General features: G+C 33.6%; 3 protein-coding genes and 1 non-coding gene across 5 annotated transcripts; all 4 read left to right on the forward strand.

Annotated features, from left to right (window-relative positions):
* The first annotated feature begins 9,622 nt into the window (after window positions 1-9,622).
* On the forward strand, window positions 9,623-9,729 carry LOC139903191 (small nucleolar RNA R71). Its single transcript, XR_011778032.1, has one exon. It is a non-coding gene; the product is annotated as a small nucleolar RNA R71 (small nucleolar RNA).
* A 9,117-nt stretch (window positions 9,730-18,846) lies between these two features.
* LOC139897585 (probable UDP-N-acetylglucosamine--peptide N-acetylglucosaminyltransferase SEC) lies at window positions 18,847-26,021 on the forward strand. Its single transcript, XM_071880280.1, has 28 exons — window positions 18,847-19,297; window positions 19,458-19,603; window positions 19,699-19,797; window positions 19,900-19,950; window positions 20,123-20,239; window positions 20,320-20,376; window positions 20,569-20,688; window positions 20,827-20,889; window positions 20,976-21,054; window positions 21,339-21,448; window positions 21,535-21,588; window positions 21,677-21,744; window positions 21,869-21,971; window positions 22,102-22,304; window positions 22,398-22,494; window positions 23,017-23,088; window positions 23,206-23,282; window positions 23,367-23,483; window positions 23,604-23,688; window positions 23,777-23,944; window positions 24,046-24,156; window positions 24,274-24,360; window positions 24,446-24,573; window positions 24,661-24,743; window positions 24,892-24,997; window positions 25,079-25,225; window positions 25,424-25,544; window positions 25,691-26,021. Exons 1-28 carry the CDS (start codon window positions 19,084-19,086, stop codon window positions 25,802-25,804), a joined length of 2,997 nt encoding a protein of 998 aa, XP_071736381.1. The 5' UTR covers window positions 18,847-19,083; the 3' UTR covers window positions 25,805-26,021.
* Window positions 26,022-27,137: 1,116 nt separating this feature from the next.
* LOC139897586 (DNA topoisomerase 3-beta) lies at window positions 27,138-35,181 on the forward strand. 2 transcript variants are annotated; one of them, XM_071880281.1, is made up of 15 exons: window positions 27,138-27,175; window positions 27,294-27,350; window positions 28,434-28,537; window positions 28,665-28,758; window positions 28,847-28,946; window positions 29,380-29,620; window positions 29,914-30,076; window positions 30,153-30,272; window positions 30,411-30,490; window positions 31,017-31,295; window positions 31,561-31,729; window positions 32,269-32,397; window positions 33,234-33,446; window positions 33,592-33,771; window positions 34,241-35,181. In XM_071880281.1, exons 1-15 carry the CDS (start codon window positions 27,155-27,157, stop codon window positions 34,883-34,885), a joined length of 2,595 nt encoding a protein of 864 aa, XP_071736382.1. In that variant the 5' UTR covers window positions 27,138-27,154; the 3' UTR covers window positions 34,886-35,181. The 2 variants fall into 2 exon arrangements, with proteins under 2 accessions (XP_071736382.1, XP_071736383.1); XM_071880282.1 differs by lacking the exons at window positions 27,138-27,175; window positions 27,294-27,350 and having other exon boundaries at window positions 28,670-28,758.
* A 31,735-nt stretch (window positions 35,182-66,916) lies between these two features.
* LOC139901237 (uncharacterized) lies at window positions 66,917-68,122 on the forward strand. The gene is made up of 2 exons (XM_071883965.1): window positions 66,917-67,667; window positions 67,764-68,122. The coding sequence occupies exons 1-2, from the start codon at window positions 66,917-66,919 to the stop codon at window positions 68,120-68,122; spliced, it is 1,110 nt and encodes a 369-aa protein (XP_071740066.1).
* Window positions 68,123-72,089: the final 3,967 nt, after the last annotated feature.

The following is a 72,089-nucleotide window of genomic DNA, read 5'->3' on the forward strand; positions in this document are numbered from 1 at the left end:
TAAGGTCCGTGGATTTCCTACTGATTTTAGAGATGACTTTTCTAGATTTTTCGTCAACCTACAGCTGGTCTGGACGACAACTTCCTGACCTAAATCAAGAAGCGCGTTTCTTTTTCGGAAGACTTTACTTCCTTTTAATGATGGAATTGATTCATCGTGTAGATCCATCTCTTCTTTTCTTTCATCGGGTAAAACAGTTTAGTTTAGTCCAAAGCAAAAGTATTTTCAGTTATTTGTTACAGAAATATGTGACATATGTTTAAAATATCTTGGTAAATTTTCCCACACTTGGCTTTTATTTTCCTTTTTATTGTCCTCTATTCCATTTTAAATGAATTCTAACATTTTGGTTTGTTTCTCAATTTATGTCCTTTCCAAGGTAACAATAATTTCGGTGTTAACACCTAGTTTTATCGTTCATAAATATGTATAAACATGATTTTAAATTCATTTAGTTGAAAATTTTGAAAAATTTTACTAGAATTGGGTAGTCAGTATATAAGACTAGGGCTGTTCTTTATTATCAGAGAACACTAGATTCTAATACAACTACTGCTTTACTAGTATTTTTAATGGTAACCAAGTGTTTAAGATAAAAATCCGAAAGAATTTAACCCCTTCCCACACTTAAGATCTTGCAATGCCCTCATTTGCAAGAAATCAGTAACAATTTAAATTATTGAGGGTGATTAGCGTAGAAATGATTAAATTTTACCAAAGTTTCCAAACATATTTGTGTTTGTTTGCTGAATGATAAATGGTGCATATCATTTGTTCATTCCGTCTTGTTGTTATATCACATTTATTTTGCATCTTGTCGTCAAAATTAGTTGCTTTTGCTGAACTTAATGCCAGTCTTTGAAAATGCGTTGTTTTACCCTGTTGTGTACATAAGATAAACTGCAAACATATATACATATTTTTGAAGTTTGGTATATTATCCCACATTCAAAAATTATTAAAATCTAATAAAAAAATTAAAAAATTATAAAAACTATTACAATATTAACATAAGTATTAAATGTATCAACATTACAAATTATAAAATAAATAAAACTAAGTAAACTAGGGATGATACTGATACCAGTAGGGGTTCCATGCATAACCATATGTGTTATAAAATGCTTCAGCTGGGTTATACGTAGGATACGGTGGTTGGATCTCTATAGACCAGGGAGGAAATACGGGCGATGGAGTAGAAATATAGTTTCTACCTACATGTTGGCAATGAGCTATGATTTGGTTTTGATGAACTTGCCAATCTTCAAATGCTCGATGTCTAGCATTTTCATACTCTTGTGAAGCTATAAACCTTTGCATTTCTGTCATTTCATTTCCTCCTCCCACATTACCTGGCTGTTGGTTTCTCTCAATCTGTGGATGTCTACCATGGTATTGTACTGCGGCGTTATTTCGCCTCTTCAAAACCTTCGCACCATGGTATACATTTAAACCTATTGTATCGCGGGGTTCTGGTTCTTCGACTAATAATCCCCCCGACTTATATCCACACCGAGATATTCAGCAATCAAAGTAATAAATATACCACCTCCTATTATGCTATGCGGTCTCATCCCCCTAACCATAGCTGATAAATAATAACCCACACAATAAGGTATACTTACAGCGCTTTGTGGGTCTCGAATACACATATGGTAAAACAAATCCTGTTCATTTACCTTTTCCTTATTCTTACCTCTTTGTGTAATCGAATTAGCTAAAAACCTATGAATTACTCTTAACTCTGCTCTATCTATATCCAAATAAGAGTAATTTCCCCTTTTAAATCAGTGATGGCTAGTCATTTGACTCCATACACCATGCGTATCAAAATTTTCATCAATTTTCCTACCGTTCAATATCAACCCTCTACAATCGGCAGATGCTAACTCCTCAGGCGTATATATACGTAAGGCCTGAGCCATGTCTAGTAGAGACATGTGGCGCATCGAACCTTCTAACAAAAATCTAATAAAAGATCGATCGGTTAAACTAGCTACCCGATCATTTATTTCTATACTACACAATAATTCTTCACACCATACTTTATATACAGGTCTACGCATGTTGAATAAACGTACCCAATCGTTAAAAGCAGAATTACCATACCTCTGTGTAAGTAATTCCCTAATTGGCCCGGCTAATTCTACAGCTTCTAACGGTGCCCATTCTATTACCCTAGGTACTTCAACAGCTTTAGAATGAAGAGTATGCAAGCCCCTTTGGTATTTTGGATAATCTATCCAACGTCTGTCAAATCTCAAGTTCGGGTGCAAATCTTCCAAGTGCATATCTGAAAATGTCATAACTGGATGAGGTATATCTTGTTTATAATAGCTATCAACATCCTGTTGTTTCGCATTCTCAGGAGGAGCATTGCGAGCTTGGGATGAAGATTCACCCCTTTCAGTCTGCAAAACACATCAAACACAATTTTTGTGCATCCAAATATGCATTAGTGTCAGCAAAATCATCAATCAAAATAATTACAATGACATGTTCAATTTATATCAAACATAAGATCATTTTCATATTTTTATCAAATCTACACTTTTTCAAATAAGCATATACGAAAATGTTCGCCAAGTTCATAAGCATTCAACTCAAATAACATGTCAAAATAATCATTACTAGCAATTAAACAAGTTTCAAATGGCATTATCTCTTAAAAATCAAGTTCATGAATTTTAGACTTGAAAAAGTCCACTTTAAATCTCAAAATCATGTTTAGGCTCAAAGTCTGGATCATTTAACTACCTAAACATGTTACACTACTTAATTTATCAACAATTCATGACAAAAATCGGCCATAACCTGTTTATATCAAAAAGTCCCAAATTGCTCAAGAACACAAAACCTAGATTACTCAAAATTTGAAGTTTAAGGCTTCTAATCATGTTAAATAGCATTAATCTAGGTTATACAAGCATAATACATAAGCAATTTAAGCATAAGTACACTAAAAAGTATCAAAATCGAATTAGGTAAAAAATTGCTCAAGAACACCAATTTTAGGATTAAATGGTGTTTAGGTGTAGAAATTTACCGTTTTTCTTGAGTAATTCCTTGATAGCATCCTTCTCAACATGATTTCAGTAAAAGATTTGATGAAAAACGGTCAAAAATTGCGAATTTGGTGTGTGTTTTTCGGTATTTTCGGGTGTATTTTCGCAGTTAGGAGTGTGGTTGTGGGTGGACTGATCTGTTTCTTTGCGTTTTATTTTTTTCTGGGTTTTTGGTCCTCCGCGAGTCGCGGAATTTGGACCTTACAAACTCCGCAACTCGCGGCGTTTGGTTTTTTTTATTTTATATAAAACCTTATACTTTATAAAACTTATAATTAATTAAATTTTAAAAATTTGTTTTTCCTTTAGGAGCGAGGGTGTTTCGGATCGATGTCCTAGTCCGTCCCTCGACAAAATTTTAAAATTTGTCAATTCAAAGCGCGGTTTTAAAAGTAAAGATTTTTGGGTTTTTTTAATGTTTTTGGCATACTTTAGTTTAATAAGATTAAAAATAATGATAATAAAAGTTCTCGTCCCTCCCTCGGGTAAAGCAATTTCGGTTCAAAGACCTAGTCTTCAACTTACGACGAATTTTAAAAATCATATTTTTAACTTAACGAAATAAAGTAAATTTTTGTTTTTAAATTCACATCAAACTTAAATTTAAAATGCATAAAATTAAAAATTCACACCAAACTTAATTAAAAATTCATATTATAAATTCACACCAAACTTATATTTAATTTTGTTGTTATACATACAAACTTATATTAAAAATATTAAAATTTTTCAAATATTGACAAACTTAAATATATTGATCTTACAAAGTTCACAATATTAATTTAAGATTTATATATTAATTTTAAAAACGTGGTAAAAATAAAATTAAAAATCTTTTTGGCTTTTATCCCACTTTAATCAATCAAATATTATCAAAAATATGCGCCCCTCTTTTCGGTAAAGTAATTTCGGTTCCATGACCTAATTTAACTCATGACGAATTTTTGAAATATTTTGGGTTGATTGATTAAAGATATTTATACCTTAAGAATAAACGTTAAATTTCGCAGTGGTGTAATAAATTTTTGTATGATATCAATAATTTCGGTCGCCAAACCTAATTTTATTCAATACCAATTTAATACTTTATAGCGAACAAATTAGCGTTTATTATCAAAAGGTTAAAAATAAAAATAAAAACAAAAACTGTACAGACTTACCTGTGAGATAGTATTCTTAGTGATACGATCTATCCCACTCATAAGATAGTCGGTTTAATTGGTTTTCCATAGCTACATAGGCGTAACCTCGAGCATTCAGTGTTTTTTCTTCTAAACATATGAACGGTCCGTCTCTGCATAAAGTAACAAATTCGGTGTTTGAATAGGTTTGATTATTTGAACATTTACCTCCATGTGACCATTTTCCGCATTTGTGACATCTTTCAAGGTGTCGTGCTCTTCTTTTCGCTGCGAAATTTTGATTTTCCTTTACCAAATTGTAACTTATAATCTTCGCATCTGGATTCTTTTCTTACTCCGTCCAATCTTTCTCTGATTGCTGATACTATTTCACTCAGAAGTGTGTCATTATTATGTTTAGTGATCAAAACGTGTAGCATTAGACCATGGTTTAGTTCACAGGCAGTCTTCATTTCGTAAAAACCTAAAAAAATAAAAATTCAGAATGGGGGGAGAAGACTAGTTCTTTAGGGTCTGCTAGGGAAAGACCATTCGAGTTCCATTTTCGAGAACTACACGAAAACAGAAAATCTAACTCTAACAGAAATACGTATTATCCTTTAAAGACTTGATTCTCCCCACACTTAGTTAGCTGTGGTGTCGAAATTGTGATTAACTTCGTTGTCGACTTTCATCGGACTATCTATGTAGTGTTTAACTCTGTGACCATTAAACTTAAATTCAATCCCATTTGAATTTATCAATTCTACTGTTCCGTATGGGAAAACTCTTTTGACTATGAATGGTCCAGACCATCTTGATTTCAATTTTCCAGGAAATAGCTTGAATCGTGAATTGAAAAGAAGAACTCTGTCTCCTTCTTTAAATTCTTTTGAACTTCTGATTCTTTTATCATGCCATTTCTTCGTTCTTTCTTTATACATTAATGAATTTTCGTATGCTTCATGTCTTAATTCTTCTAATTCGTTTAGTTGACTTAACCGTAGACGTCCAGCTTCATGTAAATCAAGATTACATGTCTTCAAAGCCCAAAATGCTTTGTGTTCAATTTCTACTGGAAGATGACATGCTTTTCCATAAACGAGTTTAAAAGGTGTGGTTCCAATTGGAGTTTTGTAGGCTGTTCTAAAAGCCCAGAGTGCATCCTGCAACTTAATGGACCATTCCTTCGGATTTGATCCTACGGTTTTTTCTAGAATACGCTTTAAAGCTCGGTTGGTATTTTCAACTTGTCCACTTGTTTGTGGATGATATGCGGTGGAGATTTTATTAGTTACTCCATATCTTTTGAGAACTTTCTCAAGTTGATTATTACAGAAATGAGTACCCCGATCACTTATTAAAGCTTTCGGTGTTCCAAACCTTGCAAAAAGACGTTTTAAAAAGTTGACTACAACTCGTGCATCGTTAGTTAGGAGAGCTTGTGCTTCCGCCCATTTAGATACATAATCAATGGCTACGAGAATGTAGAGATTATTATGAGAATTTGGAAATGGACCCATAAAGTCAATACCCCAAATGTCAAATACTTCGCATACTTGAATGACATTTTGTGGCATTTCATCACGTTGACTTATTTTTCTGGCCCTTTGACAAGCATCACAGGATTTGCAAAGAAGGTGTGCGTCTTTGTAAATTGTAGGCCAATAGAATCCAGCATCATAAACTTTTCTTGCTGTTAGTTGAGGCCCATAGTGCCCTCCTGCTGGTCCTGTGTGACAATGGTTTAAAATTTTACTAGCTTCATCTCCGAATACACATCGGCGTATTATTCCATCTGGACAACTTTTAAACAAATGTGGATCTTCCCAGAAATAGTGTTTTATATCACTGAAGAATTTCTTTCGTTTTTGGTACGATAATCCTTTTTCAAGGAATCCACATACTAAGTAGTTTGCATAGTTTGCAAACCATGGAATTTCATTATAATCTATCTTCAATAGATATTCATCAGGAAAGTTGTCTTGTATGGCCGATTCATTTAGAACTTCTAATTCGGGATTTTCAAGACGAGAAAGATGATCAGCGGTGAGATTTTCTGCTCCTCTTTTATCTAGGATTTCAATATCGAACTCTTGTAAGAGTAAGATCCAACGGATTAATCTTGGTTTGGCATCTTGTTTCGAAAATAGGTATCTAAGAGCAGAATGATCGGTATAGACCACCGTTTTTGCTAGAACAAGATATGAACGAAATTTGTCAAAAGCGAAGACAATAACAAGGAGTTCTTTTTCAGTAGTTGTGTAATTTGTTTGTGCTCCTTGTAACGTCTTACTAGCATAATATATAGGTTGAAATCGTTTTTCAATCCTTTGTCCTAAAACGGCTCCCATTGCAAAATCACTTGCATCGCACATTAGTTCAAACGGTAGATTCCAATTTGGTGTTATCATGATCGGCACATTAGTGAGTTTCTCTTTAAGAATATTAAAAGATTTGATGCATTTATCTGAAAAGATGAATGGAGCATCCTTTTCTGGGAGTTTATTCATAGGAGTGGCAATTTTAGAAAAAATTTTTATAAAACGTCGGTAAAAACCGACATGCCCTAGAAAACTCCTAACTCCTCTAACATTGGTGGGATGTGGAAGTTTAGCAATTACATCTACTTTAGCTCTATCCACTTCAATTCCTTCTTTTGAAATTTTATGTCCAAGAACGATGCCTTCTTTAACCATGAAATGGCATTTCTTCCAATTAAGAACTAGATTTGATTGTTCGCATCTAATCAGCATTCGTTCAAGATTAGCTAGACATGTTTCAAAAGTATCACCGAAGACTGAAAAGTCATCCATGAAAACTTCCATGCATTCTTCTATCATGTCGTGAAAAATCGCCATCATGCACCTTTGAAGGGTTGAAGGGGCGTTGCAAAGTCCAAATGGCATGCGTTTGTAAGCAAAAGTACCATAAGGGCACGTGAACGTTGTTTTCTCTTGGTCCTCGGGTGTTATTGGAATTTGAAAATATCTGGAAAAACCATCAAAAAAACAATAGTAACTATTTCCGGCTAATCTTTCCAACATTTGATCAATAAAAGGTAAGGGAAAGTGATATTTTCTGGTGGCGTCATTTAATTTTCTATAATCAATACATACACGCCATCCTGTTACAGTCCTAGTAGGAATAAGCTCATTTTTCTCATTTGTAATGACAGTCATGCCACCTTTCTTAGGCACGCATTGAACTGGGCTTACCCATGGACTATCAGAAATTGGATAAATTAAACCTGCATCTAGCAGTTTAATAATTTCTTTTTTAACTACATCTTGCATATTAGGATTTAGTCTTCGTTGGCGTTGCACATACGTTTTATGACCTTCTTCCATAAGGATTTTATGTGTGCAATACGAAGGACTTATTCCTTTAATATCATGAATCTTTCATGCAATGGCTGGTTTATGAGCTTTCAACACAGAAATGAGTTGTGATTTCTCATTTTCAGTAAGAGAAGACGATATTATTACAGGTAATTCAGATTCACCATGTAAATAAGCGTATTCCAAATGGTTTGGAAGTGGCTTTAACTCTAATTTCGGAGGTTCTTCTATCGATGATTTATATCGATATCTGTCTTCTTCTTTTAGCATTTGAATTTCTTCTGTTGTTGGTTCATATCTATTTGCAATTAGTGTAGCTAACATTTCAGCTTCATCAATTTGTTCAGTTCCTTCTCCTAAAGAATATTCTCCTGTTCCTTGTAATTCTGGAAATTCTTCCAACAATTCTGCATGTGAATCTATAGTTTGAATATAATAACATGTATCATCTGCAGATTGCGGTTATTGCATTGCTCTATCAACTGAAAAGGTAACACTCTCGTCCTCTATACTTAGGGTCAGTTTCTTACCAAACACGTCTATCATTACTTTAGCCATGTTTAAGAATGGTCTTCCTAATATGAGAGGAACTTGAGAATCTTCTTCCATGTCCAGAACAACAAAATCTACTGGAAATACTAAAGTACCAACTTTAACTAGCATGTTCTCCATTATCCCTCTAGGATATTTTATTGATCTATCGGCTAGTTGTATACTTATTCTGGTTGGTTTCAATTCTCCAAGGTCTAGTTTAGCGTATAATGAATACGGCATTAGATTTATACTAGCACCTAAGTCTGCCAATGCTTCTATTGAACTAAGACTACCCAGAAAACATGGAATTGTGAAACTTCCTGGATCAGATAGTTTTTCTGGTATCTTATTCAACAGCACTGCTGAACAATTAGCATTCATAGTAACAGTCGAGAGTTCTTCCATTTTCTTTCTATTTAAGATTAGATCTTTCAGAAATTTAGCATATCTAGGCATTCCTGAAATCACATCAATGAAAGGAAGATTTACATTTATTTGTTTAAACATATCCAAGAATTTGGATTGCTCGGCTTCAAGTTTTTCTTTTTTCATTTTACTCGGGTAAGGAAGTGGTGGTTGGTAAGGTTTAACATAAGGTTTATCCTTAACTGTGTTATCTTCATTAACCTTTTTAACTACCGGTTCTTTTTCCTTATCTTGTTCAGGTTGTGGTTCTTGTGGAGTAAGAATAGCTTCATCAGAAGTTACAGGTATTTCAGGTAGTTTAAGTGTTGTACCATTTCTTGTGGTAATAGCTTTAGCTGTTTCATTCCGGGGGTTAGCATTTGTATCACTAGGTAAACTTCCCGGTTTTCTTTCACCTATTAACCTTGCTAGGTTACTTACTTCTTGTTCCAAGTTTTGAATAGAAGCTTGTTGATTTCTAAATGCTTGAGCATTTTGTTCATTAGTTTGTTTCTGAGATGTGAAAAACTGCGTTTGAGTTTCAACTAGCTTCGTCATCATATCTTCTAAATTCGGCTTTTTATCATCGGTTTGTGGTGGTTTGTTTTGAAAATTAGGTCTTTGCTGGTTGTAAGTATTGTTGGATACTTGTTGATTGCTAGGACCTTGTTGGTTGTTGTATGGAATATTTCGGTTATAGTTCTGGTTTTGATTGTAAATCGGTCTTGGCGGTTGAAAATTATTCTGATAATTATTTCCAGGCCTTTGGTTTATGTATGAAATATTCTCTCTTTGTTCCATTGTTAATTCAATACTGAGACAATCTTTTGTCAAATGTGGTCCTCCACACTGCTCACAACTAATTCGTATTGAGTGAATATCCTTAGTCATCTTTTCCATTCGTCTCTCGACAGCATCTATCTTTGCGAAAATGGAATCTAAGTCATGGCTAGAATCGGCTCTAGCTGCTTTAGATGATCTAACGATATCTTTTTCTTGGTGCCACTCATGTGAGTGGGAAGCAGTGTTATCGATAATTTTGTAAGCATCAGTTTCGGTTTTCTTTATAATAGAACCACCAGCTGCTATATCGATGTCTTTCCTTGTAGTGATGTCACATCCTTGGTAGAATATTTGTATTATTTGACAGGTGTCTAAACCATGTTGCGGACATCCTCTTAATAACTTTTCAAATCTAGTCCACGCCTCATATAGAGTTTCATTTGGCTTCTGTGTGAACATAACAATTTCTTCTTGAAGTCTTACGGCTTTAGATGCCGGAAAGAATTGTTTAAGAAAATTTTCAACTAAAATGTCCCATGTATCAATCGCCCCTTCAGGTAACGATTCCAACCAATCTTTGGCTTCTCCCTTTAAAGTCCAGGGAAATAACATGAGATATATCTGTTCATCTTCCACTTCTCTTATTTTAAATAGTGTGCAGATCCTATTAAAGGTACGAAGATGTTCATTTGGATCTTCCTTCGGCGCACCACTAAATTGGCATTGATTAGTCACCATATGTAGAATTTGTCCTTTGATTTCATAATCTGGTGCATTAATGTCTGGATGAGTAATTGCGTGACCTTGGCCAGTGCGTTTAGCTCTCATTCGGTCTTCCATACTTAAAGGTTCCATTACTTCCATAATTGAATTTGTTGAATCGGAATCACTAGAGGATTCTGATTTAATGGTTCGTTCCTCAACAATCTCTGTTTGAATGATTGGTGGTTCCGGAGGAAAATTTAATGGTTCAGGATCTATGAATTGTCCCTGAATATTCTCCGGATTCTCAATTGTGAGATCGGATTCAAAAAATGGATTATCGGAAATTTGAATTGGAGTACTTGGTTGACTGGATGATGATTCTAAAGAAAAATCAACGGCGGTAATATTTGCTAAATATCTTGATCTAGTTACAGGTGGTGAACGTACAAAAGGCGGTGAACGTCTTGCTCGGTGCATTCACTGAATATCCTATTAGTTTTTAAAAGGAAAGAAAAATTATATAAGTTATCCAATTAATAGACTTTTCTGATTTTGTCCACGTTTCGAATAGCCAAAAGATGCAGCAGAGGGGCAGGATTCGTTTGGTCTCAATATAATTGAGGACTGTTTGGCTCCAATAACCCGGTCCACGTACAAATCCAACTATTACTGCGAACCAGAAAATTTTGATGTCTATCAATTTAACCACTTAAAATAAATTTTCGTAATTTTAAGAAGTATAGATAAGAAGTAGAAAAAATTCTAAGTCCTAAAAACTAGAATGACGAGAAATAAGAAAGAAAAAGAGCGCATCGAAAAAGGTCGAAAAATAAAAGGCGTCGAAAAATACGAAAGAAAAAAAATGACTTTAAAACTTAAAAACACTCGACTAACCCAACCTTATTACTACCACTAACTTAAAATTATAATCGCAAATTGAGATTACTAATTGGAATGATAATTGATACATAGTTAAAGGTGTCTAAAAATATTAAAGCTTACAAGTAAAACTATATCCCAAATGGCAATAACTTAAAAAAAAACACTAAAATTTAAAAAGGCGTCGCAAAATTCTAAAGCACCTAGATCTTAGTCTAAAGAAAAAGCACTTAAGGGATTTTACGACAAAGCCTAAAAATCTATAAATAAAAATAACTATGGCAAAAATTAAGTTTAAAACTAAAAACTAGCGAAAAACACAAAAGTTACGCTAAAAACAAATAAAAAGGGACAAAATATAAAAATATACTAAAGGTTATAAAAAAAAGTATAATTTTTTATAAAAATATTATTTTTATATTATTTATTTTATAAAACTATTAATTTTTATATATTAATAAAACTAAATAAACTTAATATTACAAATTAAATAAATAAAACTAAATTAATTAAAATTAATTAACTAATCAAACCCTAATTAGGTTTTAAAATTAATAATAATAATTATTATCCCGTAATTAATGCTGTTAGGGTTCCTGTGTGGCCCGTGTCAGACGGCTCCGCGAGTCGCGGTTGGTCCGGTTCAATAACTCCACGAGTCGCGGAGGGTTCAGGCTCAGACGAGATGCAGGTCAAAATTCAACAGGTCAGTTTTATATATATTTTATTTATTTATTTTTCTGTTTTAAATAAAATATATTTATATAAATTTAATAAAACTTATATTTTAAAACCTAAAATAAAAATAGAAATATTTTATAATTTTATAAATAAAACTCTGAAAACTAGATTTATAAATGTTTTTTTTTCAGTTTTTGATTTTATGTTTTAAATAAAAATAAAATATTTAAATAAAACTTATATTTTTATAAAATAAAAATAAAGAAACTTTATAAAACTTAAATATTTCACAAACTCTTAAAAATATTTATATATTTGTTTTCTTTTTTATATTTTTGAATATTTAAAATGTATTTTTACAAAAGCATATTTTAATAAAAGTAAACTAAAAATAAAAATCTTTTTTTTAATATTTAGTGTTGCGCTTTCGGCGTTTAGATTCCCCGACAGCGGCGCCAAAAATGCTTGATGTTAAAGCTAAGGGGTATAAAATACTATTAAATTTTAGCAGGAAATACTATTAAATACGATACAATTTTACACAAGATATTTATTTATTTATAGAATGGATATACTTAAACCTTGCTACAACACTATAGACAGTGTACCTAATCGTACAGTAGTGTAGTTTTTAGTAAGTTCGGTTCGTTCCACAGGGAATCTTTTTCATAAAGCTTAACGCTATATTAGTTTAAATTTATAAAAATACAAATATATATATATAAGTAATATTATTATTATAAAGGGGGGTTTTTACCGTTTAATGACCGGTTTGTCGATTTTAAAACTTTAGTTGCAGTTAAAACAAAATGTAAAATATTAAATAAATAAAAGACTTAATTTAAAGCGTAAAGTAAATAACGATAATGAAATTGCGATAAATAAAAGTGCGATAAAATAAACTTGCGATAATTAAAAGTACGATAATTAAAAGTGCAATTAAATACAATAACAATAAATAAAAGTGCGATAATTAGAAGTGCAATTAAATATAAAATAAAGGAAATTAAATATGAAATAAAAGAATTATGCTTATTTAAACTTCCGTAATCATGATGTTTGACGTGTTGATTTTAGTTTTATGCCCATGGGTTAATTGTCCTTTGTCCTGGATTATTTAATATGTCCGTCTGGTTTTTGTCCATAACAGTCCATCAGTCATAAATATAAAGTGCGAGTATCCTCGTCAAATTATCCTTATACCCGAAGTTAAATATTCCAACTAATTGGGGACTTAAACTGTAACAATATTTTAATACTTTGTTTAATAATTACACCAGGATGTCGACTGAGTGTAACCCAAGATTTTAATACTTTGTTATCAATTATGCCAAGTGTTCTTGTACATAATTTCACCCCTGTTTTAATAATTCCATAGACTATTAATTCATTCCCGTGTCCGGTTAAATGAACGATTATTCGTACATATAAATACCCAGCCCATCGTGTCCGATTGAGTGTATATGGTAATTTATGGGTACGTCCAATTGTAAATCTTTATATTAACATTAACAAACTATCATTTAGTTAAACAAATATAAAGCCCATTAATAGCCCATAGTCTAATTTCCACAAGTGTCGTTCTTTTGTCCAAACCCCAATTATGGTACAAAGCCTAATTACCAAATTTTAGTAATTAGCCCAACATCATGATTACTTCGGATTAAATAAGCATAATAATAACTTAGCTACGAGACATTAATGTAAAAAGGTTGAACATAACTTACAATGATTAAAAATAGGTAGCGTTACACGGACAGAATTTCGACTTACACCCTTACAACATTCGCTAACATACCCTTATTATTAGAATTATAATTAAAATTAAAATTAAAATTAAAATATATATATATTTTACGTTTACATATAGAGAAAGAGAGATTTTAGGATATATTTTTCGTCGAACTGCGTTGGCTTTTATAGTAATTTGAGTCCAGGTGAACTCCGCGAGTCGCGGCCTTTTTCCTCTTTGAACTCCGCAAGTCGCGGAGTTCGATTTTACAGCTCACACCATTTTGGAGCCTTTCTTGCCGACGGATTATTATATAAATATAATATATATATAATTTATATAATTAATTATATATTATATTATATTTATATACATAGTTAACTTGTAATTTTTAGTCCGTTGCGTCGAGCGTTGAGAGTTGACTCTGGTCCCGGTTCCGGATTTTCAAACGTCTTTGCGAATAATTTAATATCTTGTATTTTGCGTTTTGAATCTTTTACTCTTGTAATTTCGAGACGTTTCTTATCAATAATTGGAACCTCTTTGATTGTATTTTGTACTTTTGAGCTTTTTGGTCGTTTGCGTCTTCAATTCGTCGAATCTGCCTTTTGTCTTCACCTTTTATTATTTAAACGAATATCACTTGTAAATAGAACAATTGCAACTAAAAGCTTGTCTTTCTTGAGGAATAATGCTATGAAATATATGTTCGTTTTTAGCATTATCAGATGGCTTGAAAGTTCTTGAAGCAGAATCATGACACGAAAACAAGTTCAAGTAAGATTTCCACTCGAAATAAGATTGTTATAGTTATAGAAATTGAATCAAAGTTTGAATATGAGTATTAACTTGTATTAAAAAGATATCTTACTGTAAATAAGAAAGATTTCTTGAGGTTGGATGATCACTTTACAAGATTGGAAGTAAGCTAGCAAACTTGGAAGTATGCTTGATTTTATGAAACTAGAACTTATAGAATTTATGAAGAACACTTAGAACTTGAAGATCGAATTTGAGAGAGATCAATTATATGAATAAAATTGAAGAATGAAAGTGTTTGTAGGTGTTTTTGGTCGTTGGTATATGGATTAGATATAAAGAATGTGTAATTTTGTTTACATGTAAATAAGTCATGAATGATTACTAATATTTTTGTAATTTTATGAGATATTTCATGCTAGTTGCCAAATGATGGTTCCCACATGTGTTAGGTGACTCACATGGACTGCTAAGAGCTGATCATTGGAGTGTATATACCAATAGTACATACATCTAAAAGATGTGTATTGTACGAGTACGAATACGGGTGCATACGAGTAGTATTGTTGATGAAACTGAACGAGGATGTAATTGTAAGCATTTTTGTTAATTAGAAGTATTTTGATAAGTGTCTTGAAGTCTTTAAAAAGTGTATGAATACATATTAAAATACTACATATATATACATTTTAACTGAGTCGTTAAGTCATCGTTAGTCGTTACATGTAAATGTTGATTTGGAACCTTTAAGTTAACGATCATGTTAAATATTGTTAACCCAATGTTTATTATATCTAATGAGATGTTAAATTATTACATTATCATGATACTATGATGTATTAATATATCTTAGTATGATATATATACAGTTAAATGTTGTTACAACGATAATCGTTACATATATGTCTCATTTCGAAATCATTAAGTTAGTAGTCTTGTTTTTACATATGTAGTTCATTGTTAATACACTTAATGACATGTTTACTTATAATTTATCATGATTAAACAAAGTGTATCAATATCTTAATATGATTCATATGTATTTAGTAAGATGTTGTTATAACGATAATCGTTATATATATACCGTTTCGAGTTTCTTAATTCAATAAACTCAATTTTATGTATATAACTCATTGTTAAAATACCCAATGAGATACTTACTTATCATAATATCATGTTAACTATATATATAATCATATATATGTCATCATATAGTTTTTACAAGTTTTAACGTTCGTGAATCACCGGTCAACTTGGGTGGTCAATTGTCTATATGAAACATATTTCAATTAATCAAGTCTTAACAAGTTTGAATGCTTAACATGTTGGAAACACTTAATCATGTGAATAACAATTTCATTTAATATATATAAACATGGAAAAGTTCGGGTCACTACAATCACTTACTCTTTTCTTTTTCTCTCGCTAGAAACACCTACAATTAAACGGCAATAATCACATAAGAATAGAGAGATTGAAGAAATAAGGGAGGGAAAGGGTTCATCGTTAGTTCATCTACCTGCTGCAATCATCCCGTTTTATTTTCTTTCCTGATCGACACACTAACTCAACCCAATCTTTGATTCTTGCTGCTACTGTACGTCATACTTCTATTTTTGTATCCGACTGTACAAACAAAGAATGATGATTATGATAACTATGATTGGGAAAAGGATGATTAAGAATTGTGTAATTTTTCATGTTTCTGTCGGTTAGAAAGAAGAAGAATAAAAAGAACCGAAACCTTTTGTAAAGAGGTTAATCGACGTGGCATAAAACCTAAATCCAATCGGGTTTGTTAAATTCTTCTTGAACGGTTTATTAGTGATAATATTTTCCAAACGGGCCGTGAAACTTAAACTCTATTTTGTTGGGCTAATCGATTAAGGCCAAGCCCAATAGACAGATTATCTAATCGATTAAATTATTGGAGAAGAAAGAAAAACGGAATAAAGGGGCTAAAGAAATATGGGTATGGATTTTTATCAGATGTGCAAAAACAGAGGAATGGTTTAGGAGTGGTTTAGATTAGCGTGAGGTCGTGGGTTCAAGCCTTGGCTGAGGCATTTTTTTAGGAAAAAGCTTTTAAAGGTAGTATTACTAATACTTATTATTATTATTATTATTATTATTATTATTATTATTATTATTATTATTATTATTATTATTATTATTATTATTATTATTATTATTATTATTAATTATTATTATTATTATTATTATTATTATTATTATTATTATTATTATTATTATTATTATTATTATTATTATTATTATTATTATTATTATTATTATTATTATTGTAACTATTATTATCATTAATATTATTTTATTATTAACATTAATTACTATCAAGTATTATTAATAAGTATTATTAGTATTAAGAGTTATTATCAAAACGATAATTTTTATTGTAAAAGTAATACAACTTTTTATTTTATTATCATTATTGTTAAAATTATTACTGGTACTAAAACTATATTTTTACTAAAAATAAAATGACACTAATAAAATTATCATTTTTTTTGGACATTATTGATATCATTAATATTGTCATTATAAAGAGATTACAACTTTTTATCTATTAGTATTAGTATTATTTTACCAAATAACAATTAGTACAGAACACTATATTTAAAACATATAACATAGGATTTATTGAAATAACAAGTATATCACTAATAATATAAATTTGTTTGATTACAATCATATGTGTTAATATATATAAATGATATAGGTTCGTGAATCTGAGGCCAACCCTGCATTGTTCAATGTCGTCATATGTATTTTTACTACAAAATACAGTATAGTGAGTTTCATTTGCTCCCTTTTTAAATGCTTTTGCAATATATATTTTTGGGACTGAGAATACATGCGCTATATTTATAACTGTTTTACAAAATAGACACAAGTAATCGAAACTACATAATATGGTTGAATGATCGAAGCCGAATATGCCCCTTTTGCTTGGTAGCCTAAGAATTAGTAAACCGATCTACTAATTGACGCGAATCCTAAAGATAGATCTATTTGGCCTAACAAACCCCATCCAAAGTACCGGATGCTTTAGTACTTCGAATTCGTTTTATCATGTCCGATGGATGTCCCGGAATGATAGGGGATATTCTTATATGCATCTTGTTAATGTCGGTTACTAGATGTTCAATCCATATGAATGATTATTTTTGTCTCTATGCATGGGACGTATATTTATGAGAAATGGAAATGAAAATCTTGTGGTCTATTAAAATTATGGAAATGAATGATTATGATAAACTAATGAACTCACCAACCTTTTGGTTGACACTTGAAAGCATGTTTATTCTCAGGTATGAAAGAAATCTTCCGCTGTGCATTTGCTCATTTTAGAGATACTACTTGGAGTCATTCATGACCTATTTCAAAAGACGTTGCATTCGAGTCGTTGAGTTCATCAAGATTATTATTAAGTCAATTATAGATTGGATATATTTTGAAATGGTATGCATGCCTGTCAACTTTCGATGTAATGAAAGTTTGTCTTTTAAAAACGAATGCAATGTTTGTAAAATGTATCATATAGAGGTCAAGTACCTCGATTTTGATATATTAACACTCTCTCTCTCTCTCAGGAAAAAAAACCCTATCTAAACTTGGTCGCCGCCAGCCATATTTCTCCTCCTCCGGCCGTCGGTTTTTGCCGGCGGTCCGGAGGATCTCCCTTCCTCACCCTATATCCTTTGTTTTTTAATCTTTGTTTCTTCTTACTTTCATTCGCTTCGTGTTATTCCTGTTAGATCTCCGTTTTCAATTCATGTGTATCAATGTCGTTGCGGCTATTCGTGTTAGATCTCCGTTTTCAATTCGTGTGTATCAATGTCGGTGCGGTTATGCTGGATCTTATCTCGTGTTTTCCGGCGCAGATCTGGAGGTTTGCGAAGGATGGCTTTTGTTTCGCCGGAGGTTTGTGGATGCCGGTGGTTTTGTTTTCGTTTCTCCGCCGCCGGCAGGTACGGATCTCGTCCTCCAACGTCTTTCTTCTACTCTTGACTTCAGATCAGTATAGATTCTTATATTTGGGTCGAGCTTGAGTTTCGATGAATGCTTAGAAGTCGTGAGCATCTGTTTCGTTTGTGGTGTTCAATTATTGGAGGTTATTTTTTGTTAATCATATTGACATGATTCGTTATCACCTCTCGATTTGATTGTGTGTTATCGGAGTTGAGTTTAGATTTTCGTGGGTTTCGCGGTGTGGTTTTCCGGTCGTGTCACTACTCCGTTTTCATGCTTTCTTTCGGGTGCTTGCCCTGAAGTGGTAATGTGTTATGTTTTTGGTTAACAAGGCAGTTTCCTTTGATGATTGGCTCGTTCGTTTGGAGTAGCCTTTTTGTTAGGATTCGTGTCTCAGTGTGAGTTTTAGAATCGTTGTTGTTTGTAGGTTTTCAACTGAGATTGCCATGTTTAGATCGTGTTAGTTGATTTGTGTTGGAGTCATTACATTGTAGAAGGTTCGGCGGAGGTCGTGTTATATAATCCACTTTTGTAATTCCTAGCATCTTGCTAGTTTTATTAATATTAATATAATTGTATTGCCTTAAAAAAAAAAGGTCAAGTACCTCGCGATGTAACTAAATGTAATGTATTCGTCTAGATGGATTAGGACGGGTCTCTTACAGTATGTCATTGTTAGGAGTATTTAGTCATGAGTTTAGTCCTGAAAAGAAAGTGAGATGTAAGTAATGATGTAATGCTGAATGGTTGGCTAGTCATGTAAAAAATTCTGGAGTACTCTTATAACATTGTCGTGGACTACACATACTACGTATTTTTTTAAGGAGTAATAAAAGTATTTAATTAGGCACAAAATTATCAACGAACACAAAAACGAAAATAGTTTCGTATCTGTTTTTATATCTCTTTCTTCTTCGACGCAATAGATCCCCAAAATCAAGGAATTAATTAAAATCATAACCTTCCAGTTTTAATCCTCTAATTATATGAAACGTTTTACGTATCATCTTCGTGTTCCATGATATTTTATTAATATTATTTTAATTTAACTACGATCTCCGATTTTGTAATTTTCCGGCCGATCAATTATGTTGTCGTTACAAACAGATCAACGTCAAGTTCAGCAACAACAATTTCAGCAGCAGCAGCAGCAGCCACAACAGTTGTTTCAGCAAGCTGCTAGGGTTTCGTTTAATAATGGCGATCATAATCGCGAATCTTCATTTATTTTGTCAACAGAAATTGATCCGTCATCGTCAAATGTTAATTTGAATTTACCTCAAGGAGTTGATATTCGTGAAGGTTTAATTTTGTTTTTGTTAGTTATTTGGTGTAATTTTTATGTGTTCTTTGGATGTTATTTATGTTTTAGGGTTTTAAAATTTGAGAGTTGAAGTACTTGACTTTTTAAGTTTAAGTTGAAGTCACTGATGATCTAAATTTGTACTTAATTATCTTTCAGCTGATGAAGATGTGCTCATGTCCCTTGCGCATCAGAAATATAAGTCTGGAGACTTTAGACAGGCATTAGATCATAGCAAGGCAGTTTATGATCGAAATCCGTTGCGAACAGATAACCTTCTTCTCTTAGGAGCAATATATTATCAGGTTGGGCTTATGTAATATATTACCGAGTACAAGTTTGTTGCTTTCTTGTTTATAAATGTGCATGGTTCTCAAAGAAGACCTTTTTATTGTTTCAGCTACATGACTTTGATATGTGCATTGCAAAGAATGAAGAAGCCCTCCGGATTGATCGAAGTTTCGCTGAGTGCTACGGGAATATGGCAAATGCCTGGAAGGTTGTAGCTTGTTATTGATAATTGTGTTTCTGGTCTCTTTGTCCCTTGTTTATATATCCTTAAGTACCGTATAACATTGTCAATGCATTTTTTCTTGTACAGGAGAAGGGGAACATTGATGTTGCAATCCGCTATTATTTAATTGCAATAGAGGTATGTGGACATTCTAGTATGCTATTATGTTAGTTAAAGTGTTGAATTCAGTCTGCCATGAGCGTCAGACTAACCCTTCATGTTAGTTAAAGTGTTGATTATGTTCTTGCTTGTGTTGTTATGTTCCGCCTCTTTTTGTTACATCCACTCACTTCAAGTATGATTCATGCAGCTTCTTCCGAATTTTGCGGATGCATGGTCAAACTTGGGAAGTGCTTATATGCGGAAAGGAAGGGTAGCTGAAGCTACTCAATGCTGTCGCCAAGCTCTTTCTTTAAACCCTCGTTTGGTTAGATTTCTACCCATCTTTATTTGTAATTATCGTTAAATGTTTTCTAAACAATAGTTTTTGTATCTGTTTATATGTAGGTTGATGCTCACAGCAATCTTGGGAACTTGATGAAGGCTCAAGGATTAGTGCAAGATGTAAGACTTCTTAGCCAACGTGTTATCTCATAGATGTAACAAAATTTAATATACTTGAAACAGGTCATTTATTAATGTTTCATATTTGAATGTTTAAATTTTCAAGTTATCAGGATACAACCGGTGCATTACATGATTATAAGGATTCATTTTGTAGCTACTAGCAAAGTTTGAGAACTTATATTTTGACAGGCATACAATTGCTACGTGGAGGCTCTCCGTATCCAACCAACTTTTGCCATTGCTTGGTCTAACCTTGCTGGACTTTTCATGGAGTCGGGTGACCTTAATAGGGCACTCCAGTATTACAAGGTATATATAAATGTTGGTGCTTATAAATGGTCTGTCATCATATAAGTATGTTATTATGTAAACTAACCAGTGTGTAGAAATGGTATGCAATGTGTATTTTGGTTAAATTTACTCTTAATGTGGCCATGGACATTGCAGGAGGCTGTCAAGCTGAAACCAACATTTTCTGATGCCTATTTGAACTTGGGAAATGTGTACAAGGTGAAGCTTCTCATGTTCTTCTGGTAAATTTTGGTAAATCTTAATACATTGACAAATTTGGTTAAGGTTTTCGTTGCACCTTTTAGGCTTCGGGAATGGCTCCAGAAGCTATTGTATGTTATCAGCGTGCTCTTCAGTCCAAACCAGACTATGCCATGGCTTTTGGTGAGTATTACCATAGCATGCGTGTGTGAATATATATATATATATACGTATACACATATATACGTATACACATATATACGTATACACATATATACGTATACACATATATATGTATACACATATATATATATATGTATATGTATATATGTATATACATATATATGTATATGTATATATGTATATGTATATATGTATATATATATATATGTATATATATATATATATATATATATATATATATATATTATACATGAATGACAAGTCACACTATCAACATGTTTCAGGCAATTTAGCTAGCATATATTATGAACAAGGTAATTTGGAGATGGCAATTAGCCATTATAGGCAGGCTATCGCTCGCGATCCTGGATTTTTGGAAGCATACAATAATTTGGTATGTTTAATTCTGTAACATATTTTTTTCGTCCTCATGGTTTATATTCTATTAATTGACTTCAATGCTTTATCTTTGTGCGCTAGGGAAATTCACTCAAGGATGCAGGAAAAGTTGAAGAAGCAATCCATTGCTACCGTGTAGGTTATCTTATTGGTTTGCATTTAGTTTTCGTTTAAAACTTTTTATTTAACTTGGTTGTGACTAGAATTATGTTTTGCAATCTAGCAATGCCTGTCTCTACAACCTAGCCATCCGCAGGCTCTCACTAATCTAGGAAACATATACATGGAATGGTACGTGTTTAGATACAAGATTAGTAATTTATGTTTATACAAGTTAAGAGTCATGAAAAAATCTTGTTTAGATAGAGAAGCTATATGTGTTAAATAGTCCTAAAGAGAAGTTTCTGATATTTAGGAATATGATGCCGGCTGCTGCACAATGTTACAAAGCAACTTTAACTGTAACAACAGGATTGTCTGCTCCTTTTAACAATCTTGCAATCATATACAAGCAGCAGGTAACAATATATCTCAATTCTTTCCCCATAATTGTTTTGGTTTAGTCTCTTTACATGCTAACAAATGTGGTTTCATATGAAATAAGTTTCATTACTACTGATACTAAATGACTAATATGATGATAAATAGGGTAATTATGGGGATGCTATATCTTGCTATAATGAAGTTCTTCGTATTGATCCATTGGCGGCTGATGGTCTTGTTAATCGTGGAAACACTTTCAAGGAGATTGGGAGAGTTAGTGAAGCTATTCAAGACTACTCGCATGCTATTGTTATACGCCCAAACATGGCTGAAGCTCATGCAAATCTGGCTTCAGCTTATAAAGACAGGTACTTTTAGTTTGTTATGTTTATGTGTGGACGTGTTAAATTGGTTATGGTCGTTTTCGGACGAGTTTTAATTCCCGGACTTGTGTTTTGTAGCGGACATGTAGAAGCAGCTATTAAAAGCTATAGGCAAGCATTGGCCATACGTCCTGATTTTCCGGAAGCAACTTGTAATCTACTGCACACTTTACAGGTATATCTTCAAATGACTGATTCTGTGTAACTAAGTTGTTAACATTTAAGGGTGAGTTGTCAGATAAAGTCTAGTTTTCATTAGAGTTTGAACTTTGAACCTCTAGTCTATTAATAGGTATTCATTTATTAGTAAATAAAACCAGGAGTGACCTTTACATTTTATAAATGATATGAAGTGTGCGACTTGAAAGGCATGTTTACCAAGGGAATTCCTCATCATAATGTTAATGTAGAATGTGTAAACTTTGAAGATTGGTCTCCTTTTCTGTACTATATGAAGCCTTTTTGTCTCATCTATATGTTCCTTGAAATGGAAAGAAGTGTTTGGTAGGTTCATTATATGATTAAATTATGATTTGCAGTTTATTTACTTAGGTGTAGTGTATAATAGCCATCTTAATAGGGTTGTATGATCTATTATTCTTTATTCGTTTGAGAAGCAATCTTCAACTAGGTTTGTTTCTATACCACATTACTAGTTCGTTTGACAGTTTCTGACACGTTTGATTTCTTTCGTTAGTGTGTATGCGACTGGGATGACAGGAAAAGGATGTTCATTGAAGTTGAAAGCATACTTCAGAGACAGATTCAGGTTTAAACCTTATTGCTTGTAATTATTTTTTTTTTATTTTTTATTTTTTCAAACTCACAATTTTAACAATTTGTCCATCTTATAACTTATTCTAATGCACTAATTATTTCCATATAGACCTCTACAATTCCTAGTGTGCAGCCTTTTCATGCAATTGCATATCCTCTTGATCCAATGCTTGCACTTGAAATCAGGTACGTTTCTAGTCAACGTGTATCGTAATCATGAATACGTTAATATGTTAATTAACTTTTCTTTTTTCCGTTTTGTATTTGTAGTCGCAAGTATGCTGCACATTGTTCTGTCGTTGCAAGTCGTTTTGGTCTTCCGGCTTTTAACCATCCTCTTCCATTACCGATAAAGAGTACAAGGGGTAACAAACGGCTGAAAATCGGGTAAATATAATAATAATGTATACACTTTTATGTGTACTTTTTTTATTCATGTTTTCTCTTGTTATGTGGATTCGGTTATTAGGGTGTGGCTAACACAATTGCTGCTTGTGTTTCGTGTAGATATGTCAGCAGTGATTTTGGAAACCACCCACTGTCACATTTGATGGGTTCAATATTTGGCATGCATAACAGAGAAAATGTCGAGGTTTGTTGGCTTAAAACTTTAATTTAATGGTGTTATATTTTTAGATCTTGGTTAGTTCTGGTTTGAAACTAAACATGTTTGATTGTAGGTGTTTTGTTATGCGTTGAGTCCGAATGATGGGACTGAATGGAGGCTCCGTATCCAGTCAGAAGCAGAACATTTTAAGGATGTGTCAGCAATGACGTCTGATACGATCGCGAGGCTGATAAATGAGGATCAGATACAAATACTTATTAACCTTAATGGTTATACCAAGGTACGGTTTTCCTTTTTCTTATTGGTTTATGTGCTTAGCTCTATATTGTAGATTGCAACCTTTATCCTTAAGTTATCTTACGTTTTATATTGATATTGTAGGGGGCTAGAAATGAAATATTTGCTCTGCAACCCGCGCCAATTCAGGTCTCATATATGGGATTTCCTGGTACAACTGGTGCTAACTACATACAGTATCTTGTCACTGATGAAGTAAGGCACTTTGTTACCTTTTTTCTTTTTGTTTTTTCTTTTTGAAAGGCAAATATACTTTTCTTTTAGTTCATTTCTTCTTCTGTGTGCATTGAAATGTCTGAATTACAAATGCAGTTTGTCTCTCCAACTCGATTTGCTCATATTTACTCTGAGAAGCTCGTTCATCTCCCTCATTGTTATTTTGTGAATGACTATAAGCAGGTATCCTTCTCAGTTTAAAGTTTCCATCATTTAATGAGAATGCTTGTGTATTCAAACTACTAATATTGTTAACGGTTGGCTACAGAGAAATCTGGATGTATTGGATCCAAGTTGTAAGCCGAAGCGGTCAGCTTATGGATTGCCAGAGAACAAATTTATTTTTGGCTGTTTCAATCAGCTTTACAAAATGGATCCCGAAATTTTTATCACTTGGTAAGATATTGATACGTGGTTTCACTGCAGTTGTCATTTCTTATTTGGTCATTGTGTCACTTTACACTTCTAACATGACATTTTTAGGTGCAATATCTTGAAACGTGTTCCCAATAGTGCACTTTGGCTTCTGAGATTCCCAGCTGCTGGTGAAATGAGGCTTCGTGCTTGTATGTGATTTTTTTTTTTTTTATCAATATACTGTTATTTGTCTGTATACAACTTGTTTTAAAATTTCATTCTAGACCTTATTATTTGTTGAAACTCCAGTGGCCAAGTTTTATTACTTGACTAACGTTACATCATATGCTTTTATAGATGCTGCTGCACAGGGTGTGCAGCCGGACCAGATTATATTCACTGATGTTGCTATGAAGAATGAACACATCAGACGCAGTTCTTTGGCAGATCTTTGCCTTGATACGTATGTTATGTTCCAAGACGGTTTTTGTTTTATTTTTGTTTCAGTTTTGATTTGTGTTAACTCTGTATTGTTTTCGAGTAGGCCATTATGCAATGCACATACAACAGGCACAGATGTTCTTTGGGCGGGTTTGCCAATGGTGACCCTTCCCCTTGAGAAGATGGCGACTAGAGTTGCTGGTTCTCTTTGTCTAGCCACCGGAGTTGGTGAAGAGATGATTGTTAACAGGTTGGTATTCGTCTTACACTTTAAAATATACGAGTTACAGTGTATAACCCTTGCTTTCATTCTTTGTCTGATCTCTTCTTCACAGACTTGTATAATTAACCGTTGCTCTCAATCGATAATCCTATTTGATTAGTTTATCATTCTGCTAATCTGAGCTCTACAACTTGTGATCAAATGTATTTTTTTTTTGCTATGTAGTATGAAAGAGTATGAAGATAGGGCAGTGTATCTAGCTTTAAACCGTCCAAAGCTTCAAGAGCTGACAAACAAACTCAAGTCAGCCCGTCTCAGTTGTCCACTATTTGATACATCTCGCTGGGTAAGTTCACCTCGTGCCATTTAGTTTCTTTATAGTCTTAATGCTATTGGTCCGCGTACCTTGTACGAAAGATATAATGTTCTTTATACTATAGTTCAGACTTTTTTCATACCCGGTATATATGTATTGGATTCTGAATATTGTAGGTGAAAAATCTGGAAAGGTCTTACTTTAAGATGTGGAGTCTGCACTGCTCGGGGCAACAACCTCAGCACTTTAAAGTGAATGAGAATGATATTGAGTATCCATATGATCATTAGTTTTAGGTCAGACTGAGATGAGATCCAGGGTTGATGAGTTGGAATATTATAATGTAAATTATTACTCCGTAATATTATTATAATACCGTGATTGTTTGGGATGATATGGAGACACCTAGTATCTAAAATTGGTTTGTAGTAGGAGGCAGGAGGAGGTGTATGAGATGAGTTACTAATACATCTCTTATGATTATCAATATATTAATGTTCCTATACCCCTTTGTTTGTGTGTCGAACTTCAGTGTTGGATGCACTACTTTTTATCTGATACTAGGTTGTTTTCTGGTAAGAATGCTTTGTTTGTGACTACTTGTGAGTGTGAATGGTTCATTTGGGTGCACATGCGTTATTCAGGGGCTGTTAATTTAAACATTGATTGATGAGCTTCATTGACTAGCAGGATTATTTGCACAACAAAAATGGGTATTTACTTGGCCTTAAGATGATGTTGCATGTGTAAAAACCCTTTTTTCCATTTTTATAAGCTTTCGATACACATTGGAAGTCAAGTTTTATAAATAGAATAATTTCATTCAGATAACATTCACACTTGTTGCATAACTATTCATTATTTTTTTTTGGTAACATTGAATATTATAACCTCGGTTCCACTTATTTATCAATTAGAGTCCTAACTTGGATCACTACTAGAGATATGTACGATTTATGCGTAAGTTTAAAGCCTTAGTGATGGTCGTGTCTCTTCCGTGCAAAACACTACCCACCAACACACACGTTTTATTTTAGATAGCTATCAAATAATAATAATAATAATTGAGTTCGATATATTAACGCATCCCGAACCTCTATCTATATGTATTATTAATTAATGATTCAAAACATCGGAAGTTGTAAACACCTGAAAGCACCTATTTTTAAAAAAAATCTAGTTTACATTCATATTTATATTGCCAAAAGCGTATGACCATCATACAAACATGAGTTCACAACTAAACTTCCAGATTTCATACAAGCATATTGTAGGCCACAATAACACATAATTAATCATGACATAAAAACACATAGACCATATAATTGAGCTCGGTTGTGGGTTTAATTTTTTTTTCAACCGATTTTTAAATCAACGATTCCAGTTAAATGCGTGTTTTTTTATACAAATTTGAGCCTTGCTTACACCTCTATAGTATAACATCAAAAGCCCGTGTCATCTACTTTTTTCTTGTTAGGCCCATTGATAACTGACAAGAAGTTCATAGTGATCCATTACATATGCGAATAACGAACCCGTTATTTTATTCGGATCCGGTCGGGTATTCTCTTAAGTTTGAATAACAAGTTTTCAGAATAAAATATTTCAATTTTTAGTCTTGGACAGAGGCAAGTTAAACAATGGCGACCAAAGTACTGATGGTAACACAATCCTTCATACTGATTAGGGTTTTCAACTTATTACAGCAATTAATTTCATTTCATTTTACTTATTAATGTTAAAAATTAATTAGTATTATCGGTTTAAATTATTAATTAGGTTGCAGAGAAGCCGAGTATTGCTCTTTCAATTGCTACAGCACTCTCCGGTGGCCGAGTAACTCTTTTATCCAGCTTTTTTATATTCTACATATAATTTTAATTTGATTATTGTGTAACATTTACTATGTGTTAAATTTGATGTTGTGATTTCTGTAGTTTATTGTTTAATTAGTTAAAGTGGCTAGATGCATCTTCTTTTGTGTATTGTATATGAATGTAACTATACAGTTTATTAAATTTTGTTAATTAGTATAAGTGTGATAGTTGAAGTTATTAAATGAATGTAACTAATACTAGAACAGATACGGTTGTGTCACTATTAAATAGTGGTTAGCGTTGTAAGATTACAACTAATGTGATGATGGATAATGTGGTACACCATGTTACCAACGGATCTTCGGTCCAGCGGTACCGCGGTTACACTTGTGTACTCGCAGGGCTAGAGGTCTCGGGTTCGAACCTCGTCACCCGCTCTAGGAATTGAAATATATTCCTTGAAGGTGGCCCAAAGGGAAGGTTTTACCGACCCGCTCCGGGACTAAGGTTCGGCCTGCCTGCCCCTCGGGATGGTTTAAGGGTCGGATCCTCAGAGTGTGGTTCGGGTTTCCTGCCCGAAAGCGCGTGTGTGTGTGCAAATGATGAGTGTCGTTGAAATAAATGATACGCTGATGCAAGCTTGCCTTTCAAAAAAAAAATGTGGTACACCATGTTATGTCAACAAATCCATACTGTTCAGCTTCATTGTTGATTTTGGCTGTTTTGAATGATAATGACAACTTAAGGGCTGTAAGGGTGTATTTTCATGCATAAGATGATGATATTTTATGGTTAGATGTTTGTATCTTAAAGACTGCCATTAGCAAAAACTTTTCATATTAAATGATAATAATTTGTGGGAACGCTTGGTACTGTTACCTATAATTGCTGAAATTTATTGGAAATAATTCAGGTGATGATTACCTGTGGGTTAAAAGATTTTGTATTTGTCATTGTTCGTTTACTCCCGATTTGCTAATTGTATTGTTTTTTAATAGGAGCTTTCGGATATATTACGGAGTACTATTTATCTTATGTTTTGATGCTGTTACTTACTTATTTGTACTTTTCAGATTATGATATATGCAAATTAATATTGCAGATGTCATCACGAAGAGGTAGTACCGAGGTGCATGAGTTTGACGGGACATTTTTAGGATATCGAGTACAGTATAGAGTGACATCAGTTATTGGTCATGTTTTCAGGTTTCCTTCTAAAAGCACCATAGAATAATGTATTAGTTATTGCTATAATGTTAAAACCTTGTATACGATTTTAAAGGTTTTTGATGGTTGTGTGTAAACTGTTTTTTGTGTTTGTTTGTTTGTTTAGTGTAGATTTTCCACCTGCCTATCAAGACTGGGCAGCTACTGACCCTCTTACTCTTTTTCAAGCTCCAGTTCTCAAGTCGGAATCGAACCCGAAGGTACTGCTTGCTTGTTGTTGTCAGTATTCATCAATCGTGTGATCAAATTCAACTGTGGATCTAATTTAAAAGTTTTATCGTAAATAAGGCTCATATTCGTCAACATCTAAACCGGGAGGCTCGTGGTTGTGGAGATCTAGTACTATGGTTGGACTGTGATCGTGAAGGAGAAAATATATGCTTTGAAGGTACATGTTTTGCATCTTGAATGGCTGTGGAATTAATCCTATAACTTATTTGCAACTTCATTATTTAAAATGAGCAAAAATCAATTGTATGGTAAGTTAGATTTTTGGGTGAGGAACAAAAATATTTTACTCTTTGTCGATGGGTACTACTCGGTCGGGACTTTAGGGAGTATTCGGAAACTCGGGGAGTACTGGGATGTTGACCAAGTTTGACTTTGACTGATTTTTGACCGTGTTTTGACCTATTTTTTGAGTAATTCCGATTTTGACTGAGTTTTGACCGAGTACTTCCGGAATTGCAAAAACCGAGTACTCGCCGAGTTATTCCGAGTTCTGCAACGTTGCTCTTTGTTTAGTTTAAGATGTTGAGAAACCCTTCTTGAGTAGCATTAATATTTTAGTTTCATCATTTGTTTAATATATGCATTTTCAGTTATCGAGTGCACTGGATTTCATGCCAATGATGGTAGAAGAGTTCATCGTGCACGGTTTTCTTCTGTGACAGAGAAAGACATTAATCAGGCAATGAAAAATCTTGTTCAGCCTAACAAAGATGAGTCATTGGCGGTTGATGCACGTCAGGAAATTGATCTGAAAGTTGGAGTTGCGTTTACACGATTTCAGACTTCTTACTTCCAGGGAAAATATGGAAATCTGGATGCTAGAGTTATCTCGTAGGTTCCTTTTTTTATGTCATCATTTTATTTCTACAAAAGGTAGCAATTTCGACCCATGTACTTATATATGGGTCGATGTGGGCTAAGTTTTATTTCAGACTTCAATATAAGTAGATTATATGTTTAATTAAGCATATAATCTAGTTTTATCGAAGTCTGATCTCATACTTCATTTTCATGAAATTCAAATACATCTCATGAAACGTTTATTTGAAGTAAAAAGCGCTTAAAACTCTCCTAGTGTGTTGCTTATAAATGCGTAATATATCTTTGATGTCTTATATTTTCAGATATGGCCCATGTCAAACTCCTACCCTTGGATTTTGTGTTCAGCGATACCTTCAAATTACTACTTTCAAGCCAGAAAAATTCTGGGTCGTGTTTCCTTACATAATAAAGAATGGTCATGAGCTAAAGCTGGAGTGGGATCGTAATAGATTGTTTGATTATGATGTGAGATCTTCACTGACCTTTGTTGACTTTGGTTATATCCCCATACTTTTGCTTCTGAGTTTACAACCCCGAACAGGTGGCTGAGATGTTTCAGAAGTTGATACTTGAAGATGCAGTGGTAAAAGTTACAGGTATTTCAGAAAAACAAGATTCCAAAGGTCGCCCTTCTGGTCTTAATACGGTGAATCTTTTGAAGGTCAGGAAACATATGGTTTGATAATTTATTTTCGCTTTTGCATAATACTTTTTGGATGAATCTACCTAAAATGATTCCTGTTGTCTTTAATATTGTTAAAATATAATACCATTGTTTGCTTATCCTTTACCAAACCAGGTTGCTTCTAGTGCCCTAGGGTTTGGACCTCATTTGGCCATGCAATTGGCCGAGCGCTTGTATACCCAAGGTTTTATCAGGTACCCCTCTCATTTGTTAGAAAAACAGAATAGTAAGTACATTTTCTCAAGTTTCACCCGCATGTGAGGTTTACAGATGTTATGCGTTTTGATAGTGTCTGTTTTGAGGGTTTTTAGCTATGGGATTGGGTTTAAGGAATGTGTTTGTTTTGAAAGTTTATGTTTAAAATTTAGGAATCAGTACAAAACTAAAGGTTTCACAAAACCCATGTACATTGATGAGTTTTGCTAGTTTTAATAAATTTGGATGGGCTTATATCATTCTTCTCTTTATCTTCCATTTTCCTTTCAGAAATCTAAAAACTAATTAAACAGTGACAGCTATTATTAATTATAAATAGTTTTCTTCCAAATAACTAGATCTTTCCTTTTCCTCTTTCGAACATATACTCATTCTCAAACCTAAGTTCAAAATAAACACACCCTTATTCATTTCCTTAATTCATTCATCTTTTAATAGTGCTCATTTCTTATCAAACTAAATCAACATTTTTTTTTTTGCCTTCCGTTAAAATTGATGCTCCAGTTATCCGCGTACAGAAAGTACCGCATACCCGTCGTCATTTGACTTCAAAGGAACTCTCGGGGCTTTAGCGAGTACTCCAGTATGGGGTAGTTACGTGCAGACGTTGTTGACCAACGGTTATCAAAAGCCCCGATCAGGAAGCGATGTAGGTGACCACCCGCCAATAACTCCTATGCGGTCAGCAAGTGAAGATATGTTAGGTGGTGATGCTTGGAGACTTTATCAATATGTCTGTCAGCATTTTATTGGTACTCTGTCTCCTGACTGTAAATATGTAAGGTAACATATGCATTCCTTTTGGTCATTTTTACTACAAATTATGTATTCCCTTACAGTAACTCTATTATTTTGAAAACCTCAAACTACAAATTTGTAGATACTACTTTTCCTTCACTTTCCACAGTAGCGTTTATCTAATTTCAAAAGCAAAATATTTGATTTTCTGTCGAGCTAATGTGTTTCTCTGAAATCTAACACAATTGTATGTAGCATACCAGTGAAAAAGCTTAATTTTACAGTGCGGGTATAATTTTTATGTTGATAGGACAAAAGTTGATTTTTCTGTTGGTGGAGAAATCTTTCATTGTGTTGGGCAGCACGTTACGGTGAAAGGATTTACGGCAATAATGCCATGGTTGGCAGTGACTGAGAAAAATCTACCTCAGTTTACTGAAGGTGAAAGGATAGAGATTCTAAAAGTTGAGCTATATGAGGTAATTTTACCATGTTTCTTTTCTTTTTTCATCTTTCAACTTTTTTGCTAATGACTCACCTTTTTTGCTTTCATCACGCTCCAAAGTTTTGATATTTATAATCTACATGATTCTTTTTACATTAGTATTTTGGTTCGAGCAAATGAAATTCTTTGCGTGTAGTGTCCCTCTTATCAACGGGATTGAGTACGGTTCTTGTCTTAGTATGTAGCACACATGCCAGCTAACCAGAGTTACCATAAATTTAAAATTAGAACTCGTTTGATGGGTTGTATTCTGTATCTAATGGATAAACTTTTAAGTTGTTTGAAATTTGAAACGGGGCAAATGATTTCTTCAGGTTAAAAGTGACCCAAATTTGTTTCAAATGTAACAGCCTACTAAACTTTTTTTTTTTTTTTTTACCGAAAACTAGATTTTTATTTTGATAATACACTTATTCTGACTTGTTACTAAACCTGACTGACCTAATCATGGTGCTACCTTTTTATTTTGAGTAGCGGTTTATGCCAGTTTGTAACTGTCTGTGAATTTAACAGGGTAAAACTGCTCCTCCAGATTACCTGTCCGAGAGTGAGCTGATATCTCTAATGGAAAAACATGGAATTGGAACGGATGCCTCAATTCCTGTGCACATCAACAACATTAGCGAACGCAATTATGTAAAGGTATGTTAACTCTTTACACATGTATTTGTTCTTGGTGTACATAGAATTAGCAGAGATGACAATTTTGACCCATTTACTTTATGTCAGTCAATTTGGGTTAGATAATCTACCTATAAGTCAATAACTGGTGGTCCAGGTAAAATTTTTAATAACAATATAAAATAGTTTTTATTTTATTTGGATTAAGAAAAAGTAGTTGTTAGGGAATATGGATCAATTCATTTCTTTTGCCATATTTAACCCCTTAATTGTGTATAAAAAGTTAAAAATTTTCAAAAGTTGGTGTTTTGAGTCAACTTACTTGATGTGACTCGTACCAAAGAGTTACCCATTTGAACCAATCTGATTTTTAATGACATATGTTGATATGTTGATTCATGTTATAATTTGGTAATACCAAAACTGTATGATTACAAAAACAAATGCAACTTTCTTTGTAAGATGCATTAGTATCTATGAACATTAATAATACGAAAAACAAAACTAGTCGAAGATTATCAAAAGAAAAAAATGAATATTGCATACATTGAAAAGGTCCAATAATAATACTCCGACATAAATATTAATAATACGAAAAATAATTAGTCACTATCATACAAAAACACATATTGGATAAACCAAAAAAATGCCCAAAAATAAGCTGGCAAAGGGAATTGAACCCCTGCATGCGAGCTACACAAGGATCTTGTTTATATTCTTCCATTGAATATATATACATGTTTCTAGAATTAGAGGCCGCTAAGAAATGGTGGCCCTGTGCAGTCAGACATACTGCACAGGCTAAAGACGGGGCCTGGTTAATAACGGTGCATTATGTATTTTACCTTTATCTACAGGTAGAGGCTGGAAGAAGGTTGGTTCCAACAACTTTGGGTGTTAGTCTTATACGAGGCTATCAATGTATAGATCCGGATCTTTGTTTACCTGACATACGTAGTTTCATTGAGCATCAAATCACTCTTGTTTCTAAAGGTCAAGCTGATCATTCACTTGTTGTGCAACATGTACTTGAACAGTTCAAACAGAAATTCAATTACTTTGTCAAGCAGGTATGATACTCACCAAAATTATTCTATATCTAATATCTCGTATAAGGATTTAATTAGCTAAATCTGCTGTTTGGACTCACCAATGTCACCAGTTATAAAAGGTATTAATTTGGTTATTCTTGATTAATGATGGAACTATATACAGATTTTAAATATGGATGCATTGTTTGAAGCACAATTTTCTCCACTTTCGGATACTGGACGTGCACTAAGTAAATGTGGAAAATGCTTGAGATATATGAAGTACATCTCGATGCAACCATCACGTCTCTACTGTAATACATGTGAAGAAGTCTATTATGTTCCTCAAAAGGGCACAATCAAGGTACTCCATTTTCCATGATACAACGCGAAATGGAATTCTTATAAATATAATTCCGATTAACTAATCTTTTATTCTACCTGCTTGATATCAAACGTAACATGACTCAACCACCCATTCTTAAGTAAATTTGTTGAAATTGCAAGGTTGCAAAAATCGCTACTCGGAGAGTACTCTGTCGGGGCTTTTTAGGGAGTACCCGGCAACTTGGGGAGTTCTTGGATGTTGACCAACTTTGACTGAGTTTTGACCAATTTTGACTGATTTTCCGAGTAATTCCGAGTGTTGGCCAAGTTTTGACCAATTTTCCGAGTAATACCGAGTTGCAATAACTGAGTACTCGCTAGGAATTCCGAGTTTTGCAACATTGTGAAATTGTCACTCCTACTTTACTGTTTCTTTTATATGCCTTTCATTAGTGTGTAACGTATAATTATCATTTTTTGTTATTTATTTATTTTTTGTCTGACAGCTGTACAAGGAGCTCACCTGCCCTCTAGACAACTTTGAGCTTTTACTCTTTTCATTGGCTGGACCAGATGGCAAGTCGTTCACACTTTGCCCTTATTGTTACAACAATCCTCCATTTGAAGGTATCGACACGTTATTCGGTGCACCCAAAACTGGCGGTTCAGCCAAGTTAGGAAAAGGAGTCGGCATGCCTTGCTTCCTCTGCCCGCACCCTACGTGTCGCCATTCTTTGATATCTCAAGGTGTTTGTGCCTGCCCCGAATGTGACGGAACCCTAGTCCTTGACCCGGTCAGCGCACCTAAATGGAGACTTTATTGTAACATGTGCAATTGTCTTATTTTACTTCCGGAAGGTGCTCATCGGATAAGTACGACAAAGGACAGATGTAGTGAATGCGAGTCCACTATAATAGAGGTGGACTTTAATAAGAAAGCGACACCGTTAAAAGATGGAGCTACGTTACATGTTGGATGTATTCTTTGTGATGAGTTGTTACATTCACTTGTTGAAATGAAGCATGGGAAGTCGTTTTTCAGACGTGGTGGAGGGAGAGGAAGGGGAAGGGGTAGGGGAAGAGGTCGAGGTAGAGGACGGGGACGAGGCGGTAGGAACCAAGATCCAAAAATGAGTTTTCGAGATTTTTAAACTCGTCACGGGTATTTTTGTCTTTGTTGGTTTTTCTTTTTGGTAGAACGTATGGGATGATAGGCTTTGTAAAAATTTCTAATGTTGATATCACTGTGTGCTGTTAATGAAGTTTGAATATGAGACTTCTTTTGGGAATCGAGACGACAACCATTAGGCTATCTTGTGATGGTTAGATGTGAGTCTTTAAGAAATTAATTGAATTATGTACTTCTCCTATGTTCAATGGAAATAACAGTTGTAGAAAGATGATCTTTGTATTTTTACATCATTTAAAAGAACACACAACAATTGGTTCCGAGATTTAGTAGAAGATATTGAATCACATTCCGCCTGTATTTATATGAGCTGTGAAAGAACTCATCTTGTTTATCAAGATCCATGAGGAACAACATGACAAGCTGCTTTTTAATCCATCAAAATCATCATTTGGAAAGGTTACCCTGTTCAATGACAACTCAGCTTTATACGAATACTTTACGACTGACATTGTTCTAGATCTTGCAAATGACTATCACAAATGCTTCTTCCATGGTGGAATCGAGCAGATGCTTCCATGAAGAACAATCCTTCTTTCTCTTGCTAGGTTCTTTCCATCTGCGACACTTGGTGCTTAAATATTCTCTAAATCACTTTTGTTCACGAGCAACATCCTCATCACTGTGGTAGTGTGGTATATGAATAAGCTGCATATATTTTCGATAACATGAGGTCTTTGAGGGTGTGCAAGATAGGTCATTAAACATGGTCTAAAATTTTAAAAGTGCCCAAGATTTTTACAAAACCGTTTTTATTTATTTATTTATTTATTTTTTTGCGAAAATAACGAATACTCATATAGAAACGAGGTCGTTTTCCAAATGAAAACGCCCTCAACTGGAAAATACAAAAGGACACGGGGAAAATGGGAAAACTCGCACCTAGTATGTAACCATCTAAATAATAACTATCTTCTATAAACGAGTCTCTCTAACATCTCGAAAAAACTACAAACAAACTAATCAAACAAAAACCGAGAATACCATGAATATACACGGAATGAAACCAAGCAAAGAACATAAGAGGAACCACAACAATCAACCTCGAGGACCCGCTCTTTTCAATTTTCCATTAACCGTCTCTTTCAAAGCATTCTTCCCGGACCGATTCTCGATCTTGTAAGATAACACATTAGCGGATCTATCACCTGGCGCGCTCTACCCGGCCAAACGTGTCATCATCTCATCGAAAGATATCACCTAGCGGATCTAGCAAAACCGTTTTTATATAATTGTATTACAATCAGTTCAATTAAGGCAAAAAAAAAAAAAAAAAATGTATACCATGTTTTTTTCCCCTTCTTTCGACACAAATTACGCCAAAGTCATTTTGATTGACCAATCTCGAAAAAGTCATTTTGATTGACCAATCTCGAAAACAATGATAACCTGTTTTGCTATTTATAATAATAACGAATTGAAAAATTTAGCGATTGTAAGGGTTCATTTTTATATTTCTTCAAGACTTGTAAATTAATGAGACGGCCTATTCGTTGTTCATCGATTCATAACATTATGCTAGTTGGACAATGAACGTTCTCCCTAGGTTCCATTGTGCTAGTCGGAAATGGTTTTGGTTGGGCTGGTATTTCGGGTTCAAGTGTAGCCTAGTCTGTTTAGTTTGTTAGCCGAGTTAAAAATTTTCCACCTTGTTTTTGGTTAGGTCATCTCCGGGTTTAACTGGTTTGTTTGATCACTTGTTTTTTGTTTGTTGACTAGGCTAGTATTTAGTTTAGATTATAGTTCTTGTACCTTGTTGATCTTCGGATTCATTATTTATAGTATCGTTTTTCCGAAGAAAAAAAAAATCAGTTCACCACATCACAATGCATAGAGTAACGAGTTTGAGAATTGCTAAAATAGTGACATAATAGGCTAATATCAAGTGCTTGAAAATTACTATATAAAAACGCCACAATATTATAGTTTTACGTGATCACTTTTAATTTTGTCTTGTGTACCAATCATATTTTTAGGCAATGTCTCTTGCATACCGATCATTTTCCTTGTACTTGGTGGTTCCTGAAAGTCTCGGTAGCTTAAAAGATCATAAGGTCCCGAGTGTATATGTGGTCACATAATCTTTAAAAGCTACTGTAAACAACTAGCCATAACCATTGTCTTTTGAGCGGGTTTCGTTTCTCTATTTAGTTTTTTTGGTTTGGTGTTTGGTAGGAGCCTTGTTTTTGTGTTGTAGGTTGTTAGCAGGGGCGGATTTGAGCATGTGCTAAGTGTGCCATAGAACAGGGCCCATAATCCGAAGGGGCCCAAGAAAAATCCTACGTATATTATATTTAGTGATCCAGCGCAAGTCCATTAATTGTCTGATATTAAATTTTTGCAACCGCTATTTTGAAAGATGGTAGTAGTACTCATGATATTTTTAGTTTTATAGAAATTATTATATATATGAAAATTTTTACGATATAAAAGGCCTAATTTGTATTTGCCGAATAGGGCCCATATTTTTAACGGGACGGCCCTGGTTGTTAGTTTGTAGCTTCTTTGTCTAGCTTGTTAAGTTTGGTGGTTTGATTCAGTTGTGTTGTTTAGGTTGTTTGTGTATTGGCCATGTTTCGGTTTTCATCATTCGGTTGAATCATTTGGTTAGAGCAGTGACGGATTTAGGAATGACAGTCAGTGGTGTCACTGTTTAAAAATTCAATTTTTTCTTTTTACTATATGACCAATGGTGGATTCAGAAATTTTATTCGAGGGGGCAAAAATTTACACTATCTACTAGCAAAGTCGATCTTGAGTATGTTATTGTGGTTTATCTAGAGGATAAATAAAGGGGGATGATTCTCACACACACTTTTTTGATCCTCACACACCAATTAAGTATTATTAGAAGAGTAAAATGTTAAAATAGGTGTGTGAGGATCAAAAAAGTGTGTGTGAGAATCATCTCCCATAAATAAATGCCACTATCTATGAATATTATAAGCAAGTGACATGAGGTGTATAAAACCTAATCTATTTATATCTCATTTTCTATTTATATCTCAATTGTTTTTCTACTTTTTCAAACTTTTTCTTCTAAAATCAATCAAATGTTTCCCTTCCCAAGCTCTCCTTTCACCCCAACCGGTCCGGCAAAGTCTCGCCGGATTCCCACTTTTAAACCAAAATTCAGAAATCAACACAACAATGGGGAGTGGATTAGTGCTCAGAAAAAACAGAATCATACCCCAAGCAAGAACGACTACATCAAAGATCTAATTCGAAAGTATGGAGACTATGAAAACCAGAACATACAATCTTACGCCACCTATCCCAACAACATACCTCTCCAAAATAACACCCACACTTACCCAAAAAACCTCACCTCTATCATGTTTTTCAATTACCCGGAACATTGGAACGGTCCTGATCTTCGTGTATTCTTCAAGAGATATGGCAACGTAATAGACATCTTCGTACCTGCTGGGAAAAAATTAAAAAATGGCAAACAATTCGGCTTTGTGAGATTTGACGACATCAAAGATGTTGATTTCTTACTCAAGAGACTAAATACCATCTATTTGAATGGAAATTGGCTTAGAGCCTATCGTGCACACAATAGGAAAAGCAAACAGCAAGCAAATGAAAAACAACATAAGCCTAGCCACACCTTCCAAAACCATGAAAAAACCCCAGAAACTAATTCCTTCACTGCAAAAAAAGGCCAGCCCTTTCAATCCTACGTCCCCAAGCGTAAATCCAACCATAATGAAAAATCCCAAAAACACGACAACAAACATAGTGATGAGCACACCTGCAATAAGGCTCCGGAAAATGCCTGTAAACCAACCTATGATCACCCAAGTAACAAACCCCGTCTGATAAACTTGGATGAAGAAGAGTCAAATAAACAAATCCTAAAAAAGGCCATTATTGGGGAAATTTTAGATATCGACTTAATTGAAGACTTTCCTACGCTTTGCACTGCAGAAGGCCTTTCAAATTTCAACATTAAATATTTAGGGGGACTTGAGATCTGCCTTACTTTCGATGATGAGGAAACAATTGAAAACATCCTCAACGATAAAAAACATATTCTTTACCAATGGATGCATAATATCAGGAGGGTGGAGGAGAAGAGTTTCCAATCCGCTAGGCTTTCATGGCTTATTATAAAAGGTGTCCCAATGTCATGCTGGTCGGAAAAGAATTTTAGGAAAATAGCTGGTTGGTACGGCACCATTCTTGACACCTACAATTGTAATTTTAACGGAAATCAAAACCTAGTTGCCGGTAAAGTCCTGGTTAAAATATGGGGTCACGAGCTATTGAACAACACAGTTGAAATTAGAACAGGTGAAAACCTTTTTTATGTCAAAGTAATTGAAGATGTTAAAAGCATTGTGGAAATCGATATGGAAGAGGTAGAATCAATCGATGATCTAACGGACTCTAATAGCAAACTCGATCACCTTCACGATTCTGACCAGTCCGATAATGAAATTGAAGAAAACGTTAACTTACCGCCGGAGTTTTGCTCACCAAAGTTCGTCGGAGAAGTTGAGAGTTCAAGATGTTTTGCCACGTCAGACGATCTAGGTGGCAATAAATGTACTGACAACAACCCCAAAACAAACGGCTTTGAAAGTTCAACCGATAGTATCGAATCTCACTCCATAAATGATCATGCGTGCTTTGGAAACTACCAACAGGTTAACGAGACAATCAAGGAAGACATAATTAAAGATAGCGTATTCCCAAAAAAAAGTAACGCCTCTCCCCAAGAAGATAACCTAACCCCCAATTTAACCCCTAGTCCTATCCCAAATTCAATCAATAGACCCGATTTTGTACCCGATTCCTTGAGCCCACCTTTTATTGAAACGAATCCAGTGAACTTGGCCCAACCCAATTCAGCTAAACTCTCTCCCCAGCCCAATAAAGAAAACAGCCCTGATCCGTACACTGATGGACCTCTTGATAATCCCCTGGGCCTATCCAATCCCTGTTTTAACCTCGATACACTTAATCCCTCAACTGATAATTCAAACCCAAGTGATGATACAAATAACTCTGATCCTTCCATTTTTCATTTCAATTCAAAAGTCCCTAAACCTTCAACTGATACAAACCTAGATGTAAATACAACATGTATAGCCTCCCAAAATCACATACAGTCGACTTCAAACCCGAATAAGAAACGCAAAACCTCAAGTAAAAGCTCCACTGAATCTACCTGGGCAAACTTACAACGATGGAACTCCTCGTCCAAATTCTTAAGAGTCAAATCTTTCGCCAGAAACCCCAATAGAAAGTGCACTGTCAAGAAAAACAAACCCAACACTAATTCAAGGTGCAGCAGGTCAAAAGAAGCACAATCCCTATCGGAAAAATCTTTTAACTGTGATGATGTTGGAAAGATCCTCGGCCTGTCAAAGAAGTAATTCGTCTGCAAACCAGAAGGTATCATTTTCGTGTCCTTTCTCTTAATTTAATCATGAAGTTCCTTTCTTTAAACATTAGAGGATTAGGCATTGTTGATAAAGACAAATTTAATTGGTTTAAAAATTTATGCTTTCATGAAAAATCTAATATTATTGCTTTACAAGAAACAAAATGTTGTAATATTCCGGAACAATGGATTGAGAATATTTGGGGAAGTTATGACTTTAAATACGCTTTTAAAAAATCTAATGGTTTTTCGGGTGGTCTCCTAACGGTTTGGGATCCAAATTTCTTTATTGGTAACTGTGTTGTTGAACGAGAATCCTTTATTGCGATAAAAGGATATTGGAAAGATGTAGGTACTGAACTAATCTTGGTGAACACGTATGGTCCCCATGCTGATTGTGCTAAAAAAAGAATGTGGAGTGATCTCCATGATATAATGAAGTATAATGATGCGATGTGGGTAGTATTCGGGGATTTTAATGAAGTAAGATTCTCCTCTGAACGAAAAAACACAGAATTCTGCGAGCGTAGAGCTAAACTTTTCAACGACTTCATCAAAGATAACTCTCTACTTGATGTTCCTCTTGGAGGAAGAATATATACAAGAATTAGTGACAATGGAAGAAAATTCAGCAAGTTAGATAGATTCCTAATATCGGAAAGCTTTTTGCAACAGTGGCCTAACATAAGCGCAATGGTACTCGACAAGAAACATACTGATCATTGTCCCATCATCTTAAAAGACGGCGATATTGATTTCGGGCCCAAACCTAAAAAAGTTTTCGATGAATGGTTATATCATAAAGACGCTTACGATATTGTTAAAAAAGCATGGTCAGAGAGGGAGAATAACAATAGACCTGATTACATTTTCCGGGAGAAATTAAAAATCGTAAAGCAAGCGCTTCGTAATTGGTTTTCTACATCTCAAGGCAGACTTAAAATGGAAATTGAGGATTTAAGCAAAGTTGTGATCGACTGGGAACTCAAGGCCGAGGCTACTGATCTAAATGAGGAACAACATAAAAACTGGATGGAAGATAGTGAAAAGCTCCTACAAAAGGAAAAAGCACAGGTTGAAATGTTAAAGCAAAAGGCTAGACTTAAGTGGGCGTTAGAAGGCGATGAAAACAGCAGGTTTTTCCATTCTTATATCCGACGACGGCAACATAAAAACAACATTCATGGTATTAATGCTGCCGGGGTTTGGACCTCTAACCCAATCGACATAAAAGCCGAAGCACTCAAATATTTTCAAGGACTCTTCGAGAAAAACGAATCAGATACCTTTATGTTAAATAACTGGGAGGGTCCAAAATTAGATAATCTTACGTCAAATGAATTGGAAGTTCCTTTCTCCGAAGTCGAAGTTTTTGAAGCAATAAAAGGATGCGGGAAAAACAAAGCTCCGGGGCCTGACGGGTTTAATATCTTGTTCTACACAAAATTTTGGGATATCATCAAAGAAGACCTCCTAAACGCAATCAATTGGTTCTGGAAATCGGGGCAAATCTCCAACGGCTGTAATGCTTCATTCATCACGCTCATCCCAAAGGTAAAAGATCCTCTTAATTTTTCAAATTATCTGTAGTGACCCGAACTTTTCCATGTTTATATATATTAATTGAGATTGATATTTACATGATTAAATGTTTCCAACATGTTAAGCAATCAAACTTGTTAAGACTTGATTAATTGAAATATGTTTCATATAGACAATTGACCACCCAAGTTGATCGGTGATTCACGAACGTTAAAACTTGTAAAAACTATATGATGACATATATATGGATATATATATATATATATATATATATATATAGTTAACATGATACTATTATAAGAAAACATATCATAAAGTATATTAACAATGAACTACATATGTAAAAACAAGACTACTAACTTAATGATTTTTAAACGAGACATATATGTAACGATTATCGTTGTAAAGACATTTAATGTATATATATCATATTAAGAGATATTCATACATGATAATATCATGATAATATAATAATTTAAAATCTCATTTGATATTATAAACATTGGGTTAACAACATTTAACAAGATCGTTAACCTAAAGGTTTCAAAACAACACTTACATGTAACGACTAACGATGACTTAACGACTCAGTTAAAATGTATATACATGTAGTGTTTTAATATGTATTTATACACTTTTGAAAGACTTCAATACACTTATCAAAATACTTCTACTTAACAAAAATGCTTACAATTACATCCTCGTTCAGTTTCATCAACAATTCTACTTGTATGCACCCGTATTCGTACTCGTACAATACACAGCTTTTAGATGTATGTACTATTGGTATATACACTCCAATGATCAGCTCTTAGCAGCCCATGTGAGTCACCTAACACATGTGGGAACCATCATTTGGCAACTAGCATGAAATATCTCATAAAATTACAAAAATATGAGTAATCATTCATGACTTATTTACATGAAAACAAAATTTCATATCCTTTATATCTAATCCATACACCAACGACCAAAAACACCTACAAACACTTTCATTCTTCAATTTTATTCATCTAATTGATCTCTCTCAAGTTCTATCTTCAAGTTCTAAGTGTTCTTCATAAATTCCAAAAGTTCTAGTTTCATAAAATCAAGAATACTTTCAAGTTTGCTAGCTCACTTCCAATCTTGTAAGGTGATCATCCAACCTCAAGAAATCTTTGTTTCTTATAGTAGGTTATCATTCTAATACAAGGTAATAATCATATTCAAACTTTGGTTCAATTTCTATAACTATAACAATCTTATTTCAAGTGATGATCTTACTTGAACTTGTTTTCGTGTCATGATTCTGCTTCAAGAACTTCGAGCCATCCAAGTATCCATTGAAGCTAGATCCATTTTTCTCTTTTCCAGTAGGTTTATCCAAGGAAATTAAGGTAGTAATGATGTTCATAACATCATTCAATTCATACATATAAAGCTATCTTATTCGAAGGTTTAAACTTGTAATCACTAGAACATAGTTTAGTTAATTCTAAACTTGTTCGCAAATAAAAGTTAATCCTTCTAACTTGACTTTTAAAATCAACTAAAAACATGTTCTATATCTATATGATATGCTAACTTAATGATTTAAAACCTGGAAACACGAAAAATACCGTAAAACCGGATTTACGCCGTCGTAGTAACACCGCGGGCTGTTTTGGGTTAGTTAATTAAAAACTATGATAAACTTTGATTTAAAAGTTGTTATTCTGAGAAAATGATTTTTATTATGAACATGAAACTATATCCAAAAATTATGGTTAAACTCAAAGTGGAAGTATGTTTTCTAAAATGGTCATCTAGACGTCGTTCTTTCGACTGAAATGACTACCTTTACAAAAACGACTTGTAACTTATTTTTCTGACTATAAACCTATACTTTTTCTGTTTAGATTCATAAAATAGAGTTCAATATGAAACCATAGCAATTTGATTCACTCAAAACGGATTTAAAATGAAGAAGTTATGGGTAAAACAAGATTGGATAATTTTTCTCATTTTAGCTACGTGAAAATTGGTAACAAATCTATTCCAACCATAACTTAATCAACTTGTATTGTATATTATGTAATCTTGAGATACCATAGACACGTATACAATGTTTCGACCTATCATGTCGACACATCTATATATATTTCGGAACAACCATAGACACTCTATATGTGAATGTTGGAGTTAGCTATACAGGGTTGAGGTTGATTCCAAAATATATATAGTTTGAGTTGTGATCAATACTGAGATACGTATACACTGGGTCGTGGATTGATTCAAGATAATATTTATCGATTTATTTCTGTACATCTAACTGTGGACAACTAGTTATAGGTTACTAACGAGGACAGCTGACTTAATAAACTTAAAACATCAAAATATATTAAAAGTGTTGTAAATATATTTTGAACATACTTTAATATATATGTATATATTGTTATAGGTTCGTGAATCAACAGTGGCCAAGTCTTACTTCCCGACGAAGTAAAAATCTGTGAAAGTGAGTTATAGTCCCACTTTTAAAATCTAATATTTTTGGGATGAGAATACATGCAGGTTTTATAAATGATTTACAAAATAGACACAAGTACGTGAAACTACATTCTATGGTTGAATTATCGAAATCGAATATGCCCCTTTTTATTAAGTCTGGTAATCTAAGAATTAGGGAACAGACACCCTAATTGACGCGAATCCTAAAGATAGATCTATTGGGCCTAACAAACCCCATCCAAAGTACCGGATGCTTTAGTACTTTGAAATTTATATCATATCCGAAGGGTGTCCCGGAATGATGGGGATATTCTTATATATGCATCTTGTTATTGTCGGTTACCAGGTGTTCACCATATGAATGATTTTTATCTCTATGTATGGGATGTGTATTGAAATATGAAATCTTGTGGTCTATTGTTACGATTTGATATATATAGGTTAAACCTATAACTCACCAACATTTTTGTTGACGTTTAAAGCATGTTTATTCTCAGGTGAATATTAAGAGCTTCCGCTGTTGCATACTAAAATAAGGACAAGATTTGGAGTCCATGTTTGTATGATAGTGTGTAAAAACTGCATTCAAGAAACTGATTTCGATGTAACATATTTGTATTGTAAACCATTATGTAATGGTCGTGTGTAAACAGGATATTTTAGATTATCATTATTTGATAATCTACGTAAAGCTTTTTAAATCTTTATTTATGAAATAAAGGTTATGGTTTGTTTTAAAAATGAATGCAGTCTTTGAAAAACGTCTCATATAGAGGTCAAAACCTCGCAACGAAATCAATTAATATGGAACGTTTTTAATCAATAAGAACGGGACATTTCAGTTGGTATCAGAGCGTTGGTCTTAGAGAACCAGAAAATTTGCATTAGTGTGTCTTATCGAGTTTGTTAGGATGCATTAGTGAGTCTGGACTTCGACCGTGTTTTCTTTAAAAATGATTGCTTAACATTTTTGTTGGAAACTATATATTTTTAACATATGAATATTATGTGATATATTAATCTCTTAACGTGTTTGATATTATGTGATAGATGTCTACCTCTAGAACAAGTCCCATTGACTCACCTAATAATAATGAAGAGTCAAATGTAAATTGGAATGATTTGTGGACTGATTCACAAGTTCCCGAAGAGGAACCGGAAGAAGAGTCGGAACCGGAAGAAGAATCGGAACCGGAAGAAGAATCGGAACCGGATGAAGAAATAGAACCGGTGGGGGAAATAATAAAACGGTTAAGTAAAAGAAAATCCTCAACCAACCGACCAAAGTTAATTATGGTCAATGGTGTTTCCGCCAAGGAAGCAAAATATTGGGAGGATTACCAATTCTCCGATGAATCGGATTCCGACGAGAATTCCGATGATGTTATAGAAATTACCCCAACTGAATTTAAAAAGGCAAAAGAAAATAATAAGGGAAAGGGCATAAAAATAGAGAAATCTAATTCCAACCCCGATGAACTTTATATGTATCGTCAACCCCCGAAGTCCTTAAGTTGTAACAATGACCCGGGAACCTCTAAACCACCAGGTTTTTCTAAACCAATGTGGACAACGACGGCTCGTATTAGGGGAACATCATATATCCCTAGAAACTTGGCAAAACGAACCAAAACCGAAGAAGAAGAAACGAGCGAGTCGGAATAAGATAGTTGTATTCGTGTGGTGTAATATATGTAATATAGTGTTCTTATGCTTTATGATATATGTAAAAATTGCTTGTATTAATAAGTATTTTTTTTATGAAAACTCTTGTCTATTTTACAGTTTAAAAACACAAAATGGATAGACAACCCAATATTTTAAGAGACCTACCCGGAGACATGATTGATGAAATCTTGTCTAGAGTCAGCCAGAATTCTTCGGCACAACTATTTAAGGCGAGATCAGTTTGTAAGACATTCGAAGAACGTTCCAAGAATGTCTTGGTTTATAAGAGACTTTCGTTTGAAAGATGGGGGATATCACATTGGGAAACCCATAAGTTACGATGTGTTTACTTTGATGCATATATTGCGGGGAACCCAAATGCTATTTTACGCAACGGGTTAAGAAATTATTTTGACTCAATATATCCGAATATTGGACTTCGTGATTTAGAAAAAGCGGCTAACATGCAACATAAAGAAGCATGTTATGCTTACGGATTAGTAATGTTCGCTTCTCACCAAAGTGAGAACAAGAACATCGGGCTACAACTATTAAACAAAACGTTTCCACAAGTGATGGAGTCGGTAATTGGGGTAAGAAATGAGGTTTTTAGATTATTACGGGACTGTTGGACATTACGTAACCCTCGTCCCTTTGATGACGTTACAACACGCTGTCTTATCAACGGCCATAACGATTATGTTGCACAAGACCAAGGATGGGAAGTAGTCCTAGTAAAACCAGAATGCATGACTTGTTTCTGGACGTATGAATTACGTGTCTTTGTTGCCTTTGCTGAACGACTTGTGTACTAGCTAGAATTGTCTTCACAACTATCTTGTATCAAAGTTATTGTGTGCTATATTTCATGCTTTATGTAAAATAAGCGGTATTGTAAGTTTGTAAAATATTGTATAAAAGTTTGAACGCGAAATATTAGTATAATCAGTTTTTCATATAGAATTGTAGTAGTTGAATTGTATATTAGCTACTAAGTATGAACTTAACGGGTAGGTACTACCCGAATTTAAACTTATAAAACGCTAATATGAAGAAAAAGCTTTTATAAATGAGTTCATATTATGCTACGAAATACTATTAACTACTCTTAATATTCTGTATGATTAACTTGTTCCATTTAACTATTTTAAAGGAAATGGCACCGACTACTCGACACACCGTGAATATGAATGAAGAGGAATTCCGTACTTTTCTAGCTTCAAACATAGCTGCAGTACAGGCTGCGCTACATACCAACAATAACCTTGGATCTAGCAGTACAGGAAATCGTGTAGGATGCACTTACAAAGAATTCACTGCCTGCAAACCTTTGGAATTTGATGGAACCGAAGGACCGATCGGATTGAAACGGTGGACCGAGAAGGTTGAATCGGTGTTTGCCATAAGTAAGTGTACTGAAGAGGATAAAGTGAAGTACGCTACGCATACCTTCACAGGTTCTGCGTTAACATGGTGGAATACCTATCTAGAGCAAGTGGGACAAGATGTTGCGTACGCACTACCGTGGTCAGCATTCAAGCACTTGATGAACGAGAAGTACCGTCCTAGAACCGAGGTCAATAAGCTCAAGACAGAACTTAGAGGGTTACGAACCCAAGGATTTGATATTACCACGTACGAAAGACGATTCACAGAATTGTGCCTATTGTGTCCGGGAGCATTCGAAGATGAGGAAGAGAAGATCGACGCATTTGTGAAAGGATTACCGGAAAGAATCCAAGAAGATATAAGTTCACACGAGCCCGCCTCCATACAACAGGCATGTAGAATGGCTCACAAACTAGTGAACCAGATTGAAGAAAGAATTAAAGAACAGACTGCTGAAGAGGCCAATGTGAAGCAAGTCAAAAGAAAGTGGGAGGAAAACGGTGATAAGAATCACCAATACAACAACAACAGCAATTACAACAATAATCGCAACAATTATCCCAACAATCGCAACATCAATCGCAACTACAACAAACGGCCCAACAACAACAACAACAACAACAACAACAACAACTACAACAATCATCCCAACAATAATAATAACCGCAACAACAACAACAATCAGAAGCAGCTATGCCAAAGGTGTGAAAAGAATCACTCGGGGTTCTGCACCAAATTTTGCAACAAGTGTAAAAGAAATGGTCATAGCTCGGCGAAGTGTGAGGTCTACGGACCAGGGGTTAATAGAACGAAAGGAACAAATGGTGTCGGAACGAGTAATGGCGGAGCAAGTAGTGTCGGAGCAAGTTATGCCAATGTAGTTTGTTATAAATGTGGAAAACCAGGCCACATTATTAGAAATTGCCCGAACCAGGAGAACACGAATGGACAAGGCCGTGGAAGAGTTTTCAATATTAATGCGGTAGAGGCACAGGAAGACCCGGAGCTTGTTACGGGTACGTTTCTTATTGACAATAAATCTGCTTACGTTTTATTTGATTCGGGTGCGGATAGAAGCTATATGAGTAGAGATTTTTGTGCTAAATTAAGTTGTCCATTGACGCCTTTGGATAGTAAATTTTTACTCGAATTAGCAAATGGTAAATTAATTTCAGCAGATAATATATGTCGGAATCGAGAAATTAAACTGGTTAGCGAAACATTTAAGATTGATTTGATACCAGTAGAGTTAGGGAGTTTTGATGTGATAATCGGTATGGACTGGTTGAAAGAAGTGAAAGCGGAGATCGTTTGTTACAAAAATGCAATTCGCATTATACGAGAAAAAGGAAAACCCTTAATGGTGTACGGAGAAAAGGGCAACACGAAGCTACATCTTATTAGTAATTTGAAGGCACAAAAACTAATAAGAAAAGGTTGCTATGCTGTTCTAGCACATGTCGAGAAAGTACAAACTGAAGAAAAGAGCATCAATGATGTTCCCATTGCAAAAGAATTTCCCGATGTATTTCCGAAAGAATTACCGGGATTATCCCCACATCGATCCGTTGAATTTCAAATAGATCTTGTACCAGGAGCTGCACCAATAGCTCGTGCTCCTTACAGACTAGCACCCAGCGAGATGAAAGAACTGCAAAGCCAATTACAAGAACTTTTAGAGCGTGGTTTCATTCGACCAAGCACATCACCGTGGGGAGCTCCTGTTTTGTTTGTCAAGAAGAAAGATGGTACATTCAGGTTGTGTATCGACTACCGAGAGTTGAATAAACTTACCATCAAGAACCGCTACCCACTACCGAGAATCGACGACTTATTTGATCAACTACAAGGCTCGTCTGTTTATTCAAAGATTGACTTACGTTCCGGGTATCATCAAATGCGGGTGAAAGAAGATGATATTCCAAAGACTGCTTTCAGAACACGTTACGGTCATTACGAGTTTATGGTCATGCCGTTTGGTTTAACTAATGCACCAGCTGTGTTCATGGATCTTATGAACCGAGTGTGTGGACCATACCTTGACAAGTTTGTCATTGTTTTCATTGATGACATACTTATTTACTCAAAGAATGACCAAGAACACGGTGAACATTTGAGAAAGGTGTTAGAAGTATTGAGGAAGGAAGAATTGTACGCTAAGTTTTCAAAGTGTGCATTTTGGTTGGAAGAAGTTCAATTCCTCGGTCACATAGTGAACAAAGAAGGTATTAAGGTGGATCCGGCAAAGATAGAAACTGTTGAAAAGTGGGAAACCCCGAAAACTCCGAAACACATACGCCAGTTTTTAGGACTAGCTGGTTACTACAGAAGGTTCATCCAAGACTTTTCCAGAATAGCAAAACCCTTGACTGCATTAACGCATAAAGGGAAGAAATTTGAATGGAATGATGAACAAGAGAAAGCGTTTCAGTTATTGAAGAAAATGCTAACTACGGCACCTATATTGTCATTGCCTGAAGGGAATGATGATTTTGTGATTTATTGTGATGCATCAAAGCAAGGTCTCGGTTGTGTATTAATGCAACGAACGAAGGTGATTGCTTATGCGTCTAGACAATTGAAGATTCACGAGCAAAATTATACGACGCATGATTTGGAATTAGGCGCGGTTATTTTTGCACTAAAGACTTGGAGGCACTACTTATATGGGGTCAAAAGTATTATATATACCGACCACAAAAGTCTTCAACACATATTTAATCAGAAACAACTGAATATGAGGCAGCGTAGGTGGATTGAATTATTGAATGATTACGACTTTGAGATTCGTTACCACCCGGGGAAGGCAAATGTGGTAGCCGATTCCTTGAGCAGGAAGGACAGAGAACCCATTCGAGTAAAATCTATGAATATAATGATTCATAATAACATTACTACTCAAATAAAGGAGGCGCAACAAGGAGTTTTAAAAGAGGGAAATTTAAAGGATGAAATACCCAAAGGATCGGAGAAGCATCTTAATATTCGGGAAGACGGAACCCGGTATAGGGCTGAAAGGATTTGGGTACCAAAATTTGGAGATATGAGAGAAATGGTACTTAGAGAAGCTCATAAAACCAGATACTCAATACATCCTGGAACGGGGAAGATGTACAAGGATCTCAAGAAACATTTTTGGTGGCCGGGTATGAAAGCCGATGTTGCTAAATACGTAGGAGAATGTTTGACGTGTTCTAAGGTCAAAGCTGAGCATCAGAAACCATCAGGTCTACTTCAACAACCCGAAATCCCGGAATGGAAATGGGAAAACATTACCATGGATTTCATCACTAAATTGCCAAGGACTGCAAGTGGTTTTGATACTATTTGGGTAATAGTTGATCGTCTCACCAAATCAGCACACTTCCTACCAATAAGAGAAGATGACAAGATGGAGAAGTTAGCACGACTGTATTTGAAGGAAGTCGTCTCCAGACATGGAATACCAATCTCTATTATCTCTGATAGGGATGGCAGATTTATTTCAAAATTCTGGCAGACATTACAGCAAGCATTAGGAACTCGTCTAGACATGAGTACTGCCTATCATCCACAAACTGATGGGCAGAGCAAAAGGACGATAAAAAAGCTTGAAGACATGCTACGAGCATGTGTTATTGATTTCGGAAACAGTTGGGATCGACATCTACCGTTAGCAGAATTTTCCTACAACAACTGCTACCATTCAAGCATTGAGATGGCACCGTTTGAAGCACTTTATGGTAGAAAGTGCAGGTCTCCGATTTGTTGGAGTGAAGTGGGGGATAGACAGATTACGGGTCCGGAGATTATACAAGAAACTACCGAGAAGATCATCCAAATTCAACAACGGTTGAAAACCGCCCAAAGTCGACAAAAGAGCTACGCTGACATTAAAAGAAAAGATATAGAATTTGAAATTGGAGAGATGGTCATGCTTAAAGTTGCACCTTGGAAAGGCGTTGTTCGATTTGGTAAACGAGGGAAATTAAATTCAAGGTATATTGGACCATTCAAGATTATTGATCGTGTCGGACCAGTAGCTTACCGACTAGAGTTACCTCAACAACTCGCGGCTGTACATAACACTTTCCACGTCTCGAATTTAAAGAAATGTTTTGCTAAAGAAGATCTCACTATTCCGTTAGATGAAATCCAAATCAACGAAAAACTTCAATTCATCGAAGAACCCGTCGAAATAATGGATCGTGAGGTTAAAAGACTTAAGCAAAACAAGATACCAATTGTTAAGGTTCGATGGAATGCTCGTAGAGGACCCGAGTTCACCTGGGAGCGTGAAGATCAGATGAAGAAGAAATACCCGCATCTATTTCCAGAAGATTCGTCAACACCTTCAACAGCTTAAAATTTCGGGACGAAATTTATTTAACGGGTAGGTACTGTAGTGACCCGAACTTTTCCATGTTTATATATATTAATTGAGATTGATATTTACATGATTAAATGTTTCCAACATGTTAAGCAATCAAACTTGTTAAGACTTGATTAATTGAAATATGTTTCATATAGACAATTGACCACCCAAGTTGATCGGTGATTCACGAACGTTAAAACTTGTAAAAACTATATGATGACATATATATGGATATATATATATATATATATAGTTAACATGATACTATTATAAGAAAACATATCATAAAGTATATTAACAATGAACTACATATGTAAAAACAAGACTACTAACTTAATGATTTTTAAACGAGACATATATGTAACGATTATCGTTGTAAAGACATTTAATGTATATATATCATATTAAGAGATATTCATACATGATAATATCATGATAATATAATAATTTAAAATCTCATTTGATATTATAAACATTGGGTTAACAACATTTAACAAGATCGTTAACCTAAAGGTTTCAAAACAACACTTACATGTAACGACTAACGATGACTTAACGACTCAGTTAAAATGTATATACATGTAGTGTTTTAATATGTATTTATACACTTTTGAAAGACTTCAATACACTTATCAAAATACTTCTACTTAACAAAAATGCTTACAATTACATCCTCGTTCAGTTTCATCAACAATTCTACTTGTATGCACCCGTATTCGTACTCGTACAATACACAGCTTTTAGATGTATGTACTATTGGTATATACACTCCAATGATCAGCTCTTAGCAGCCCATGTGAGTCACCTAACACATGTGGGAACCATCATTTGGCAACTAGCATGAAATATCTCATAAAATTACAAAAATATGAGTAATCATTCATGACTTATTTACATGAAAACAAAATTTCATATCCTTTATATCTAATCCATACACCAACGACCAAAAATACCTACAAACAATTTCATTCTTCAATTTTATTCATCTAATTGATCTCTCTCAAGTTCTATCTTCAAGTTCTAAGTGTTCTTCATAAATTCCAAAAGTTCTAGTTTCATAAAATCAAGAATACTTTCAAGTTTGCTAGCTCACTTCCAATCTTGTAAGGTGATCATCCAACCTCAAGAAATCTTTGTTTCTTATAGTAGGTTATCATTCTAATACAAGGTAATAATCATATTCAAACTTTGGTTCAATTTCTATAACTATAACAATCTTATTTCAAGTGATGATCTTACTTGAACTTGTTTTCGTGTCATGATTCTGCTTCAAGAACTTCGAGCCATCCAAGGATCCATTGAAGCTAGATCCATTTTTCTCTTTTCCAGTAGGTTTATCCAAGGAAATTAAGGTAGTAATGATGTTCATAACATCATTCAATTCATACATATAAAGCTATCTTATTCGAAGGTTTAAACTTGTAATCACTAGAACATAGTTTAGTTAATTCTAAACTTGTTCGCAAACAAAAGTTAATCCTTCTAACTTGACTTTTAAAATCAACTAAACACATGTTCTATATCTATATGATATGCTAACTTAATGATTTAAAACCTGGAAACACGAAAAACACCGTAAAACCGGATTTACGCCGTCGTAGTAACACCGCGGGCTGTTTTGGGTTAGTTAATTAAAAACTATGATAAACTTTGATTTAAAAGTTGTTATTCTGAGAAAATGATTTTTATTATGAACATGAAACTATATCCAAAAATTATGGTTAAACTCAAAGTGGAAGTATGTTTTCTAAAATGGTCATCTAGACGTCGTTCTTTCGACTGAAATGACTACCTTTACAAAAACGACTTGTAACTTATTTTTCCGACTATAAACCTATACTTTTTCTGTTTAGATTCATAAAATAGAGTTCAATATGAAACCATAGCAATTTGATTCACTCAAAACGGATTTAAAATGAAGAAGTTATGGGTAAAACAAGATTGGATAATTTTTCTCATTTTAGCTACGTGAAAATTGGTAACAAATCTATTCCAACCATAACTTAATCAACTTGTATTGTATATTATGTAATCTTGAGATATCATAGACACGTATACAATGTTTCGACCTATCATGTCGACACATCTATATATATTTCGGAACAACCATAGACACTCTATATGTGAATGTTGGAGTTAGCTATACAGGGTTGAGGTTGATTCCAAAATATATATAGTTTGAGTTGTGATCAATACTGAGATACATATACACTGGGTCGTGGATTGATTCAAGATAATATTTATCGATTTATTTCTGTACATCTAACTGTGGACAACTAGTTATAGGTTACTAACGAGGACAGCTGACTTAATAAACTTAAAACATCAAAATATATTAAAAGTGTTGTAAATATATTTTGAACATACTTTAATATATATGTATATATTGTTATAGGTTCGTGAATCAACAGTGGCCAAGTCTTACTTCCCGACGAAGTAAAAATCTGTGAAAGTGAGTTATAGTCCCACTTTTAAAATCTAATATTTTTGGGATGAGAATACATGCAGGTTTTATAAATGATTTACAAAATAGACACAAGTACGTGAAACTACATTCTATGGTTGAATTATCGAAATCGAATATGCCCCTTTTTATTAAGTCTGGTAATCTAAGAATTAGGGAACAGACACCCTAATTGACGCAAATCCTAAAGATAGATCTATTGGGCCTAACAAACCCCATCCAAAGTACCGGATGCTTTAGTACTTTGAAATTTATATCATATCCGAAGGGTGTCCCGGAATGATGGGGATATTCTTATATATGCATCTTGTTATTGTCGGTTACCAGGTGTTCACCATATGAATGATTTTTATCTCTATGTATGGGATGTGTATTGAAATATGAAATCTTGTGGTCTATTGTTACGATTTGATATATATAGGTTAAACCTATAACTCACCAACATTTTTGTTGACGTTTAAAGCATGTTTATTCTCAGGTGAATATTAAGAGCTTCCGCTGTTGCATACTAAAATAAGGACAAGATTTGGAGTCCATGTTTGTATGATAGTGTGTAAAAACTGCATTCAAGAAACTGATTTCGATGTAACATATTTGTATTGTAAACCATTATGTAATGGTCGTGTGTAAACAGGATATTTTAGATTATCATTATTTGATAATCTACGTAAAGCTTTTTAAACCTTTATTTATGAAATAAAGGTTATGGTTTGTTTTAAAAATGAATGCAGTCTTTGAAAAACGTCTCATATAGAGGTCAAAACCTCGCAACGAAATCAATTAATATGGAACGTTTTTAATCAATAAGAACGGGACATTTCATTATCGCCCTATTAGCCTCATTGGTAGTTACTACAAGCTCCTTTCGAAAATACTTGCTAATAGAATTAGAAAAATAATCCCGAGGCTAATAGGTGATGAACAAAGTGCTTTTATTTCTGACAGATATATCCTTGATGGTGTTTTAATAGCCCAAGAATCAATTGATGACCTCAAAGAAAGAAAACAAAAAAGTTTCATTTTTAAAGTTGATTTTGAAAAAGCTTTCGATTGCATAGATTGGGATTTCTTAACCTCAATAATGAGGTTCATGGGCTTTGGGCTTAAATGGATTAAATGGATACAAGCTTGCTTATCCTCGACCTTTATCTCGATTCTCATAAATGGCTCACCCACCAACCAATTTTTCCCTAAACGAGGTGTAAGGCAAGGAGACCCACTCTCCCCTTTTCTTTTCATAATTGCGGTAGAAGGGTTAAATCACCTCTTAAAGGTCGCAGTTGATAAAAAACTGATCAATGGTGTCGAGATTGGTAGGGATAAAGTCACTGTTTCTCATTTACAATATGCTGACGACACTATTATTTTTGGTAAATGGAACAAACTAGAGGTTAGGAACACTTTAAAAATCCTTAAGTGCTTTGAAAATTTGTCGGGCCTAAAAATAAATTTAAGCAAAAGTTGTGTGTATGGAATCGGAACCTCGAATTTGGAATTAAGCACACTTGCCTCATGGTTTGGATGTAAAGAAGGTTCCTTCCCCTTCAATTACCTCGGTCTTCCAATTGGTGCTAATCTAAAACTTCGCCATAATTGGGCACCTGTCTTTGAGAAATTTAAGAAAAGGTTAGCCGATTGGAAGGCAAAAGCTATCTCCTTCGGAGGACGGCTTACGCTAATCAAATCTGTCTTAAGTAGTCTCCCTTTATATTATTTCTCGCTTTTCAAAGCGCCCATGGGAATTATAAAGGACCTCGAAGGTATGCGTCGGGATTTTTTTTGGGGCGGGACTCTTGACGAAAGAAAAATGGCTTGGGTTAATTGGAACCAAATCTTACTACCTTACGGAGATGGAGGCCTAAATGTTGGCTCTTTATTTCTAAAAAACCTCTCGCTTTTAACAAAATGGTGGTGGAAATTCCTTACTAACAAAAACTCCTTTTGGGCACGGGTTATTAAAAGCATTTATGGAATTAACGGTGGGTTGGGTTGTTTATCTTCACTACCCGTAAACAACTTTAAAAAATTTTCGGGTAGAACTTGGTTTAACATCATTAAAATTGAGCAAACCCTAATTAAGTTAGGTTGTGATATTTCTAACGCGTTTGTTAAGGTGATAGGAAATGGAATGGATACAAGCTTTTGGAACGACATATGGTGTGGAAGCGAGGCTTTAAGAGATGCCTTTCCTAGGCTATATAGGCTTGAATCTCAAAAAGACGCGCTAGTGGGTGATCGAATAAAATGGGTCGAAGGTAAGTGTATACTTAACTGGGCCTGGACATTGCAACCCAAAAGGCGTACGAATGCAGAACTAGAGTCCCTCACAAATCTGATAAAAAGCTTAAATATCTTGGGTTCTAACAAGGACTCATGGACATGGAAATTTAGTAGCAACGGTCGTTTTTCTACTAATTCAGTAATGAACTTGCTCAACGAACTAACTGCGGCAAGCGCATCCTCACATGATCCTACTATCATTACCCCCCTACTTCCTCAAAAAATAGGCATCTTTATTTGGCGAGCAAAACAAAACAAACTTCCCGTAAGAACGGAGTTAGACAAACGTGGTATTGACTTACATTCTACGAGATGTCCACTATGCGATGATGATATAGAAACTCTCCATCACACGCTTCTGTCTTGCAAAATCTCCTCTCAAATTTGGATTAGAATATGCAAATGGTGGGGTTTAAATAACCTACATTTTTCAAGTGTCGCTGACCTCTCCAAGTGTGCTAACCCATCCTTTAACACGCATACCGGCTTGGCAATTTGGCAAGCGGTGGTGTGGACCACGAGTTATTATATTTGGAAATCCCGTAACGACTTTGTGTTTGGGAACATCAAACCAAGCTGCCCTAAGATTATGTCCGATATCCAATCAAAAAGCTTTGAATGGATTAATTGTTGTTGGAAGAAGGGTAATTTGGAGTGGCTTCAGAGGATCTCCAACCCTATGTTCTTCGATGTTAACCCCATTTCAAAAGCGGGAATTGGCTGATCTGAAGGTTTTTGCTCAAATCCTCTGTTATGTCTTGGAATTGGGGCTAAGTGGGTCAGGCTAGGACGCTTTGTCGCTGAGTTTTCAGCACTGTGATCTTACTCCTATCCCAGCTTGTTTTTACAAGTTGTCCCTCCCAAGATGGTAACCGAGGATGAAAGCTTTTTTCCTTAAATGTAATCGCGTTGTTATCGAGTTTTTTCCCCCTTTTAGCTGTATCTTACCTTTTTTATAGCTTCTGTATTTTCTCGAGTTGTATTCCAGGATCCTTATGATCCTCCTTGCTGTACGTTTCATTCTTTATTTCATTTATAATAATTTTTGTTGGCTTTTCAAAAAAAAAAAAAAAAAAAATAAGTTTAGAAGATAAAATTAACGGCTGTAATATAATTTTAGAAAATACTCTAGTGACCACTCTAAAGTCTAAATCACATCTATACAAATATACAGTACAAATCTTTAAAAAAAAAAGAACAATATAGAGAGTAGTACCTTTAACAACACAATGTGTCAAAAGCTAAAAGTACGGAGTAAATACGTGGATGTTTATAAACATATGCTTCACTACTTGTACTATACAACTAATATTTGCAAAAAAATATTTTATCAGATTCACAATTCTCTCTCCACCTTTATACTTTCTTCTTTTACATTATCTTCTTCCTTACTCAGTTTCTTAACCTGCAACTTATGGCATGTATACATGAAATCAAGCTAACCATTTTTGATTTCTCTCGATGAAATGATGCTCAGTGACGTCGCCTATGTAGCTCAGCCCCACAACCGGCCATTTTTCACTGGTGTCACTAGTGAAAAACCTAATTTTTTTTCCCACTAGATCACGTATTTGAGTGGTGTCCTGTGCCACCACTGGGGACACTGTAGATCCGCCCCTGGGTTAGAGTGCCTTGGTTTCTAATGAAAGTTCAGGGAGCACTAATTGAATTTTTCGAACCGTCTGAATGAAAGAGAGAACGAAAGAATTTTTTTTTGTAGTTTTTTTTTTACTTAATTACGGATGATTACCTATTAAAATTACTCATAGATAGGTGATTAGAGGGTAATTAGAATGCATGACATGTGACACATACACATGCTTTATAATAGATATAGATAGATATATCCAAAACCTTGCAAATATAACAAATTAAAGTTATTTATCTAATAAAATGACACGTCAACAATTTTTAAAATAGAGTCTAAAAAAGGTTGCCACATAGAATGTTTAAAACCTTATTTTATATATTGTATGGAAGATAGATAGAATCCCAACGGGTACCGGTATACTTTCCCTTTTTATAAATACACTCATGGAGTGTGTTTGGGTGAAACTAGCTTGTAGCTGGAGCTAGAAGCTGAATTTATATTTTAAGATAGAAGCTAGAGCTTATGTTTTATAAGTGTTTGGTAAAGTAACTGTAGCTTATGTATGTAAAATGACATAAAAGTATAAAAAATAAATGATAAATAATGATTTAGGAGCTAATAATGTAATTTTACTTCCATAAGTTATTTCAACTAGCTTATTTTTTCAGAGGTTATTTTTTTCATAAGCTCTGAAATATTTGTATACCAAACAAGGCTAGAAGCTGGAGCTTATGAAAAAAATAAGCTTAAGCTCCCTGCCCTCAAATACTTAGGGTGTGTTTGGCGCTGGAGCTTATGAGAGTTTATATGAGTTTGAGCTCATGAATTTAATAAGCTCGAGGTAATAAGCTTTGTTTAGTAGACATAAAAAGTAGAGCTTATGAAAATCATAAAATCTAGAAAAATAAGCTACTTATAGTAGCTTATGAAAAAAGTAGAGCTTATAAATTGAAAAATAAGCTACAGCTAATTTATCAAACACTTGTAGAAAATAATAAGCTCCAGCTATCACCTTTAAAAAATAAGCTCCAGCTCCAGCTCTAGGGTGTGTTTGGCGCAAGAGCTTATGAGAACTTATGGGAGCTTGAGCTTATGATTTTAATAAGTTTCAAGTAATAAATTTTGTTTGGTAAACATAAAAGTAGAGCTTATAAAAATCATAAGCTGTAGAAAAATAAGCTACTTCTAGTAGCTTATGAAAAAAATGAGCTTATGAATTGAAAAATAAATTTCAGCTAGTTTCACAAACACTTACAGAAAATAATAAGTTTCAGTTACCAGTTATAAAAAATAAGCTCCAGCTCCGGCTCTAATTAAAATTGCAGCTCCTACTACTTTAATCCAAACACGACCTTAATAAAATACTCCTACTTCTACATTGGATCTATCCAAACACCCATCCCCAAATCCTTACACCATAACGCCATAACGGAGAACACATTTTCCGGTAACTAAATAAGTGTATCCGATAATTTATAATCTTTCGGCGATCAATTATTCGCGTGATATCTGTTTCTTCCTCGTTACGTAAATTGTCAAATTACGTTACGTTACGTTGCATCGCGTCGTACCCCAGTGTTTATTTGCGTTGTTTGGTTTCAATTGAAACATTGTTAAAACAAATTAGAAGATCAACGGAATCTTAGAGACATGTTTAAATTCTGGTAATTTTTTTTTTCTTCTGATTCTGTTTTTAGGGTTTTTTTGTCTGATAGGTTTTAGGGTTTATTATTTTTGTATCATGATTTGAATCATGATATCGAAGCCCACTTAGTTTATCACGTTAACTAGTTTATAAGAAATTGTTCTAATTGTCATTTCAAATCAATTAATTTGAGTTACTTTACTTCTGCTTTTATTGTAATGTTTGCTAGTTGCCGGTTATTAACTAAAACATGAACATTGATAAATGATTGTACTTTTTGGGGTTAATCTCTAGGTTAACCTGAAAGATAACAATTTATTAAACCATTACTTTGTAGAGTTACATTACTTTGTGTTTCTCAAACTTACTCCATGTTGTATTCTATTTGATTTGATTGTTTGTCAAAATTGATACCAAATTATTGATATATTTATCTATGCATAGGTGTAAGCATGTTGTATATGATAAGTTAGTCCAACTGCGTCTTGATTTGAATTGTGAGGCATACTATTGTTTATTTGGCTACATGAAAAATTAGAATAATTAAAAGTTTTTTCATAGATTTGTTAACCTAATAGTAACTTTGATGAATGAGACGTTTAATAAATAAATAAATTGTGGCCCCTAATATTTCAGGGGATCTCAAGAACAACAGGAACCTACTACAAACTCATGGTATCCTCTATTTGTTGTTAACAGCACAAGTTCTAATATATATATATATATATATATATATATATATATATATATATATATATATATATATATATATATATATATATATATATATATATATATACCTTAGAAATAATAATTAATCAATAAAAGTTATTATATGATATATTATATGAATAATAAATATTACATAAGTAATAATACATGTATATATATATAATACAAGTATAACTATAGTCGTTAAAATAATATTGTTACTACTTCTAATATAAAGGTCAATACTAGTGATAATAATTTAAATACATAATCTATAGGTACGAATTGGATATACATAATTTGTTATAATATTAATACTCCTTTTTATTGTTAAAGATAAAAACTGATTGTTTGAACACATGTATGGTTATTCATGTTGATAACATTTGTATTTATTTAATCAGCTTGAAGATGGTTTTGAATACTGACAATCCGATTCAAGATGTTTTTGAAGATGTTTAAATACTGAATCTTATAATTTGTTAGTATTAGTTATAAACATACAGTACATTTTGTTTTGAAATATCACTATGTATGATATATATGATATATGATGTCCATACTATAAAAATTATTGATCGATTTATGTGTGAAAATAAAGATAATGCAAAGCTTATAGGGAAATATGTTATAGTTGTCACGATTTTCAAATGTTTGTTTCTTATTTATGGATAAGATTTTAATCACACATAATTAGAAGATCGTCTGTACACTACAGCCCATGTAATCCGCATAATAATCAACTATATCCCTAATAATCCTCAATCATGGTTGCAATCCCTAAAATAACTGATTCTTATGTTTTACACTTCATTATAAATTGACTGTTCGATCATTCTTATTGAAATTACTCCTAATAACTTTCATTCAATTAATATTCGTTCATCTACTCTCTGTTTCTCCGAATGACTATGAAACATATTTTGTTCAGTAGAGTTAGCCAAAAGAGACCCAACATCAACATTCGAGTTAACGTTTTAAAAGTTGAGACATTGACCAGGAAAAATTTCGATCATGGAAAACCTTTCTTGGATTTGATAGTTTCAGACGAAGAGGTATATACATCATGTTCTATTTATCATAATATTTTTTTTATTTATTGTCTCAATATACATGAATATTGAAATTGTAATGTTCATATTCCACCCTAAATCCCTTTATAGATTTCAAATATGACTATAACAATGTTAAAATGATGTTTTTAATTGTATTAATGTGACAGAATTAGAGTTCTAATTAAAAACCACCTTAAGATAAGTATGAACCTATTATAAAGTTATAACATAATTTTTTGTTGAAAAACGCATTTATCATCAACAGAGTGGGTTACCGCAGGTATTAACCTATTCTAACAAATAGTTTCACAAATAATTTATACTATTATGTAAACAATAATAAACTTATTATTCCTCTATCACTTTGTTTCAGATGTTATTGGCAGAGTGATGTTAACTTTGGTCCCAGTGTGTGGCTTGACTTCTACCTAACAAAAATGTTCTATAGCAGAAGCAACTAATACCTGAGATAAAACATGCAAAACGGGTCAAGATAAAGTTGAGTTAATCTACAGGTTTAAATAAATAGTTTATCATATGTTTCGTAAAATAGTTTTCATAAATCCTTTATCGAAAAATCAGTTATCAAAATCGTTAATCGATAATCGGTATTCAAAAATCAGTATTCAGAAATCAGTAAACATTTATCAGTATAAAACCACCAAGGTTTAATGTCAAAAGTTTGCATACAACAAATGTCAAGTGTTAAACTGTTTGTAATCAGCGACGTCAAGTTTCAACTGTGTGTGACATCAAAATGGTTTTGTTTCAAATGTTTGTAGACATTACCATGTTTAGTTTCTAGTTCGTAAACTACAGTTTAAGTAGCATAAAGCAGAATCTGAAAAACAGTATTCAGTGTAATAATTCTTTGTTAACATTTATTGTAAGTTAGGTCACGAGATTTCTTTGTAAGCTTCGTAAAAGTATACATTTATCATGAGCACTTGATTATAAGACTTTAACCTGCGGATAGCTCATTCGCTACGCGTCTTTCTTTTACCCTTTCTAAGCATACACCAATCAAGTGTACAAGTTATAACAGAATAAGCACCCCGTGCGTTGGAGCGAGGTTTGTCAAACCTAACGGTACCGTCCCTATAAGTCGAGCTTACGTAAAGTAATTAATATAATCAGCTAAGGGATTTTTGATCTAAACTCATATGTATATTCGTTTAAGTTACTCATGCCTAATATGTAAAACAATTTGAAATAGCATGTTATCCCATCCCAAAAATGTTAAAGAAAATGGGACTGTAGACTCACCTTGAAAAGCACAGTAAAAGCTTAGTAAAATAGTACGGTAGCCGGACGATCACAACTGTATAATGCAACCTAATCAATTAGATTACCTTAAGTAAATAAATAAGTCACATTATGTCAACCCATAGTGTACGCGTAGTCCTAGTGCTCAGACTGACTCAACATGTAAGCAAAAGTCAACTAGTTCATGCAAGTCAACAAAAGTCAACCAAAGTTAAACCTAAAGTCAAATTTGGTCAAAGTGGTCAACTAAAGTCAACCATATCAGTAGGTCATGAATTCTTAGTCAACATGTCAATCCTATGTCAACTAACATGTTTTAGCTCACAGTTTGTCAAATACGCGTTCACAGTTTATCGTATAGTATTGAATTTACGCACACCTTGCAAACAACGAGCATAATTCACAACACATAAGTCATTGTAATATGAAAAAATCCAGATCATAACTAGACTCATAAACGTTTCCAAATTGCCTAGCCAGGTCCTCATACGATGTCTACAAGTTGGGTTTCAGATGAGGTCTAGTTAAAGTTTACCAAATCAGATTCTGCTCGCGCAGCAGTTTTAGAAAAATTCTCATTGAAAATTGAAAATAGAAATTAACGAACGGCCAATTGAAGATGACTCTAGACATTCAAAATTTTTAGTGATAAAATAATCAAAGACTTTCATGTAGCCATTTCGTACAGTTTATTCTGTAAATTCAGACCTTCTGTTTTGGACAACATCTAAACATGTCATTTGGTGATGCATATAACACATAGCAAAAAATGTTTTTAGAAGCTATCATACAAATGAAATATGTTTATGAACATCTAAATAACAATAGTAGAGAAGATCAAAGTCTCAAATAATTTCTAGTTCATGTGAGGTCATTTAGAGTGCATATGCAAACAGTTTCCGAGCAATACAAGTCACCAATATTTATTTAATCATACCGAGAGCTATACATAACCAATTAGCATGATTCTTAAGTCTAACTTGGGTGATTTTTAACAAAGAATCCAATGGTTATCAATTCAATGACTCATTCATAAATCATAATAATGGTGTATCCTAGGGGATACATGCATAAAAACAGCATTTTTGTACAGAAAAATGGATCAAAGAGCACAAAAGATAACAATATCTGGCGGTTTTTAGCATTTGCCCCCAGCGTATAGTAGGCTGCCCAGCGTCATGCGTAAGCCCTGCAGGCAGCTTCTATGCTTAAGCCCTTTTACTAAGCACGTGAACGGCACGCAGCCACGTCAGCACACGCCACCGACCTTCCGGATACTTCGCATAACAGAATTAATCAGCGATTGACATGTGTATCCCGAGAATTTCGGACATTATACGCCTATAAATAGACCCCCTGGGTTACTACATTTCACATCCAAACTTCAGTTAGAGAGAACTACACCTTCTCTCTCACACATTTCTTTCTCATTCTAAATGTACATTAGCCGCTTAGCAGCAATATGCTAGACAGATCAATTACTGATTGATTTTCAGATTGATTGAAGCCACCCCACGGATCTCCCATCCGTGTTCCGGGCCTTCAGAGATTATTTCTCGAGGGAAAACATCAGTAAACATCATACACTCCACGCTAAGTAGCTATTGTCTTGTACTGGTACCTTACAGTCGCTACACGGAAAATCATACCAACATATGGCGCCATCCGTTCTAAAGGATCACTCAACTCTCAAGAGCACCAAGAGGCATAATCATAAGATAACACCTATTGACCCAAATATGATACACTCATGGCAGGCCGGATAACGGAGGAAAGTAGAAGCATTAGAAGATTGGAAACAGGAATTGATTGCTTTTCCTTCCATGTTTAATACCAATCCATTTGATGCTCCTGTAGTGATTGAAGCTCGAATAGCAAATTGTATTGTTGGAGGAATATATACCGACACAGGAGCAGGGGCAGATAACATGTATGAGCATTGTTTTGTACAATTGCCAGAAAGAGTTAAGGAGAAGTTGAAAGACGCGTTTGTTCCCTTAGCAAGTTTTGCTAATGATCCGTCATGGTCAGAAGGAAGCATAGTTTTGGAAGTAGTATTGGAAAAAACACCATTTAAACGAATAGCTCATATCGAGTTTTTGGTGGTCAAAGCGAATTCACAGTATAATGTCATTTTAGGTCGATCAGCTATGATGACATTTGGAGCTGTGACATCAACGGTGCACGGAATGATGAAATTTCCTACACCATCTGGCATCTCCACGCTATACGCTGAGCGAAAAAGAGCAATAGAATGTGTGCAAATAGACAGAACTGTTGTCAATCCAATTGTTCATGAAGATGGGTCAGTGTCACCAAATCCAGAATTTCCAGATCAGAAAATCATTATTGGAAACACGATAGCAAAAGAAACAAAGGAAAAACTTTACAAAATTTTAGCAACTAATTTAGATGTTTTTGCGTGGCAAGACTCTGATATGACTGGAGTACCACGTCACCACGTCATATAGCTGAACATAAGCTCGGTGTGAATCCCAATATCCCACCAGTATGTCAAAATAAAAGAGGCATAGCTCCAGATCGAACCAAATTTCTTAGAGAAGAAGTTAAAAAATTAGTGGATGCTGGAATATTGAGGGAAGTGAAATACCAGACATGGGTAGCAAATCCAGTGATGGTTAGAAAGCCAGATAATACATGGAGGATGTGTGTGGATTTCACAGATATAAATAAAGCATGTCCAAAGGACAACAACCGTTTACCAGAAATTGATTGGAAAGTGGAATCTGTAAGTAGATATCAATTTAAGTCTTTTTTGGATGCATTCAAGGTGTATCATCAAATTCCCATGGCAATACGGGATCAGGATAAAATAGCATTCCATACCCCCAAATGGAATTTTTTGCTACATCCTGATGCCTTTTGGATTGAAGAATGCAGGAGTAACTTATCAGCGTGTAATTGATAAGGCGTTTAAAGATCAAATAGGCAGGAATGTGGAAGCCTATGTTGATGATATTGTTGTCAAGAGTCATACGGAAGAAAGTATGCTTAGAGATACTCTCGAAACCTTTGAATCATTACGAAGAGTTAATATGAAGTTGAATCCTAAGAAGTGCACTTTTGGTGTGGAGGAAGGCAAATTTTTAGGTCATATTGTTACAGAGAGAGGAATTAAGTCAAATCCAAAAAAGATTCAAGCAATTGAAGATATGATATCTCCAAAAACAAAGAAAGAAGTGCAAAGCTTGAATGAAAGATTGGCAGCCTTAACAAGGTTTTTATCTAGAGCAGCAGATCGATCATTACCATTTATGAAGGTCTTAAAAAGTTGTTTGAACAAAAAGGATTTTATGTGGACGGAAGAGGCTGAAATAGCTTTTCAGGATGTTAAGCAACTCTTAAAAGAATTGCCTACTTTAACTGCACCAATAGCAGGAGAAATGTTAATTTTATATATGGCAGCATCGGCAGAAGCCATTAGTTCAGTTTTAATCGCAGAACGGAACGGGGTACATATGCCAATATACTTTGTAAGTAAGATATTTCAACAAAGTGAAGTTAACTATCCGCCAATTGAAAAATTGGTATATGCTTTAACACACACAGCTAGACGACTCGGACGTTATTTTCAAGCACATCCAATTCTCGTCTTGACAGATCAACCAATAAAACAAATTTCGAAACATCCAGAGTTGTCAGGACGCTTGGCAAAATGGGCGGTTGAATTGGGAGAATATGAAATAAATTTCTCATCACGACATGCAGTTAAAGGGCAAGTTTTGGCAGACTTTCTTTTGGAAACAACTGAAAAGTGGATTATTTGCAAAATGTAAAAAGCAGTAACTACATGTGGGAATTGCACACTGATGGTGCATCCAGTGAGGAAGGAGTTGGTGCAGGATTGGTGCTTACCAGCCCGGAAGGGGAAGAACATACATATGCACTAAAGTTTTGCTATTATGCATCCAATAACGAAGCAGAATATGAGGCATTGTTTTCCGGCCTCCGCATAGCGTCTGAGATGGGAATCAAAAACATCTGCGTGCATATGTAGATTCTCAAATTGTAGCACAACAGGTTAATGGAGCATTTGAAGCGAAGGATATTTCAATGAAATGATATTTGCAATTGGTTGAGAAAATTTCAAAAAATTTTGAAACTTTGGAAGTTGTGCAAATATCAAAAAATAAGAATAAAATGGCAGATGTTTTAAGCAAGTTAGCAACACTAACATTTGATCACTTGCATAAGAAAGTGTTGGTGGAAGTTTTGAACGATAAATCAATTGATAAAAAAGTGGTAGTAGCAACAGTTGAAGAGGGAGAACCGTGTTGGAAGACTCCCTATGTGAAGTATTTGCATGATGGAACACTGCCAGCTGATGTCACAAACGCAAGACGGATAAAGGTAAGTGCTTCGCTTTACGTCTTGGAAAATGGGGTGCTTTATAGAAAATCTTTCAATGGTCCAAATTTAAGGTTTTTAGCACCACAACAAGCAATAGATGTGGTAAAAGAGATGCATGAAGGTTTGTGCACACAGTATTCTAGTTATAGAACTGTTGTTGGACGGATAATGCAACAAGCATATTATTGGCAAACAATTTACAAGGATACAGCAGAAGTAATCAAAACATGTGATGCCTGTCAACGGCACGGAACCGTCCAGCATTTACCCAAATATGATTTAATCTCAGTATCATCTGCATGGCCAATTTGCAAGTGGGCAATTGATATAGTAGGGCCATTTTCAAGAAGTGTGGGAAATGCAAAGTTCCTAGTGGTTGCAATTGATTTCTTCAGTAAGTGGGTTGAAGCAAAGGTGTTAGCACGAATAACGGGTGAAAATATAAAGAAATTTATATGGAATGATATTATATGTAGATATGGTTTACCAAACGAAATTTTAAGTGATATTGGTAAGAAGTTTGCAGATAATCCATTCAGAAGTTGGTGTGAGGAATTAAACATGAAACAAATATTTACCTCAGTTGCTCACCCGCAAGCCAATGGCTAAGTTGAGATAACAAATAAGAAAATTGTAGCCGGCATAAAGGCTAGATTGGGTTTGACTCAGACTAAATGGGTAAATGAAGTACCATATGTTTTGTGGGCTCACCGTACAATGCTAAAACGGAGCACGGGTGAAACACCGTTCAGCTTGGTATATGACACTGAGGCAGTAATACCAGCCGAGATTCGTGTTCTGACACAAAGAGTTTTAGCATTTGATATAGAAAATAATTCATCTATCTTACATGAAAACTTGAATTTATTGGAAGAGAAGCGAATCATGGCTGTCATTCATCAAGCAGATGCTAAGCAGCGAATGGCAAAATATTACAACAAGCGAGTCAGATATGTGCAATTCAAAGAAGGAGATTTAGTGTTGAGAGACAATTAAGCAAGCAGACACGAAAAACAAGGGAAGTTAGGGCCACGATGGGAAGGTCCATACAAAATTGTACGGGCATATCCTAATGGATCATATACCTTTGCAGCGCCCTCCGGTGAGGAAATTCAAAGAACATGGAATGCAATGAGTTTACATAAATTTTATGCGTAGTATTGCATATTTAAATAGCCTGATCAACTATTGTGAATATGAGATGCAATCATAAATGTAAAAATTTCTTTAAGTAATAAGAATTCAGACAATTATTCTTATAACATACTGTTCATAATTTTTATCCGGCCAAGGATTTTTATCAGATGTCACAAAGTTGTGTGTCATCCCTACCCACAGAAGAGAAATTTATTCTCGATGGCAGAAGCTCAATCATAAACAAAAGGTTGAAATGGCAGCGGATGACGTAGAAATCCGCTGAACATCCAGGCAATAGCATGTATCTACGACCGTCATGACGTAAAATAATACAAGCAATAAATGGCTAGCAATCATTTTTGATTGTTCAAATCAAACATATAAAGCTTTGGCAAAAACAATACAAAGTAATTGAATATATAATACACATTAATAACCAGCAAGTAATACAAGTAGTACACATTACAATTTCAAATTTAAGACATCATTTGTGACGACCCGGAAATTTTTGGCCAAATTTAAACTTAATCTTTATATGTTTCCGACACGATAAGCAAAGTCTGTAATGTTGAGTCTCAAAAATTTTGTAACTACATTCATGTAATCAATTACCCTTTGACCGTGCTCGACGATTCACGAACATTTATATGTATAGATATGTATATATAATATATAGTTATATTAATTGAAAACGTTAACAAAGTATTAGATGTATAATACTTTACATGAACGTATTTATTTCAATATAAGTTTATTATATTTATCGACGAGATTAAAATATAATATCAAATGATTGATTTATCAGAAACATTGTGAGATGATAATGGGTCTCTGTTAAGAGGTCCACTTTGATTTAGGAAACCTTTCCTTTTTAACGGTATTCGGAATAATTGGTAAAGTGATTTACAAGTAAGAACAAAAGTGTCAATTAACGGGAACTAGATAATGGTTAGTGGAAATTCATGTTTGATTTCTAATTCATAAATTTACAATATTATCCTCGTGACTTTTGATACGGTAATTATTAGCTTTCATAATAATATTATGGAATATAGATAACTTAGAAAATAAATATCGACGTTTTATTTTAAAATGATTCTTAAATATATTTAGTTTTGGAAAATAAAATTATCATATTTATTTGATATAGTTTCAAACGTACAAAACGTTTTCAGTTTAAGAAGAACTTTATTATTAAAATATTTTATAAAATAATTTGATTATATATATATTGGAACTTAATTAAAGCTTTGTAAATGCAAATATATTTAGATAAATGTAATACTGAATAATAATTTATAAATGGTTTTTAATTATAATAAATTTTGTAATATCTTAGTTTTGAAAAACTAAATATTATATTATCAAGTAAACATTTTAATTATATATAAGGTATGCAAATTTATATTTTTCTAAATGAACATATATATATATATATATATATATATATATATATATATATATATATATATATATATATATATATATATATATATATATATATATAACGAGGCGACGATTTATAGAAGCAAATGACCAAAACACTCGAAAATTCAAGTTACATTTAGAGTGATATAGTTTATTGACAATTTGAGTCAAATTATTGATAAAGGTACATGTCATGAAAAGTAAAGTACAAGTTTTCTAAGCGTACGAAATGTCGTTCGAAAAACAAGAACTGAGACATAAGTCGAGCGTCAACGTACAAGTCATCGAAACTAATTTTACAAGTCAACTATGCACGTGAATATAATATAATATATAATTAAATATATAAATTAAATATATATTATATATTATATATTATATATATATATATATATATATATATATATATATATATATATATATATATATATATATATATATATATATATATTATATAAATCGTCGGCAGCCTTGAAATTATTGGGAATGAGCTGGACAGAGAAGCTCGGCGATCGCGAATCATATAGGCACAAAACCTCCGCGATCGTGGAGGTGTCAATTTCAAGATTTGTGTATAAAGCTCACATTTTTCTGCCGAATTCATCTACATCTTCTCTCAATCTCTCGATCTCGATCTCTATCTATATTAATATTTATTATTATTATTATTATTATTATTATTATTATTATTATTATTATTATTATTATTATTATTATTATTATTATTATTATTATTATTATTATTATTATTATTATTATTATTAAGATTAATATTATTATTATTAAACGTATTATTATTAGTAGTAGTAGTATTATTATTAGTATTATTATACATAAAATACTACGACGAGGTTATGGGCAAGTTATTTCAAAACTGGTTTTCGAGTGGGATAGAGCTATGGAAATTATGGGTTATAGCTATGGAGGTTATGAGTATTGTTCGGGGGTATTGCTCATGAGGTCAAACTAGTGTTTATCATCTCTGTTACGTCTACGTACTTTCCTGCAATATTGAATCACAATATTGATACGTAAGCACTCATATCCTATCTTTTATATATTAATAGTGTATCCCTGACTAGTGCTCGAGTATATATGATTATGCATGCTTGTATGCTTAATTTCGTCGTTAAATAGTTTATGATAAATCATGAATTTAATACATATGCTGATGAGATAAGGTATATGATATACATGTCGTTGGAAAGCTGGCGAAAAAATTAATAACTTTTCATTTAAAAAGCGTATGGTTTCGATGAACGGATTAAAAGATATAGTCAACTGAATTATCATTAAATTTTAGTATTAAAATGATTATTATTACTATCGTCGTTATTATCGTCGTTATTAATATTATCTAATAATAATAATAATAATAATTATTATTATTATCGTTATTAATATATCTATTATCATTAAAATTGTTATTGTTATTATTATTACTATCGTTATTATCATTAGGATTATTATTAATATTATTATTATTATTAATATTATTATTAATATTATTATTAATATTATTATTATTATTATTATTATTATTATTATTATTATTATTATTATTATTATTATTATTAGTAGTAGTATTATCATTAATATTATTATAATATTTATTATTAAAAGTATCATTAATATTAAAACTATCATTTTTATTAAAATTATCATTTTAATAAAATATCATTGTTATTATAAAATATCTTCATTATTATCATTTTAGTATTATTATTATTATTAAAAATTATCATTTTGAATAGAATTATTATTTTTATATAAAATATTATTATTATTAGAGTAAATATTAAAAAGTATCTTTATTATTAAAATTATCATGATTAGAATTATCACTTTATTATAATTAATATTATCATTAGTAAATAAATATTGTTATTATTATTATTAGTAGAATAATAATAATAATAATAATAATAATAATAATAATAATAATAATTATTATTATTATTATTATTATTATTATTATTATTATTACAAAATAATATAACTTTGACTCATTATTATTATTATTATTATTATTATTATTATTATTATTATTATTATTATTATTATTATTATTATTATTATTATTACTATTACTATTATCTATATTATTTTTTCAAATAAATACGAGATACACAGATATTTTTACCACACGTAATGTAATTACATACATACCACTATATTTTAAGTAAACTTTATAAATTTTATTATTTGAGATATATAAAAGTATACTTTTGTCATATATAAAATTTAATCTAAATTTTTATTTATTAATAAATGACTTATATTATTTACTCTAATAAAATCTGATAAATATATTTAAATATATAAAACGACTATATTTAAGTTATATTATAAACATGTATAAATTTTGGAAGTCATTTTGAGTCAAATTGAGTTTTAT

Source organism: Rutidosis leptorrhynchoides, chromosome 3, assembly GCF_046630445.1.
Source record: "Rutidosis leptorrhynchoides isolate AG116_Rl617_1_P2 chromosome 3, CSIRO_AGI_Rlap_v1, whole genome shotgun sequence".
NCBI lineage: Eukaryota > Viridiplantae > Streptophyta > Magnoliopsida > Asterales > Asteraceae > Rutidosis > Rutidosis leptorrhynchoides.

Excerpts from the sequence above, each read along its gene's own strand:
- LOC139897585 (XM_071880280.1), top strand. The coding sequence starts at position 19,084 with ATGTTGTCGTTACAAACAGATCAACGTCAAGTTCAGCAACAACAATTT. Across the intron at positions 21,589-21,676 it reads AAGCAATCCATTGCTACCGT|CAATGCCTGTCTCTACAACC; the intron begins GTAGGTTATCTT and ends TTTGCAATCTAG. Across the intron at positions 24,998-25,078 it reads GCAGATCTTTGCCTTGATAC|GCCATTATGCAATGCACATA; the intron begins GTATGTTATGTT and ends GTTTTCGAGTAG.
- LOC139897586 (XM_071880281.1), top strand. The coding sequence starts at position 27,155 with ATGGCGACCAAAGTACTGATG. Across the intron at positions 28,947-29,379 it reads AGAAAATATATGCTTTGAAG|TTATCGAGTGCACTGGATTT; the intron begins GTACATGTTTTG and ends ATGCATTTTCAG. Across the intron at positions 32,398-33,233 it reads GCGAACGCAATTATGTAAAG|GTAGAGGCTGGAAGAAGGTT; the intron begins GTATGTTAACTC and ends CTTTATCTACAG.
- LOC139901237 (XM_071883965.1), top strand. The coding sequence starts at position 66,917 with ATGGCAGATGTTTTAAGCAAGTTAGCAACACTAACATTTGATCACTTG. Across the intron at positions 67,668-67,763 it reads TGCAGATAATCCATTCAGAA|CCGGCATAAAGGCTAGATTG; the intron begins GTTGGTGTGAGG and ends AGAAAATTGTAG.